The sequence below is a fragment of the Bidens hawaiensis genome, unplaced genomic scaffold (assembly GCF_021521415.1).
Source record: "Bidens hawaiensis isolate Kalapana, Puna unplaced genomic scaffold, B.hawaiensis_p1.1 tig00034970_1, whole genome shotgun sequence".
Taxonomy (NCBI): domain Eukaryota; kingdom Viridiplantae; phylum Streptophyta; class Magnoliopsida; order Asterales; family Asteraceae; genus Bidens; species Bidens hawaiensis.
In genome coordinates, this window is record NW_027496057.1 from 10,701 (window position 1) to 82,789 (window position 72,089).

General features: G+C 35.4%; 6 protein-coding genes and 1 pseudogene across 10 annotated transcripts in view; 5 read left to right on the forward strand and 2 right to left on the reverse strand.

Annotated features, from left to right (window-relative positions):
• The first annotated feature begins 18,945 nt into the window (after window positions 1–18,945).
• LOC143586772 (transcription factor bHLH79-like) lies at window positions 18,946–21,542 on the forward strand. 2 transcript variants are annotated; one of them, XM_077068247.1, is made up of 6 exons: window positions 18,946–19,409; window positions 19,958–20,119; window positions 20,200–20,265; window positions 20,350–20,418; window positions 20,517–20,588; window positions 21,205–21,542. In XM_077068247.1, exons 1-6 carry the CDS (start codon window positions 19,116–19,118, stop codon window positions 21,334–21,336), a joined length of 795 nt encoding a protein of 264 aa, XP_076924362.1. In that variant the 5' UTR covers window positions 18,946–19,115; the 3' UTR covers window positions 21,337–21,542. The 2 variants fall into 2 exon arrangements, with proteins under 2 accessions (XP_076924362.1, XP_076924363.1); XM_077068248.1 differs by having other exon boundaries at window positions 21,208–21,542.
• Window positions 21,543–21,862: 320 nt separating this feature from the next.
• LOC143586771 (putative myosin-binding protein 5) lies at window positions 21,863–23,616 on the reverse strand. The gene is made up of 2 exons (XM_077068246.1): window positions 22,158–23,616; window positions 21,863–22,065 (listed from the first exon to the last, which is right to left on the reverse strand). The coding sequence occupies exons 1-2, from the start codon at window positions 23,614–23,616 to the stop codon at window positions 21,863–21,865; spliced, it is 1,662 nt and encodes a 553-aa protein (XP_076924361.1).
• A 5,517-nt stretch (window positions 23,617–29,133) lies between these two features.
• Window positions 29,134–29,484, reverse strand: LOC143586766 (cysteine proteinase inhibitor 1-like). The gene has a single exon (XM_077068243.1). The coding sequence runs from the start codon at window positions 29,482–29,484 to the stop codon at window positions 29,134–29,136; it is 351 nt and encodes a 116-aa protein (XP_076924358.1).
• A 4,230-nt stretch (window positions 29,485–33,714) lies between these two features.
• Window positions 33,715–42,038, forward strand: LOC143586769 (transportin MOS14-like). Its single transcript, XM_077068245.1, has 27 exons — window positions 33,715–33,882; window positions 35,386–35,463; window positions 35,589–35,651; window positions 35,735–35,782; window positions 35,849–35,995; window positions 36,072–36,203; window positions 36,807–36,847; window positions 36,959–37,050; window positions 37,140–37,267; window positions 37,332–37,407; window positions 37,500–37,620; window positions 37,692–37,791; window positions 37,877–37,958; window positions 39,145–39,227; window positions 39,378–39,497; window positions 39,578–39,629; window positions 39,719–39,874; window positions 39,955–40,078; window positions 40,150–40,231; window positions 40,319–40,407; window positions 40,480–40,554; window positions 40,624–40,678; window positions 40,772–40,891; window positions 40,963–41,055; window positions 41,133–41,278; window positions 41,366–41,543; window positions 41,615–42,038. The coding sequence occupies exons 1-27, from the start codon at window positions 33,757–33,759 to the stop codon at window positions 41,891–41,893; spliced, it is 2,886 nt and encodes a 961-aa protein (XP_076924360.1). The 5' UTR covers window positions 33,715–33,756; the 3' UTR covers window positions 41,894–42,038.
• A 2,823-nt stretch (window positions 42,039–44,861) lies between these two features.
• Window positions 44,862–48,238, forward strand: LOC143586773 (O-methyltransferase 1, chloroplastic-like). Of its 3 annotated transcripts, none has more exons than XM_077068251.1 (8): window positions 44,862–45,234; window positions 45,671–45,976; window positions 46,056–46,213; window positions 46,304–46,424; window positions 46,493–46,617; window positions 47,327–47,455; window positions 47,781–47,945; window positions 48,028–48,238. In XM_077068251.1, exons 2-8 carry the CDS (start codon window positions 45,784–45,786, stop codon window positions 48,097–48,099), a joined length of 963 nt encoding a protein of 320 aa, XP_076924366.1. In that variant the 5' UTR covers window positions 44,862–45,234; window positions 45,671–45,783; the 3' UTR covers window positions 48,100–48,238. The 3 variants fall into 3 exon arrangements, with proteins under 3 accessions (XP_076924366.1, XP_076924365.1, XP_076924367.1); XM_077068250.1 differs by having other exon boundaries at window positions 45,689–45,976; XM_077068252.1 differs by having other exon boundaries at window positions 45,751–45,976.
• A 7,502-nt stretch (window positions 48,239–55,740) lies between these two features.
• Window positions 55,741–58,171, forward strand: LOC143586774 (serine/threonine-protein kinase AtPK2/AtPK19-like; annotated as a pseudogene). The gene is made up of 6 exons (XR_013144755.1): window positions 55,741–56,415; window positions 56,901–56,983; window positions 57,049–57,169; window positions 57,249–57,422; window positions 57,507–57,614; window positions 57,689–58,171. The product of XR_013144755.1 is annotated as a serine/threonine-protein kinase AtPK2/AtPK19-like (transcript).
• Window positions 58,172–71,961: 13,790 nt separating this feature from the next.
• Window positions 71,962–72,089, forward strand: part of LOC143586767 (uncharacterized) — a 729-nt gene continuing 601 nt past the window's right edge. The window contains exon 1 of the mRNA XM_077068244.1: window positions 71,962–72,089. This exon is cut by the window's right edge and continues 601 nt beyond it. Within this exon, the coding sequence (XP_076924359.1) occupies window positions 71,962–72,089 (128 nt within the window).

Sequence of the window (72,089 nt, forward strand, 5' to 3'; positions counted from 1 at the left end):
GTTTTAATGTACAAGGAACAAACACCACATTAAATCTTATAAACCATTATCCATGCATCCATATGTATCATGATCATGTATCATCATCATCTTCAACATCATAATTGTGAATGTACTACATGATCAAGCAAAAATCTTCCTAACCATTCCCTATGGCCGCCTCCCCCATTCCCTCAAATAAACAACAATAAACACCATACTTTGATCACTATTGCACTTGATTTGATAAGATTATAATCCCCCAAACCAAGGGATGTGTTCCCTTGGGTTTTCCTATAAATAAGACCAAGTACTTGGATGGAAAACACCACACACAAACTCAAGAAACATAGCTCCAAACCAACCTCTTCTTCTCTCGGCCGAAGGCAGCAGCAGAGCACCACCACAGCCGCCTCTTTGCAACCCGTTTTCTCTATAATGCTGCTCTGAACATCTTGAACCCTATATATCGTTGGAAAGCTAGAAGAAATCCTTAAACCGTGGTAGAAAGCCTTGAACGGATCTCTGCCTGGAAGACTTGGTAAGAAGCATTGAACCTTCAAAGGTCACTACTGGAAACTGCATTTTCCAGCAGTACCCCCCTCTCTTCTTTTGTTCATATCTCACAAACCACTTGGTATTTTTGGATGATTCTTGTTTAGGAATCCAAGGAAACTCGCAAGGATCACGAACCACCTTTTGAACATCCATTTCCGGCTTCATTTCAGCATTAGGTAAGCCGAAAACTCGAGTTGTAACAGTTTATGGTGGCTGGAAAAACACAGATTCTGTCCAGCCACGGTCTCATCATTTTACTTGACCCTAATCCACCTATTTCATGTTATTTGAACATATTGTAGACTCTTAACATCGTGGTTAACGTCAAGGAACTTGGATCTCGTCTTAAATTGCTCAAAAACCGACATTCCCAAGGTACTAATGCCATATAATGTTTAGTAGAAAAACATGGACTAAGCCTAAGATACATATACATAATGAGGTGATTAGACATAAACATAAACTTGAAGTGTGTTGAAATGACATATAATTAAGGATAAATCATGTTAAGTAAAAGATATAAAGGATTTAAAGGGTGTTTAAGGAAGGTTAAGGTTAATAGAACACCTAGTTAAGGTAAAAATGATCTTGAGTAGTAAAACCCACTTATAAATAAACAAGATGATATAAATGTAAAGATGGAATTTTGGTTATGTTAAACTTTAAAAAGGGTATAACTAACGTATTAAAAACCGTATCGGGTTTGTCATAAAAGTAAAAATAATAATAGTAATAATAATAGTAATAATAATAATAATGATAAAATATGAGTACTAGTAATAAAGATAAAAGTATAAATAAAAGTGCACATTAAACATAAGGTGCAATCCTTGCATCAAGTCTTGGAAATAAAAATAACGATGATTGTACGGGTAAAATACAAGGTACACGTATATTCCTATATACGCAAATGAAAATATAAATACCCATGTATAATGTTATAAAAAACAAAGGATGTGATAACTATATGTTACGAAGACGAAAATACTAATAATACTTATCGTGTACATGAGGAAATGATATATACAATTAATACACATATATTCCTATATATGTGCCATACGTATAAATATAAAATACGGCAATTTTTAGGTCTGGCAGGCTACTATCGACGGTTTATTGAAAATTTCTCGAAGATAGCACAACCCCTTACTGCGCTCACACAGAAAGATAAGTCGTTTAATTGGGGAGATAAACAAGAAAATGCGTTCCAGTTGCTAAAACAGAAACTTTGCAGTGCACCTATTCTAGCCTTACCAGAAGGGATGGATGACTTCGTAGTTTATTGCGATGCTTCGCATCAAGGACTTGGTTGTGTCCTTATGCAAAGAAATCAAGTCATCGCGTATGCGTCACGACAACTCAAAGTGCACGAGAAAAATTACACCACTCACGATTTGGAATTGGGCGCAGTGGTGTTTGCACTTAAGATATGGCGTCATTACTTATACGGCACCCATTGCACAATCTACACCGATCATAAAAGCCTACAACATATATTTGATCAAAAAGAATTAAACATGAGGCAACGACGGTGGGTTGAATTATTGAATGATTATGATTGTGTAATCAAGTACCACCCTGGAAAGGCGAACGTTGTAGCAGAAGCTTTAAGCAGAAAAGAAAGGGTGAAGACATCACGTGTTAAAGTCTTAGGGCTAACTATAAGTACGAACCTCACCACCCTTATCCACGAAGCCCAACGAGAAGCTTTGAAACCTGATAATATCAAAGACGAGGGTCTCCGTGGTATGGTTGACAACTTAGAATCCAAAGAAGACGGTACCCTGTACTTTGTCAACCGAATATGGGTTCCTCTCATGGGAGGATTACGTGAAAGAATACTTGATGAAGCCCACAAGACGAAGTATTCCGTGCACCCCGGTGCAGATAAAATGTATAAAGATGTAAAGGGATAATATTGGTGGCCTAATCTTAAGGGTGATATAGCAAATTATGTGGGAAAATGTTTAACTTGCGCAAAAGTCAAGGCGGAAGCCCGAGATTCCCATGTGGAAATGGGAACAAATCTCGATGGATTTCATTACGAAGTTACCTAGGACTCCAGGTGGTTATGACACCATATGGGTGATAGCCGACCGGCTAACCAAATCCGCGCATTTCTTAGCTATCAAAGAAACGGATAAGATGGAGCGGTTAGCTAGACTATATATAAAAGAGATCGTGTCAAGACATGGAGTCCCAGTCTCGATTATTTCCGACCGCGACAGTCGATTTACGTCTCATTTTTGGAAGTCGTTACAAAAAGCTTTGGGCACGCGATTAGATATGAGTACCGCCTACCATCCCCAGACTGACGGCCAAAGCGAGCGAACTATACAAATATTGGAAGATATGCTAAGAGCGTGTGCAATTGATTTTGGTGGTAGCTGGGATGTTCACCTTCCTTTGGTGGAATTTTCATATAATAATAGCTACCACACGAGCATAAAGGCTGCACCGTTCGAAGCTTTGTATGGTCGTAAGTGTAGGTCGCCCTTGTGCTGGGCGGAAATAGGCGATAGACAAATGACGGGTCCCGAACTAATTCAAGAAACTACTGACAAGATATTTCAAATAAAAGAACGACTGAAAACGGCCCGCGATCGACAGAAAAGTTATGCGGATGTGAGACGCAAGCCTTTGGAATTCCAAGTGGGAGATAAAGTTCTTTTAAAGGTCTCGCCATGGAAAGGAGTTCCGAGGTTTGGAAAGCGGGGCAAGCTCAGCCCAAGATATACCGGACCATTTGAGATCCTGGAAAGGATAGGTCCCGTGGCCTATAAGTTGAAGCTACCTGAAGAACTTAACGGGGTACATGACACATTCCATGTGTCGAACCTTAAAAAGTGTCTATCCGATGAATCTTTAATCGTACCCCTAGACGAAGTACATATTGACGAACAATTACATTTTGTTGAAGAACCGATAGCCGTTACCGACTGGAAAGAACAAAAACTACGAAGAAGTCGGATTAAGTTAGTGAAGGTACAGTGGAAATCTAAAAGAGGACCCGAGTTTACCTGGGAAAGAGAAGATCAAATTCGAAAGAAGTACCCACACCTTTTCCCGGACCCAACTATAACGGATAACTAACAACAAATTTCAGGACGAAATTCTTCCAACAGGGGGAGAATGTGACACCCGGTAATTTTTCACACTCTAATGTATATATTTGATTTAAATTACGTATTATTTATATAATTTATATGAGGTATAAACCATAGTATACTTGAAATGTGAACGAGAACAGTTGTTATGCCTATAGGATCGTATAAAGAGCCGATGAGAACGGCTATATGAGAAAGACAGCCCAGTAATAGTCAGAGGTGACAAACATATCAAGCTAAATATATACCTATGATCCAATATAAGGGGTAATGGTAAGACCATGCCCAGTAATGTCCTAATTCCCTAATTAGGACCAAAACGCCATAAACGTTTAAATAATGGAATATAGTCGCCGAACCGGCCAAATCAATGCTACATTATACAGTGAGACGACCAAGATATGAAACTATGAAGGAATTAAAGGTATACTAGTCAAAATAATATGAAGTTAATAATTTAAACAATCCATGAATGATTACAATATGGAGCACTATTTAACCGAATATAACTCCGGGCTAAATTTAAATATACATCATACCGGGAACCGAAATAAATACCGGGTTCCATACCATCTATAATACTTTATAGGTGACCAAATAAATTAAGAGAAGCTCATAATACCCAAGTCCAATATAAATTCCATAACTTGTTTACTCGATGATCAACTCGTCCTAACGACTATCCACTTAAGACCCGAACCAAGATTGAACTTAGCACTACATTTGGACAACCAATATATTTATTAAATGACCATAATACCTTCCCTTTGCAGCCCAAAGCCGAACCCCAACCTCTTCCCATTCAGTTTTAATGTACAAGGAACAAACACCACATTAAATCTTATAAACCATTATCAATGCATCCATATGTATCATGATCATGTATCATCATCATCTTCAACATCATAATTGTGAATGTACTACATGATCAAGCAAAAATCTTCCTAACCATTCCCTATGGCCGCCTCCCCCATTCCCTCAAATAAACAACAATAAACACCATACTTTGATCACTATTGCACTTGATTTGATAAGATTATAATCCCCCAAACCAAGGGATGTGTTCCCTTGGGTTTTCCTATAAATAAGACCAAGTACTTGGATGGAAAACACCACACACAAACTCAAGAAACATAGCTCCAAACCAACCTCTTCTTCTCTCGGCCGAAGGCAGCAGCAGAGCACCACCACAGCCGCCTCTTTGCAACCCGTTTTCTCTATAATGCTGCTCTGAACATCTTGAACCCTATATATCGTTGGAAAGCTAGAAGAAATCCTTAAACCGTGGTAGAAAGCCTTGAACGGATCTCTGCCTGGAAGACTTGGTAAGAAGCTTTGAACCTTCAAAGGTCACTACTGGAAACTGCATTTTCCAGCAGTACCCCCCTCTCTTCTTTTGTTCATATCTCACAAACCACTTGGTATTTTTGGATGATTCTTGTTTAGGAATCCAAGGAAACTCGCAAGGATCACGAACCACCTTTTGAACATCCATTTCCGGCTTCATTTCAGCATTAGGTAAGCCGAAAACTCGAGTTGTAACAGTTTATGGTGGCTGGAAAAACACAGATTCTGTCCAGCCACGGTCTCATCATTTTACTTGACCCTAATCCACCTATTTCATGTTATTTGAACATATTGTAGACTCTTAACATCGTGGTTAACGTCAAGGAACTTGGATCTCGTCTTAAATTGCTCAAAAACCGACATTCCCAAGGTACTAATGCCATATAATGTTTAGTAGAAAAACATGGACTAAGCCTAAGATACATATACATAATGAGGTGATTAGACATAAACATAAACTTGAAGTGTGTTGAAATGACATATAATTAAGGATAAATCATGTTAAGTAAAAGATATAAAGGATTTAAAGGGTGTTTAAGGAAGGTTAAGGTTAATAGAACACCTAGTTAAGGTAAAAATGATCTTGAGTAGTAAAACCCACTTATAAATAAACAAGATGATATAAATGTAAAGATGGAATTTTGGTTATGTTAAACTTTAAAAAGGGTATAACTAACGTATTAAAAACCGTATCGGGTTTGTCATAAAAGTAAAAATAATAATAGTAATAATAATAGTAATAATAATAATAATGATAAAATATGAGTACTAGTAATAAAGATAAAAGTATAAATAAAAGTGCACATTAAACATAAGGTGCAATCCTTGCATCAAGTCTTGGAAATAAAAATAACGATGATTGTACGGGTAAAATACAAGGTACACGTATATTCCTATATACGCAAATGAAAATATAAATACCCATGTATAATGTTATAAAAAACAAAGGATGTGATAACTATATGTTACGAAGACGAAAATACTAATAATACTTATCGTGTACATGAGGAAATGATATATACAATTAATACACATATATTCCTATATATGTGCCATACGTATAAATATAAAATACGGGTTTTTGTGATGGACATTGCGAGTAACTGGAAGGGTGGAGGTGCCGGTAGTCGGGACGTCCTGTCTAGGCTGGTAACTGAATATATCATAGATGGGCCCGTTACCTACCTGGGGACTAACGATGAGAGCTCCAAAACCTATTAGGCTAAAGCATGTCACGAACGTCATGATTACCGACGACTAATTTGTATCGAGCATTCCCTAATGCTCGGAGGATATATATATAAAGAGGATATAACGGAAATACATAACAAGTATAAGACGTTGTCTAACGTCCGTATCGCTAATGTATAAAAAGTATTCATATATACCGTCACCTCATAAGTATGTATCGGGCTAAGTATTAATAGTTATATATTATGTACTGAAGTGCATACGTATACGATATAATACAGGAAACTCACCAAGTATAACGGAACATTATTCCTCATTTAAGGTGAGTCTCACAGCCCCTATTTACACTATTTTCACTATGTTTTAAACTGTTTTCGGGGCGAGGGACACGTGTTTAAATATGTTTTATCATGGTGTATATCTTGATTTACAATGTGCGTGTACATGAGATATTTGGCGCGCTCATGGTACATAAAGTCCCCGGTATATATTGTAACCATAAACTATAGGCAACTATAGCCGAGGAACTCTACGGGTAGTACTACTGGTCTGACCAACCCACTCGTAAGTGGTCGCGCCACTTTATAAGACGGGTGCTTAGTTTTCCGATTTATTTATTCCCTCGTGGACTCGTGGGATGTTATGTGGGGCTTTATGGTGTATATATATAGTCAATGAATGGTTACGAACTCATGTATTCACGTTACACTGCAAGTCATGGATACTGCATTCATGACGTTATGAGAATTATATTATAAAGCATTTTATCGAGTCACAAAACTTGTGAACTCACTCAGTTTATACTGATTAAATTATTTTACGTGTCTTTCAGGTATTTAGCTACGTGGAGAGGTCACGGTGTCTCACTACGGTTTTATGTTTAACTATGGAAATTTCATGTATGAGGATTTTATATTTTGGAGTTTTCACGGTTATATCTCCCTTCGGCAGGACATAACTGTGAAATCTCAATATGTTATATGTAAACCTTTTTATGGATATTTTTGTAAAACTTATATTATGAATGAAATCCTCATGTATTTTATCATATAGTTGTTGCTTAACCGCGCTCTCGAAAACCTTTCATGAGTCGCACTTCGGTTGTTTCCGCCTATGGACCGGGTGTGACAGACTGGTATCAGAGCCAAGGTTATAGCGAACTAGGATTCAACCCTGAGTCTAGGCTATAACCCCTTAGATTCCCTCATGAAAATGTTTTTCATGCATGACATGTTTTCAAAACTTGCATTACACGAGAGTGCACGTGTCTTCACGACACCTTTATCGCAACTAATGGTCTAGTATAGGAATGACCAAAATAAGGGATAGAAAAAAAAAAAAAAAAAAAAAGCGATATTATCACTAATTAAACCTTAATCCTTTCAGCGATGGCCTTCCCGAACAATGATCCATATCATGGCCTAGCTATCACTGACTCCGACTCCGGCTCTGACTCTAACACTGATAGCAGCAGTGTCCATATGAGCGACGTTGTTCCAATTCCTGATGATCCTATAGAGATCTCCGATGACGAGCCTACCGAGGTAATCAGGCTCGATGAGGACGACAAGGTAACTTATGACGACGACGACCTTGAAGAGATGGAGGAGCTGGCTGCAGTGCCCTCCGAGGAGATACGAGCCGCCGGGCTGAAAAGGTATGCCACGGACTCCGACGATGAGTTGCCCCGGACTATACATGAGGTAGGCGAGTCCTCACGCCCCCAAGGGCGCGCTACCTCCGATGATACAGAGGTCCCCGTACCACCGACCGCAGCAGCCGCCGAGGCTGAGAGAAAGGCCCTTGATGAATGGCTCATGGATTGGGAGCAGAGGGTCGAGGTGTTTATGGAGAGCGTGAAAGGCAAGGCCTGTGAGACCAGTCTCCGCCTTGATAACCACTATGACTTGATCTCGGACGCAAGGATGAGAGTGCTAAAGTTGGAGCATATGGTAAGAGATGCATTGCACTTAGCTGATGTGGGAGCGAGGCGGGCCGCTGCCGCCGAACGAAGGGTGATGAAATTGGAAAATGAGGTTAAGACAATTCAAGCCTTTTTGGGAGACGTGTTTCCACCACCGCCACCACCGATGCCATGAAGCGACTATAGACTAGTATTAGCGGGTAGTAATCATATGTATGGGAAGTAATATATTACGGACTACGATCCGATCTTTTGGCAAAACGCTTGTATGTTGTAGGAGTTTGTAGTAGACTTAAACATAAACTTATGTAATCAAATCTTTTGATGCAATGAAGTTATGTTTATGATATATGAGTATGAGTATACGATGTGGTATAATGAGATGTAATAATAAAATCTATGTATGCGAGTATATGATTAATAAGTATGACTATAAGCAAATATATGGGTGTGAATGTAATAAGTATCGAACCCTACAACTACTTACATATAAGCGTGATGCCAATACTAACCGATCCTTCTTATTCTCAACTTGAAGGAAAATGCCAAGGAGAAGGAACGACAGTTTACCTAATACACCTGCGCAATTACAAGAAGTCATAGCGCAAGCGATAGCCGCCTACGAAGCCAGTAGGGGCGACTCAAGTCAAGAACGAAGGAATTCCGCAAACACTGAAAATGTAGCTCCAGAGACTGGCGGTGAGGAACGAGGATGTTCCTACAAAACTTTCATGACATGCAAACCGTGGTCCTTTAAGGGAACGGAATGAGCCATAGGAGTTATCCGTTGGATCGAGAAGACAGAATCTGTGATAGCAATCAGTGGATGCACAGAAAAACAGAAAGTGTTGTACGTGACATGTATGTTTCAAGATGAAGCCCTATCGTGGTGGAATTTACAAGTACAAACCCTAGGCCGAGACGTGGCCTATGGTAAGACCTGGAAAGAGTTAAAGGAGATGATGGAAAAGAAATATTGCCCAAGGACTGAGATGCAGAAGTTGGAAAATGAGTTCTGGACGCTCACCATGAAGGGAGCCGACATCACAGCATATAACACGCGATTTCACGAGCTATGCCGAATAGTTCCTCATATGGCCACCACTGAAGAAAAGAGAGTTGAAAGGTACATCTGGGGATTAGCAACAGTTATCAGGGGACCAATCACGGCCACTAGGCCTGCGACCATGGCCGAGGCTGTTGAACTAGGTCTGAGTCTGACAGAAGATGCAGTACGAGCTGGCACCCTAGGAAAGCCAACTCAGAAGGAAGCAAGCCAACCATTCTCCTAACGCGGCAACAGCCGCCATAACAATCACAAGAGGAGCTGGGCCTCTCGTAATCAAGGGTCAAGTTCCAAAGAACCCTCTGTCAAGAAACAAGAAACTGTGAAAGTGTATGCCGCCCAGACCACTGATCAACCACGGAAGACGTATAGCGGGTCAAACCCGTGGTGTGACAAATGCAAGTATTATCATGTTGGTGACTGCTCAAGTATTGTGTGTAAGCATTGTCACAAGAGAGGGCATGTGGAAGCTAAGTGTAGAATTAAGAATGGTGCAGTAGTTGTGAAGCAAGAACCGGGGAAAACGACACCACGAGCTTGTTATGGGTGCGGAAATACGGGTCATTTTATCAAGAACTGTCCACAGATGAAGAACACAGCTCAAGCTAGGGCTTTTGTTATCGGGGCGGGTGAAGCTAAGGAAGACCCAAATGTCGTCACTGGTACGTTCCTACTTAACAACCACTATGGGTCTGTGTTATTTGATACTGGTGCGGATTTAAGTTTTATATCCACTGAATTTAAAGACCTACTTGGTTTAGCACCTAGTAAATTAGCAACGCCCTATACTATAGAATTAGCTAATGGCAAACAGTTACGATCAGACGATATAGTGGAAAGTTGCGTACTAGTGATGGGAGAACACGAATTTAACGTAGATCTGTTGCCGATAGATTTAGGAAGTTTTGATGTCGTTTTAGGCATGGATTGGTTAGCAAAGAACCATGCTGAAGTTAATTGTTATGACAAGCAAATCCGCATACCCTTGGCAAGTGGTGAAACGCTGACTATTCAAGGAGAAAGACGTGGCACTGTGATGAAGTTAATTTCGTGTATGAAAGCACGAAAGTGCTTGCGAAAGAAGTGTCAAGCTTTCTTAGCCCACGTGGTGGAGAAGAAGGATGAAGAAAGGAAGATAGAAAGTATACCTATAGTAAGAGATTTCCCCGATGTCTTTCCAGAAGATCTACCAGGGTTACCACCTCAAAGACAAGTGGAGTTTCGAATCGATCTAGTACCAGGAGCTGCACCAGTAGCGCGAGCACCTTATCGATTAGCTCCCTCGGAAATGCGAGAATTATCGAATCAATTACAGGAGCTACTAGACAAGGGTTTCATACGCCCGAGCTACTCACCTTGGGGAGCCCCGGTACTATTTGTCAAGAAGAAAGACGGTTCGTTCCGTATGTGTATTGATTACAGGGAACTTAACAAACTGACCATCAAAAATCGATACCCTTTACCGAGGATTGATGATTTGTTTGACCAATTACAGGGATCTAGTTTCTATTCCAAGATAGATCTACGATCCGGGTACCATCAGCTGAAGATACACGAGGACGATGTACCAAAGACTGCGTTCCGAACGAGGTATGGTCATTATGAATTTCTAGTCATGCCTTTTGGGCTAACGAACGCACCTGCCGTGTTCATGGACTTAATGAATCGAGTGTGCAAACCTTACCTTGACAAGTTCGTGATAGTGTTTATAGATGACATATTAATTTATTCCCGAACCGAAGAAGAGCACGAGCAACACCTTCGATTGATTTTAGAATTGTTGAGAAAGGAGAAGTTGTATGCAAAGTTTTCAAAGTGTGATTTTTGGCTAAGAGAAGTACACTTTTTAGGCCATGTCGTCAACGAGAAGGGAATTCATGTTGACCCTTCAAAAGTAGAGGCCATTAAAAACTGGGAAGTGCCGAAGACGCCGACGGAAATACGACAATTTTTAGGTCTGGCAGGCTACTATCGACGGTTTATTGAAAATTTCTCGAAGATAGCACAACCCCTTACTGCGCTCACACAGAAAGATAAGTCGTTTAATTGGGGAGATAAACAAGAAAATGCGTTCCAGTTGCTAAAACAGAAACTTTGCAGTGCACCTATTCTAGCCTTACCAGAAGGGATGGATGACTTCGTAGTTTATTGCGATGCTTCGCATCAAGGACTTGGTTGTGTCCTTATGCAAAGAAATCAAGTCATCGCGTATGCGTCACGACAACTCAAAGTGCACGAGAAAAATTACACCACTCACGATTTGGAATTGGGCGCAGTGGTGTTTGCACTTAAGGTATGGCGTCATTACTTATACGGCACCCATTGCACAATCTACACCGATCATAAAAGCCTACAACATATATTTGATCAAAAAGAATTAAACATGAGGCAACGACGGTGGGTTGAATTATTGAATGATTATGATTGTGTAATCAAGTACCACCCTGGAAAGGCGAACGTTGTAGCAGAAGCTTTAAGCAGAAAAGAAAGGGTGAAGACATCACGTGTTAAAGTCTTAGGGCTAACTATAAGTACGAACCTCACCACCCTTATCCACGAAGCCCAACGAGAAGCTTTGAAACCTGATAATATCAAAGACGAGGGTCTCCGTGGTATGGTTGACAACTTAGAATCCAAAGAAGACGGTACCCTGTACTTTGTCAACCGAATATGGGTTCCTCTCATGGGAGGATTACGTGAAAGAATACTTGATGAAGCCCACAAGACGAAGTATTCCGTGCACCCCGGTGCAGATAAAATGTATAAAGATGTAAAGGGATAATATTGGTGGCCTAATCTTAAGGGTGATATAGCAAATTATGTGGGAAAATGTTTAACTTGCGCAAAAGTCAAGGCGGAAGCCCGAGATTCCCATGTGGAAATGGGAACAAATCTCGATGGATTTCATTACGAAGTTACCTAGGACTCCAGGTGGTTATGACACCATATGGGTGATAGCCGACCGGCTAACCAAATCCGCGCATTTCTTAGCTATCAAAGAAACGGATAAGATGGAGCGGTTAGCTAGACTATATATAAAAGAGATCGTGTCAAGACATGGAGTCCCAGTCTCGATTATTTCCGACCGCGACAGTCGATTTACGTCTCATTTTTGGAAGTCGTTACAAAAAGCTTTGGGCACGCGATTAGATATGAGTACCGCCTACCATCCCCAGACTGACGGCCAAAGCGAGCGAACTATACAAATATTGGAAGATATGCTAAGAGCGTGTGCAATTGATTTTGGTGGTAGCTGGGATGTTCACCTTCCTTTGGTGGAATTTTCATATAATAATAGCTACCACACGAGCATAAAGGCTGCACCGTTCGAAGCTTTGTATGGTCGTAAGTGTAGGTCGCCCTTGTGCTGGGCGGAAATAGGCGATAGACAAATGACGGGTCCCGAACTAATTCAAGAAACTACTGACAAGATATTTCAAATAAAAGAACGACTGAAAACGGCCCGCGATCGACAGAAAAGTTATGCGGATGTGAGACGCAAGCCTTTGGAATTCCAAGTGGGAGATAAAGTTCTTTTAAAGGTCTCGCCATGGAAAGGAGTTCCGAGGTTTGGAAAGCGGGGCAAGCTCAGCCCAAGATATACCGGACCATTTGAGATCCTGGAAAGGATAGGTCCCGTGGCCTATAAGTTGAAGCTACCTGAAGAACTTAACGGGGTACATGACACATTCCATGTGTCGAACCTTAAAAAGTGTCTATCCGATGAATCTTTAATCGTACCCCTAGACGAAGTACATATTGACGAACAATTACATTTTGTTGAAGAACCGATAGCCGTTACCGACTGGAAAGAACAAAAACTACGAAGAAGTCGGATTAAGTTAGTGAAGGTACAGTGGAAATCTAAAAGAGGACCCGAGTTTACCTGGGAAAGAGAAGATCAAATTCGAAAGAAGTACCCACACCTTTTCCCGGACCCAACTATAACGGATAACTAACAACAAATTTCAGGACGAAATTCTTCCAACAGGGGGAGAATGTGACACCCGGTAATTTTTCACACTCTAATGTATATATTTGATTTAAATTACGTATTATTTATATAATTTATATGAGGTATAAACCATAGTATACTTGAAATGTGAACGAGAACAGTCGTTATGCCTATAGGATCGTATAAAGAGCCGATGAGAACGGCTATATGAGAAAGACAGCCCAGTAATAGTCAGAGGTGACAAACATATCAAGCTAAATATATACCTATGATCCAATATAAGGGGTAATGGTAAGACCATGCCCAGTAATGTCCTAATTCCCTAATTAGGACCAAAACGCCATAAACGTTTAAATAATGGAATATAGTCGCCGAACCGGCCAAATCAATGCTACATTATACAGTGAGACGACCAAGATATGAAACTATGAAGGAATTAAAGGTATACTAGTCAAAATAATATGAAGTTAATAATTTAAACAATCCATGAATGATTACAATATGGAGCACTATTTAACCGAATATAACTCCGGGCTAAATTTAAATATACATCATACCGGGAACCGAAATAAATACCGGGTTCCATACCATCTATAATACTTTATAGGTGACCAAATAAATTAAGAGAAGCTCATAATACCCAAGTCCAATATAAATTCCATAACTTGTTTACTCGATGATCAACTCGTCCTAACGACTATCCACTTAAGACCCGAACCAAGATTGAACTTAGCACTACATTTGGACAACCAATATATTTATTAAATGACCATAATACCTTCCCTTTGCAGCCCAAAGCCGAACCCCAACCTCTTCCCATTCAGTTTTAATGTACAAGGAACAAACACCACATTAAATCTTATAAACCATTATCAATGCATCCATATGTATCATGATCATGTATCATCATCATCTTCAACATCATAATTGTGAATGTACTACATGATCAAGCAAAAATCTTCCTAACCATTCCCTATGGCCGCCTCCCCCATTCCCTCAAATAAACAACAATAAACACCATACTTTGATCACTATTGCACTTGATTTGATAAGATTATAATCCCCCAAACCAAGGGATGTGTTCCCTTGGGTTTTCCTATAAATAAGACCAAGTACTTGGATGGAAAACACCACACACAAACTCAAGAAACATAGCTCCAAACCAACCTCTTATTCTCTCGGCCGAAGGCAGCAGCAGAGCACCACCACAGCCGCCTCTTTGCAACCCGTTTTCTCTATAATGCTGCTCTGAACATCTTGAACCCTATATATCGTTGGAAAGCTAGAAGAAATCCTTAAACCGTGGTAGAAAGCCTTGAACGGATCTCTGCCCGGAAGACTCGGTAAGAAGCTTTGAACCTTCAAAGGTCACTACTGGAAACTGCATTTTCCAGCAGTACCCCCCTCTCTTCTTTTGTTCATATCTCACAAACCACTTGGTATTTTTGGATGATTCTTGTTTAGGAATCCAAGGAAACTCGCAAGGTTCACGAACCACCTTTTGAACATCCATTTCCTGCTTCATTTCAGCATTAGGTAAGCCAAAAACTCGAGTTGTAACAGTTTATGGTGGCTGGAAAAACACAGATTCTGTCCAGCCACGGTCTCATCATTTTACTTGACCCTAATCCACCTATTTCATGTTATTTGAACATATTGTAGACTCTTAACATCGTGGTTAACGTCAAGGAACTTGGATCTCGTCTTAAATCGCTCAAAAACCGACTTTCCCAAGGTACTAATGCCATATAATGTTTAGTAGAAAAACATGGACTAAGCCTAAGATACATATACATAATGAGGTGATTAGACATAAACATAAACTTGAAGTGTGTTGAAATGACATATAATTAAGGATAAATCATGTTAAGTAAAAGATATAAAGGATTTAAAGGGTGTTTAAAGAAGGTTAAGGTTAATAGAACACCTAGTTAAGGTAAAAATGATCTTGAGTAGTAAAACCCACTTATAAATAAACAAGATGATATAAATGTAAAGATGGAATTTTGGTTATGTTAAACTTTAAAAAGGGTATAACTAACGTATTAAAAACCGTATCGGGTTTGTCATAAAAGTAAAAATAATAATAGTAATAATAATAGTAATAATAATAATAATAATGATAAAATATGAGTACTAGTAATAAAGATAAAAGTATAAATAAAAGTGCACATTAAACATAAGGTGCAATCCTTGCATCAAGTCTTGGAAATAAAAATAACGATGATTGTACGGGTAAAATACAAGGTACACGTATATTCCTATATACGCAAATGAAAATATAAATACCCATGTATAATGTTATAAAAACAAAGGATGTGATAACTATATGTTACGAAGACGAAAATACTAATAATACTTATCGTATACATGAGGAAATGATATATACAATTAATACACATATATTCCTATATATGTGCCATACGTATAAATATAAAATACGGGTTTTTGTGATGGACATTGCGAGTAACTGGAAGGGTGGAGGTGCCGGTAGTCGGGACGTCCTGTCTAGGCTGGTAACTGAATATATCATAGATGGGCCCGTTACCTACCTGGGGACTAACGATGAGAGCTCCAAAACCTATTAGGCTAAAGCATGTCACGAACGTCATGATTACCGACGAATAATTTGTATCGAGCATTCCCTAATGCTCGGAGGATATATATATAAAGAGGATATAACGGAAATACATAACAAGTATAAGACGTTGTCTAACGTCCGTATCGCTAATGTATAAAAAGTATACATATATACCGTCACCTCATAAGTATGTATCGGGCTAAGTATTAATAGTTATATATTATGTACTGAAGTGCATACGTATACGATATAATACAGGAAACTCACCAAGTATAACGGAACATTATTCCTCATTTAAGGTGAGTCTCACAGCCCCTATTTACACTATTTTCACTATGTTTTAAACTGTTTTCGGGGCGAGGGACACGTGTTTAAATATGTTTTATCATGGTGTATATCTTGATTTACAATGTGCGTGTACATGAGATATTTGGCGCGCTCATGGTACATAAAGTCCCCGGTATATATTGTAACCATAAACTATAGGCAACTATAGCCGAGGAACTCTACGGGTAGTACTACTGGTCTGACCAACCCACTCGTAAGTGGTCGCGCCACTTTATAAGACGGGTGCTTAGTTTTCCGATTTATTTATTCCCTCGTGGACTCGTGGGATGTTATGTGGGGCTTTATGGTGTATATATATAGTCAATGAATGGTTACGAACTCATGTATTCACGTTACACTGCAAGTCATGGATACTGCATTCATGACGTTATGAGAATTATATTATAAAGCATTTTATCGAGTCACAAAACTTGTGAACTCACTCAGTTTATACTGATTAAATTATTTTACGTGTCTTTCAGGTATTTAGCTACGTGGAGAGGTCACGGTGTCTCACTACGGTTTTATGTTTAACTATGGAAATTTCATGTATGAGGATTTTATATTTTGGAGTTTTCACGGTTATATCTCCCTTCGGCAGGACATAACTGTGAAATCTCAATATGTTATATGTAAACCTTTTTATGGATATTTTTGTAAAACTTATATTATGAATGAAATCCTCATGTATTTTATCATATAGTTGTTGCTTAACCGCGCTCTCGAAAACCTTTCATGAGTCGCACATCGGTTGTTTCCGCCTATGGACCGGGTGTGACACAAGGGTCTGAAACTCGTCTGAGTATTTCATCGCATAAGCGCAACGAGTCATACCCTGTGAAACTAGCCATTGGCGATCCTGCGCGAGGGAAGAAACAGACGTCTCAAGAGCAGGAATCTGAGAGTTTAACAGCTCAACAGTTTCCTTGGTCTGTTTTAGCTCTTCTCTGTCGGACGCTGCTGCCGCCAAGGCCTCATTCCTTTCCGCTCGCGCAGCATCGGGTTCTTCTCGGCCAGACGCCGCCGCCGCCAAGGCTTCATCTTTTTCTGCTCGCGCAGCTTCGAGCTCTTTCTTCAGGCGCGCAACCTCACTCTCTAATAAAGATTTGTCAGTGATAGCCTGCACAAGAGTTTGATCACGCGCCTCTGCCTCCAACTCCAAGTCACGCGCTCGGCGCGCGTACCTGGCCGCATCCGCTTCTGCCGCCTGCAGCTTCTCTCGCGCGGCCTGCAGCTCATGCCCGCGCTTCACAAAGGCAGCGTTGGCACTCGCTAAGTTCTGCTTGGAGTTTCTCAGCTCTCTCTCGAGCGTCAGAAAGATTCCAAGCAGAAATCTTAGCCTCTTGCTTGGCCTCCACAAGGGCATCACGCACTTTTATATAATCGTTGCGAAGCTCTTGGGAGGCAGCAAAGAACGCAGACCCAGCAAAAAGGTGGTCGTTGAGCAAGTCCACGCGAGCGCGGTCATCCTGAAACCTCCTTTCAGCCGGAGGCACAGAGTGAGCCCAGAAGTCTTCACATCTGCGCGTGGCGCGTATCACATATGCTCACGCATCATATATGCCCACGCATATCACATCTGCGCGTGGCGCATCTGCACGTGGCGCATATCACATGCTCACGCATATTACATATGCTTGCGCATATCACATCTGCGCATGAAACATCTGCGCGTGAGAATAAAGAAAAGACCTCGCGTATCCCCAGGATAGGCGCATATCACACATGCACATAATCAACCACGTCCTTATCCAAATCAGGATAAGGACAACCATGATTGTGCTCATCAGACAACCTTCCAGAAGGTATCCTTTAAGGAATAAAGAATATGCTGATGTTGACAGCTGCCAATGAAGGGTGGACAACTCAGCAAAACCCATGTGCTACCACGTGATTGCACATGGGTCAGGTGAAATACCTTGGTCAGAGAATAATCAATGAAAAAGCACCAGGTGTCCTAAGGACACGTGGTGCGAAGCAATAGGGGGAGGCCAAAAAAGGCCTGATTTGGTCTGAGCCAAATCATTGGAAACCCTAACACTATAAATACCACACCACCTCCACCAGGGGAGGTAAGCAAGAAAATACATTCTAAGTCCTTACTCACTTTCTGATTATTATTATCTTCTCCTACAATATCTTATTCTCACACCGGAGGGTTACCCCAAAGAGGACCCCTCTGTCCCTTTCTGAGGGGTAAGTTCACGGTGCTGCTCGTTTTATAGGTGGAAGAATTCATACTCCGGAAAACCATCGGTGATATAGCACACTCATACCCGAGGAAAGTTGATCGTCTACTAGCTAGCCGATCCACGTTTCTTCAATCTTTGTATGGAACGCTAATCTTAATCTATTAAATTTAGAGATCATCTATGTAACTTGTTCTAATACATATAAATGTTTTTTTAACTACTACAGAAAGCCGCTATGTCAATCCAACTAAATTACTACCACCATGATCACAATTCAAAATCTTCAGTAAAACATGTACATACACTGACTTCAACTTATTCACGATATAACCCTGTTATTCGAAGAGATACCCATCACAATAAGTATACACAGTTAAACGAAAAAGAAAACCCTCGTAAAAGCATGTTAAAGAACAAAAACGTCCCTATAAAACACATGCCTTTCTAACTTTCTTTATTTTCTAAAACCCATTTATGCATTACTTTTAATCTCATTACACAAAATTAGCACATCAACAAAAACTCAAGGACCTTTAATTCATTTCCAACAAACAAGACACCTCGCTTAAAATGCGCCGGTAGCGCACTACACTCCTTCATCCTCTCCATCCATCACTCACTCACTCATTCATCTCTCTTTACATAAACATATACGTACACACCTATACGTATACACAATTATTATTTATTATATTATCATAAAAACCAATATTATTATTATTATTATAACCCCCCGTGTCTAATTCTCAATTACAAATCCAACTCAGATCAGCCAAGTCAAACTTTCCAAATCCAGTCGTCAACCAAACGCTTAGGAACTCACATTTATTATTATTATTATTATTCTCTCAATTATACATACATTGTATGATTAGATAGCATCTAATGGATCCACCGATAATCAATGAGACTTCGTTCTCAGCTGCCAATCCAGCTGCTTACAGTTTGACTGAGATTTGGCCGTTTAATGGCGGTGCGAATGAGGGGTTAGGGCTCAAAGTGGTCAGTGGATATGGGGAAAACGGTAATAATAATAATAATAATAATAATAATAATAATAGGGATGAGATTGAAGAGTCTTCAGTGACGGATCAGAGTGGTGGTGGAAGGAAGAGGAGAGATGGTAATTCGGAAGATGAATCTTCGAAGCTTGTGTCTACTAGTAGCGGCATTGATTTGGTAATTTGTTTAATTTTATTTGGTAGTTTAGTACTGAACCGAAAAAATAGGTAGTATTTTCAATCGCTAGTCGGCACCCCATTGACTAGTCACTGATTAATTGTTATTTGGTCAAAATCGAAAAAAATACATATAAATTCCAATCTGATTAATCATATTAATTGCTAGTCCTTACCACACCACCGGAACAACACCTGATGATTTCTGCAACACTGCATATACTAAATATTTTACCTATTTTTTCTGTTCGGTACTGGTACCATTGAAAATACCGAAACCGAAAACATGGAACAATGGATAACGGTACCAGTACTGCTTGTGTTGGGTCGGTACTGGTTTCTTGAAATTTCGAATCTTTAATGCATTATTGTGATGTTTGACTTTTGGGATAACGTCTTAATGTGATGATTAAATTGACATACTATTCGTGTGTCTTGTGCTGAATTTTCTTACAATTTAGATCCAGATGATTTATTATAGATCACCAAAGATTTGTTACTGCTATATGATACTTTGTTGAGAGTTTGTTTTTTATTATCCGCAAACAGAGAAACTCGAATGGAAAAAGAATGAAGACATCTGAAGTTGAATCGGGTGGGAAGGAGGCTGCAGCTGAGAAGAACAGTAAACCGTCTGAACCGCCTAAAGATTACATCCATGTTAGAGCACGAAGGGGTCAAGCTACCGATAGCCATAGTCTCGCTGAGAGAGTAATTTTTTACATTATTTAGAGATTGGATATTTGATTTATTGTATATATATTTTTTTTTACATACTCGTTTGTTTCCAGGCTAGGAGAGAAAAGATTAGCGAAAGGATGAAAATTCTTCAAGATCTGGTCCCGGGGTGCAATAAGGTGTGCATCTGTGACGTTTTTGTGTTTGTAATAAGTTAAATATTGTTTGGTGTGTGATTGCTGGTATTTGTTGCTATTTGTTAGGTTATAGGAAAGGCGCTTGTACTTGATGAAATAATCAACTACATCCAGTCACTACAACATCAAGTTGAGGTACTTCTTACAACATCTTTTATATTCATCTTATATTTACATCGTGCGCCTAATTTCTGAAAACTTTTATTCTGCTTTATATGTATTTGATGTTGTAGTTCTTATCTATGAAGCTTGAAGCTGTAAATTCAAGGATGAACTTTCCTATTGAAGGGTTTCCTACAAAAGAAGTAAGTATTGCACCGCCTTTTATCACATTTGACAATATATTCAAGTTTCCTACTTTAACTTTATAAACCAAAATCTCTATCCAACATACATTGTTTGTAGCAAATATACTATAAGTGAATAAAACGACACAATGATATCGTCTAGCTCGAGGACCATATCCTCATGATCTCTACAGAATCATTTGTAGCCATTTGCAGTCTGCAACAAATCTACAAATTAGTTTGATGAACTTTTGGACCACACGCTTTTGTCATACTCAAGATTAATCTTGTTGTATGGAGTTTGGACCACCCTGCAGCACTTATGTGGATCTTGTTTTCACTTGCTTGGGTTATTATTGCTTTACTCTGATTCTTTGATGACTCTATCTTCTGACTTTTGGAAGTCAAACAAGCTATTATTTAATTCTCTAATTAGCAAAGAGCGTTTATCGGTATAGAAAAATGTATCATGAATGTACCAAATTGACGTATATAGAAATGTTTTTGATGTGATGAAAATAAAATAAAATAAAATTAATGTCAGATCAGGAGTTGGAAAGTAGTAGGTTTGACTTTTTAAGATGAACCATAAATGCTTGTAATCAACTTGCTAATAATATAACCTTTGTATTAGCAGCTTGGCCCACCGCAGTTTGATGCAACTGGACTTCTGTTCGGGTCACAAGCAGCACGGGAATTCGGTCAAGAATCACAACCAGAGTGGCTTCATATGCAATTAGGAAGTACCTTCGAAAGAGCAACATAAATAAAGTTAACATGAAGCATGTTGTTGTTAGTCAACCAGAAACTAAAAAAATCCTGCATTAACAGTGGAAATGTGAGACTCTCTGAGGTATGTAAGATAAGATTCATATAATATATGAACTTATATCATATTACTATTGATATTTAAGCTCTGTATTATATCAACTGTAAAAATTTGCATTTTTGGTCAACCCTGATTAGACCAAAGACTTTATACATGTTCTCTTATTTTACTTTTGACTGATTCTGTAAAATGTACTAGTTAACAAACTGTTGTATTCTCCATGTTTGATTTAAACATGTATGATTTAAAATTATGTAAACGGCGATGAGAAAAAGAAAACGAACACATGATATAAAACATACTGAGACAGTATAAATAATAATGATTTCTCATATAGTGGAAGTCTATGAAGCTGAAACAGAAACTGAGATAGTGAGGAAGCTTTAGAAAACCTATAAGAACACATAGAGGAATCAAACTGTTTTAAGAGATTAATGTTGGTAGTTAGCATACAATGAGAAATTTAGGTAATTGTTGTGCTTATGTCCTCTGAGTGACACAACTTTTTTAGATGTTGGGCTATCTCTGTTAAAAGCTCTGCACCCTTTTCACCCTTCTGTAGTGTCATTGCAGTATGCTTTAAGAATCCACTATCTACTTCTAAAATTCTTAATCTTTCCTTAATTTGAGACACCTCTCTTTTTAAGGTTACCCTGCTTTCTTGCACTGCATGTCAACAGTTAAATCTCTAAGAACTCATTAAGAAAAATAAACACAAATTGTTTTATCCTTAGTATAGAGTATTACTGTATTAGTACCTGTGCTTTCATCTTCATCTTCCAATGAAGATGACTCAATGTGACTTTCAAGATTCCTCAACATACTGTAAAGCTGATGTTTTTCGTTATCAAAATCTAACAATGGCTCCTCGTATATGTCCCCTTCATTTTCTACTGATCTTCCCGAGTGGCTCTCATCGTTGAAATCTTTCAACGAGGTTGCGTTCTCGTTTCCGAACGGGCTCGTGTAATTATTTTCAGACGGGGTCACGGGCTCGGGCGCAACATCACCAAAAGACGAAGAAGATTGAGACCTCCACTCTTGATAATATTCAGAAGCATCTGCATCACCTTCACATTCATCCATAACTACTTTCCTAATATCTCCATATCTCACTCTGTAGCTCTCAAGTTCTAATTCCATAACTCTAACATGTTCATCTCTCTTAGCTAACAATTTTTGAAGTATTTGAATGGCTTCTTGATCATATTCAGCTTGTTCTTCCATCATTCTTTGATACTGTAACGCCTGCATTTGAACCGATGCTTTCTCCTCTTGCAACCGTGTGATCATCGCCATTGCATTGTTGGCTGCAACCGCAGCTGCATACCTTTCTTCTTCTAGCTCCATTGACAATGTCTGAAGCGCCTTCCGATCCAAACGGGCTTGTTTCTTTAACTGTCTGAGACATGAATCACCATCTCCCGATGCTTCATCGTTTGTGTCTAACAACAAATCGGCTTCTTGTTCTAACAACACCGTTTTCGATGCTTTGCTAGCAAACCCTGGACTAATCACAATCGAATCCGTGAGCGTGACCGCAAATAATTTATTGTTTTTTAGTAAATTCGGGGTTTTGCAAGACTCTTCGTTTTCCTCGGTATTTGGCGTATCTAGTTCGCTATCGGATATAAGTTTTATATCCGTGTATCGCGACTCCTCGGTTTTCCATGTTGGTGTTAAACATGTTATCGACTTTGGAGAAGTTATTATAGAACCATGAACGTTTGAAAAGCTGCTAGATAAATCTTTAGAAGAATCTTTTGTTTTCAACGGCTCACAACAACACGAACACCTTTGCACATCGACAACGCTTTCAGTATGATCATTAAGCCAGTCATTCAAACATGATTTATGTTTTTCGGTTGCAAATGAGAGAAGACAACCGTCACACATGTAATGAATATCAGAAAGTTTTCTATGAACATGACAATAAGCCAAAGATGATATGTCCTTTTTGTGACATTCGCATATGGATTCGTTGTAGTACGTGTTCGGCGCTTTACGCACGAGTGCATGGTCAACGCGCGTGCAAAGCACGCACGGTGGCTCCAACTCGAAGAATTTCGCAAACACACTTGAAACGAATGCTATAAACCCGTCGACGTAAAGAGACGCGATCAATATCCATTCGAGAATGGCCCATAACAGGAAATGCGTAAATCCACCCATTTCTTCGATGACGAAATTCTTGATCGATCGTTTCGACGACGTCATTGCGGCAATGATTCAAGAAAGGAAGAGAGATTGAATTTGTTAATGTGGGAATTTTGTTGATTGACAGAGAAAGAGATGAAATGATCATGACCTTTGTTAACAAAGTTTTTAGATCATGATACCTCTCTCTCTAGAACTGTTTGGAGAGAGAAAGATAGATATAGGTTTGTAGATACTAAACGAGGTTTCAAAAGTTTTGGATAATTTGGTGGAATTGTAAAGACATGTTTTGTTCCCACAAATAGAAGAGGTCTATTAGGGGTCAAGTTTGCCTAAATTAGCGTTTAATCATGGACATAACAAGGTAATAAATAACATTTGGCACACTTGAAATGTAATAAATAATTATATTCAATCCAGCTATATAAACTATGATTGGAAAATTATTATTTGTACACGACCCATGTATTTATTCGTGTCAAACCCTAACACATTTAAAGTATCCGCTTAACCAATTTATCTAAACGAGTCATATAGGTTGGCGGGTTGTAAATGTGTGATAATTAAGTTGTAGATGAGTAGATCTGTTAAAAAAAGTTATAAATATGTTAAACGAGTTGTCCATTTGTCATAAATGAGATACGCTAGTTGTAACCGGGTTGCATGTTTAAGTACAAATAAAAAGGTTAATCGAGCTTGGCATGTCTACGTAAATGAGTTATGAGTTAAGCAATTAAAACAAACATGGCTCGTTTATCAAACTAGTTAAATGAATATGACAACTTAATGTATGATATAACTTGTGTACTCGAGATAATACACTTTAGTTTTATCCAAGTTTGATTAAAATGGTATTTAAGTGTGAATCTGTGATAAGATTTTATTTAAACTTGATTAATATTGACTAAAGGGGAAAATTAGCGTACAAATGAAATTAACGTGATGATTGTGTGAATCAAGTAAGTAATTATATATACAAATAGAGTAATTATGTATACAAGTATAGTAATTACATAATTACTCTACTTGTATATATTATTACTCTACTTGATTCTCACAATATTGCATAATTACTCTGTGTAGCCATGTTAGGGGAAAAGAGCTTCGATTCCGCGTCGGTTTAATTCTATTCGTGCCACTGTACAAATTGTAATCTCACGAAACTCTGGTTAGAGGGTCTACGGGCTTGAAGCCTCATGGGTACCAACGCTCAAGTCAGGCCAACCACATTTTAAAATCATATACACGTGCGTAAAAGTATATGTAAATAGAGATAAACATGCTGCTTTTGGTTATGGCGTATTATATATTTTATAAAAGTATATGTAAATAGAGATAAACATGTTGCTTTTGGTTATGGCGTATTATATATTTTATACTAGGAAAGTGGCATATGCAATGGAACTATATTACATGTGAAAATACAATACGGTAATCGTGTTATAGAAGCTGAAATTATATATAGAAGTAATATTAGAATTCACACTTTTATTCTTAAAAAAAATCATATACCGATAAAATCCAAATTTCAAAGAAGAAAATTTTCACTTTATATTTGTTTTGCAATTGAGATAAATAAAAACTAACGTCAATCATTATAGATGGTTGGTTTGTTTTTGAGACAACATGTTTTAACTTATGGCTAGTTATGTGTTGCATATCATCTAGAGTTAAAAACATAAACAAATTGAAACAACTAATTTGTTATTTAGAGAGTAAAGTTAAATTAAAATTACAAATATGGTATATAAAGAAATATTTAAAGATTTATGAATCTTCGACAACTTTTTATTTCCATATTGTGTAACTTGGATATAGCCCGTGTAATACACGAGTGTGGTTAAAAAAATATAACAAAATAGTTAAATTTAATAATATACTTAATAACATACCTTATCTTATGGATTCATTAAATATAGATAATGATAAATAAACTTTATAATTCATAAATATCTAAAATCTCACTTAATACAACATTTAAAGTTACATATCCCCCCCACTTGTGTCCTAGTGGTAGGAGGTATGGGTTCTTCACTAGAGACTCAAGTTCAAATATCACTTGTGTCATATTTGGGTGGATATTGTCAATGATGGATTTGAGTTAGGCCTTGTACAAAGTTGTCAGTTCGAATACTGAGCCCACCCGGGTTTTCATCACACTGTGTGTTACGCTAGAGAGTTCTGCTCTTGTGGTGGCACAACGATTGTCAAGTGGCAGTCGGCGATGTGATTTCCCGGGGGAAACGCCCAAGCCAAACTCTGAAACCAACGTGAGCCCGGTTAAAACAACATAGTCTGACCAGAGTTGGGGCATTGGGGCTATTCAAATTTGGAGAGTGTTGTAGCCTAAATATAAGAAAGTCGTCGTTCTAAAAAAAATAATTACATTTGTGTTGTTAGTAATTTTATAAATGATAACTAGGGTATAGCCCGTGTTACACACGGGTGGAAAAACATGTCAACAAACATAATAAATTTAAACAACAAATTCATGCATAACTAAGTTATTTAATAAGTGTGACCTTAAATTTAATTTTCATATTCCAAAGAGTTTAGAAGATCATCAAAATTTGACTCATAGTTCTTACACTCTAACAACCATTTTACCGTCTCTCTAACTTCATTTTCCAAATCAAAATGTGCCCTTTATTTTCTAACATTAGCAAGATTCAAGTTATTCAAATCTCTTAAAAGAAACATAGATTCTAATATTGATTTAGGATAGTGCCCGTGTTACACGCGGTATAACATATTTAAAACATAATATATATGTAACATAATATAAATTTAATTAAATCTAAATGTTGTACTTATAAATAAATGATATATTTCAATATTGTGTCCAAATGATAGTATTTGAACTAACAATATATTTCAAACCCGGGTAATATTTAAAACGAAAGTACGAAATAATTCGTAGTAGTTGTAGAGATTATAATATTGGATTTAAAATTGAAATAAATTGGAAGATAATTTTGAATTTCGATTTATTAACGAAAAAGTCTATAACTTATTTTTGTAAAGTTCATATAAAGGTTGAAAATTATAGTCAAATCATTATTCATTAGCATTATTATAAAATAAAGTCTAAATCATATACCAAATATGCATACAATTACCGGAAAGTTAATTTGAATTTGTAATTTATATATATACAATATTGTATATTGTATACAATTACTAAAGATATTTTATATATATATATGTATACAATATTGTATATTGTATATATTGTATATGGTCCTTAAGTTATTAACCTTTATAAACACAATTAGATTAAGTTGTTTAAATGTAACAATATAGTCAAAATTTAAATGTATATAAAATAATATAAGTTAGTCAAATCATTATTATTAATATGGACCATTAATTATAAATTAATGGTTAATCATATACCAAAAATGTTTAAAATTACCATATTCAAAACATTAACCTCCACTGACCTTAAATATGTAAGGTGAAATTTGAGTGTGTGATCAGTTTTATAACTATCAATTACATATATTTATTTATGTAAGATATAAAATAAATAGAAACGATAATAAAATTTTGAAATTAGAATATAAATAGTAATCAAATATTTTTGTAAATTATCAAAATATTATCAAAATAAGGTAATATAACTTATCTTTGAAAATTTTAGTCAACTTATTATTTAAATTATTGATCATTAATTCTAAAATTAAGTTATTTAAATGTAACAATATAGTCAAAATTTTAATGTATATAAAAAAGATTATTTTAGTCAAATTATTAGTATTATTATGGACCATTAATTATAAATTAATGGTTAATCATATACCAAAATTGTTTAGAATTACCATATTCAAAGCATTGACCTACATTGACCTTAAATATGTAAGGTCAAATTTGAGTGCGTGATAAATTTTATAACTATCCATTATATATACTTATATATGGTGATCAAATTTATAACGATAATAATTTTTTTAAATTAGAATATATAAATAGAAATCAAATAGTTTTGTAAATTATAAAAATACGGTAATATAAGTTATGTTTTAAAATTTAGTCAAAATTTAAATCTATATAAAATAATATATTGTCGTCAAATCATTATTATTATGGACCATTATTTACAAGGAAAGTCAATATTCAATATTGATGTTAATTAAAGTGTGATTGGGATAATTAAAGTATTTAAATTACCATGTTCATGTTAATTCGGTTATTTAGAAAAATAAGGAAAGTCAAACTAAATAAATTATATTAATAACTTGCAATAATAAAATCAAATATTAATATTGATATTATGGAGTATTTTTATTATAATTAATAACCGGAAAATTTTAAAGGTGTTACCGGAAAAACGAAATTGTGAGAATGACTATAGTATCTCGGATTTTTTTCGTAGAATTTAAATTGAAATTAGGTTGTATGACTCGTGACATTTACCTGAAATTATAAAGTAGAATATTAATGTTTATGTTATAGAACATTTGATATTTAATTTACAACCGAAAAATTTAAAGTCTTACCAGAAAATACAAATAATGATAATAACCATGGTATCTTCGTTTTTATTAAGAAACTATAATCAAATTTTCCGTAAATCAATCGGGTAAATTACCTGAAATAATAAAGTTTTGTTATAACATTGATATTATGAAATATTAGAATTATAATTTATAACCGGATAATTTAAATGTGTCTTACCGGACAAACGAAATAATGATACTGAATATGGATGAAGCTGATTTATATTTAGAACCTAGAAGAAAAACATGTGTAACAAAAAAACAGGAAAAATATTAAACTTCAAATAAATATAAAACACCCATTGTTATAGATATAACACATAAACGGAAATCTTACCGGAATAACGTAAATACGTAGAAATATTAGCTTCATCGCCGTTTTTGATTTAGAACCTTAACAATGAAAATAAAGATAAAAAGGTTAGATCTACAATAACCGGAAGAAAATATAACCTTGCCGGAAAATCATATAACATTGTTGGCCATTAAAGTATAATATATAACCTTACCGGAAAAGAGAAAGAGAGAGAGAGAGAGAGATATTAAAATGATTAAAATGATGGTGGAAAATTCTAAGGTTTAAATAGTGTGTGAGATGACACATGACAGCATAATAGAGACTCTTAGAATGGAAATTTGATGAGTTGGAAGCCTAAGTGGATAGCCTAGTAGAATGACATGTGGCAAATTGTATTGATTTAATAGATTAGTAAGATAGTATTAGTTGACATCCTAGTTTGTTACTCTACTTGAATGACATGTGAAAGAATAATTTTACTTTAATAGTATAGGTAGATGTGTTATTTAATCTATTATAAATTATATTTGTACACCTATTCAACATATTTTTTTTTATTTTATATTGTATTATTATTTAAAAAATAAATTTATTTTAATCCGTATTTCACATTGTACCTAACCTAGTTAGATAACAGTTAATATGCTTTTACACTAATTTTTCCATTTCTTTGTGCGTTCTTTGAATTAAACAGGATGTATGATCGTATCAACCATTCTATTTATTTAGTACATATAAGACTGAGACTATTGATAAACATAAGAAACCTAAAGGTTTGCATCATATTGGTCCTTTGAAGGACACCAACTGCCTAAACTTCTCCCAAGGTTTGTCCCAAACAAGAGACATATAATTATTCACCATGTTGCCATCTTTCGCGGAGATGGTCAAGTTGTAATTCATTCCAGCAACCACTTGGCTCTCGCCTTTCACGACTCTCAGGAACTTTAAAGATGCATGGTCCTCCTTGTTGTGCTCATCCACTGCGAACTTTGCTATGTCCACCACCGTAGGATCTGTTACATTACGAATTGGCTTCCATCCACCGGCAAGTGTACCTTCGCCTAAGGCGGCGGAGGATCTAGAGAATAAGAAGACCAAGATAAGAATTGAAATGAAGATGTTGTGCATTATGGAATGATAATTTGTTGTAGAGGAGTTGATGGTTATATAGAGAAATGTACATTCTCTATTTTTCCATGCTTATTATAATATTTGTCCTTACTCGTTGGCTCCTTATTGATGTTTTATGATTAAATATTGCATTTTATTCATTATATATATAACCATCATTAACCATTTATAGTTATATAAATCATCACATTTGGATATAAAATGTTTTTGAAAATGACTTGAATATGTCACTGTCAAAACTTTTTCTTCATAGTAAGATAATTATCATTATATAATTATTTACCAAGTGATCATAATAGTTTCGTTTCGCTTCTTGGTTGCTAACATTGAATAACATGCTTTGTGTTAATGTTATTATTTTTTTATAAAAAAAAAACTCTAAATTGACATAGTAACCATTGGAACTTAGGGTTAAGGGTATTATTACAAATATAATTACATAATTAAACTTAGCTTTTTACCCGATTAAAAAGCTATCTGGGTTTGATGAGATTTATGACTCGTTAAATTTTTTTACAATTAAATTGTTTATTTATAATTAAATATAAATTATATAATTTTTTTTTTAAAAAATCGAATATTAATTTTTTGCATATCCCTATTTTATAGGATTTTCATATCAAATTGTCAGTGAGATTAATTTTTAATTTAATTAGATGTTATATGTTTAAGGGTTATTTGGATTTGGTGAGACTTGTGTTGTGAATTCGGGTCCAATGAATGATAAACCTTCATTTACAAATAAAACAATCTGGTGGCTTGAGAAAATGTGAGAACCAATCAGAGAGCTTCTAAAGGTTTCGTTTATATATATTACTAGTTTTTATCCCTCTTATTACGGGAGTTGTTTTATATTATTTGTTTCTAATATTTATTTATGATATGATGAAATTTATTTATTTATATTTATTTTTATAAGAGGTTGGTGGGCTTAATTCTAATGGTTTATCCGTTTCCTGGGCCCATCAACATTAGACCCTCTTGGGTTGGGTTACATTGAGCTTTGGTCCGATCAGGAGGCCATGAGCTCATCAATTTAAAATACTTGCAATTGGCATAGATGACATGTTGCTTAAGATGTGATATTTACAACTTATATTAGTTTGGACTTTAACCTATAATTGTTTAATAATTTACTAATTTTACTTGATATACTTAAAGACATCACAAGACCAAATCCAAATGTTTTCTTCAACACATTGTTATATAATCGTAACACACATAATTTGGATAAACTTTTGGCTTCTAATTTCTCATGTCAAAGACCTCACCCATGAAAACGCCTTGCTCCTAGAATGTGGTCATACTCCGTCACCACCTTGCCTTATCTTGTAACAAACATCAGAAGATGTAATGCGCTTTCCATGGTGTTGTGACATGCAACAAATATCTTCGAGATCTAACAATAGATCTGTAAGTCGAAGATCCACCAATGGCGGTATTGATCGTGTGGTGAACTGGTGGCAACGAGGATCGTGTCAATACGGTAATAAAGTGAAGAGAACTCATGTGGTAGCAGGAGCAACCTTTGAACAAGATTTATGGACATGTCAATAGTTTTAAATGATGTTTACACCTTTTGTTTTGTTTTTTCTTTACGTATGAAGTGTAATACCATTGTTTGATGTATTCTTACATTCCAATTCATCTTAGGACCTACAATTGAAGCACTTTATAAGTTTTGATTGAAACTAATTTATTTTGTAAGTACTATTTTTCTGACTATAATTTCCAAACAATCATGAATAAAGTTTCACCCTCAACCTCAACTAAATTTTAATACATCAATATACATTTATGGTGTTATTAAAATACCTTTTATTTAGGGCTGTCAAGTTACGACACAGATATGCAAGCATGATACGATTTAACAAGTTACGTGTTTAAGACATGTTTAAATTAGTGTTTTAACAAGTTAAAGACATATTAATATGTTAGTAGCCCAAGTCATACTTACATACGGCATTTTACTCATGCCTGTCGGAACCTAATATTAGATATGATGATTTGCTTCCATGTTTTTTTTTCAAGTATGTTATGAATTTATTCTCACTTGTTTCAATAATGTCACAGATTTGTGGTTTTTTGTTTCAAATATGTTATGGATTTTGTATTAGTTAATACTTTTATGTTTGTTTTGAAAAAAAATTGTTTCACCACACATGTATTATTCCTTATGACTTTAAACATGTCCCTTAACATGTTAACCTATTACTAAACATGATCATGTTCGTGTTCAAAAAAATGAAAGTATTATTTGTCGTGTTCTTGTTTAGTATCACATGTTATCGTGTCTTACGTTATGACATCCAGTGTTGCCAAAAATCCCGACGAGGCCCCGATTACTCCTCGATTAATCGTAGTCCCCACTTCACTGGTTAATTTTGGGCTAATCGGTCAATGGTCAAATCCGGCTAAAATTAAGATTAATCGAACTTAACTAGTTTTTTTTTCTAAGGATCTGGACAAAATCAGCGGTTTCCGGCGAGATTACAGTCAATTTCCGGCAAAAATGTGTTTTGTCCGGTACGATTAATCTCGATTAATCCCGATTAACCGCTAGTTCTCACCCCACCGCCCTGACTAACTACTAGCGATTTTTTCAATTGACAACACTACTTTTATTCTTTTCATTAATATCCTTGTCAATAAATTATTAAGAATCAATAAATATTTTAAAACACCTTTGTTGATTCAAACGATAGATTTTGTGATGTGGTTTGGACTGCCTTAAAAATTGATCTTAGGATAAAAAAACAAACTGTTGGTTCTTTGTTAGGCTATTACAACCATCATGTATAAGGTTTTATGTGCTATGCATATGTTATTGATGCCTTTCGTGTGATTAATTGTGTTATAAATATGATGGGGCTATGGTGATGAGTTTCACTTTGAACAAAGGAGATTTCTACATGTCTTGGCGAGGCCCGAGATGGTCATGTAATTGGCATTTCCTTCACATGGAAACCATTAAACGTGCAGCCATGACAGATGATTTATCTATATTTTATTGTTGACATATCTGAGTCTTATTTTTTTGACGTCTGATTTTTCGGTTTTTACATTGAATATGATGCGGCATAGGGTGACTGTAATTCGGTTTGATTTTCCGTTTTTGGTCTTCGCTAGGTTTGCTAAATATTAAGAATGGAGGTCGGAGTCCAATGTCTAATGAAGCGAAGTAAAAAAATGAGAAACGTTAGACAAAGATGATGGTGATGTTGGAACAAATGGACCGAAAAAGGCGTGTGCCTGTTGAATTGCATTTGCAATTCCTTAGTGTTGTTAACGAACTTGGAACTGAGACTATCTGTTCAGTTTAAAAATTGTGCGTTTTTTTAGTTAAAAGTTTAAGAAATTAATGTAGTTGTGTTGTGTGTTTTTAGGGGCAGTACCGAAGATGATGCTTGAATTGATGAATGCTCCACGTTGACCAGTGAAGACATTTAAGTCATTTGCAATTGCAGGTGTGTTTGACTTCAATCTGATAAGAATATATGGAAAAAATTTAAAGTGTTTTGTGTGCTTGGGAAAATGGGTCGGTTAGATGGGTTCGGCTCAAAATGATTGTTCTAAAAAAATGATCTTTTTGGTTACGGTCAGAATTTTGATGCGTTCATGTCAAAATGGGTTTTAGTCTTATGTATTAGTTATCTGAAAGACCCAACAGCTCGGCACAACACATCATATAATGTTCTAGGAACAAATCAAGGCATTCATTATTGATATCTTTGTATGGGTTTGCTGCAGTTCATAAATAATTGATAATCTTTCACGGGAGCAGTGGTTTGGCAATTCAAAGAAATAGAGGATCCACATCTTTTGCAATTTGTAATCATGACTGCCACAAGAAATCCTATGTTGTAAACTAATACTCCATATCATCAATTCATGTATGATTTAAATATGCAACATATATAAGCAACATATGGACTAAACGTAAGATGTTTGACCTCAACACTCGGTTGCCAGCCCTGGGTTTACCAACTAGTTTAAAACTATAATAATATTCTAATAAATAAAATAAAGATTTGAATTCAAGCCTTAACCCGACCCGTAGGAAAATTTGAACTTGACGATTGACCGATTATCAAAGACGGAAACACACACACAGAGACCAGATCTACACGACGGCTGATTATTACTTACTTAGAACCCTTGAACACGGGGGCTAAACACATATTATATAAATTATACATACATTCTAATAATTTATTATATACACAAATCAAAACCTAGAAGATTCATTTCCAATTGATTTGTGGATTGATGTCGTCGCACGAGAACATTGTGAAGGAAGCCTTGAACGCACTTTATCATCATCCAGACGACGCCGTTCGATCTCAAGCTGATCAATGGCTTCAAAACTTCCAACGCACACTCGATGCTTGGCAGGTTCACTTCAATCCAATCTCTATGCTCAATTATTAATTTTTCTGTTATCTGTATTGAATAATTAATGTATTTGTAGATATTAATCACTTAGGTTTAGGTCAAATATTGATTTAAATTAGGGCTAGAAGCTTTCAATTTTACATGTTAATAATAATAATAAGCTTTACCGTTGCTTAGTAGAGTCCTGTGGTTGGTTATAGTATAATCAGATTAGTTAACATTTATGACAGGTGCCTGATAATATTAATAATAATAATAATAATAGTCCTAGATCTGTTCATAGTTGTTAGACGTGTAAGGCGCAAAGGGTGAGCAGCCTTGGGCCTAGGCGCAAGGTGTTGGGGAAGTTTCGTGATAAACGCCTAACGTATAAGTGAGATTAGGGTTGGAAACTCTCAGTTACAGTTATCCACTTTGAAATTCAAAATTAATTAAATTTGCCCCCAATTTTGCATGTTAGTAATAAGCTTTACTGTTGTAGTTCTGCAGGTAGATGAATATTTTAGTTCAAGAATCTAGGTTTTCTATTAACTAAAGTATTATGTGATGACGGATTGACGGTTGCTTAGTTGAGTCTCGTGGTCGGTTACAATATAATCAGATAAGTTAACATTTGTGACATGTGCCTGATAATACTAATAATAATAATGATCCTAGATCTGTTCATAGTTGTTAGAGGCGTAAGGCGCAAAGGGTGAGCCTTGGGGCTAGGCGCAAGGTGTTGGGGAAGTTTCGTGTTAAACGCCTGACGATAAGATCGTATAGGTGGGATTAGGGTTGGAAACTGCCAGTTACAGTTATCCGCTAAATTTTCTCCCAATTATAATTTCAAATTTAATATGTGATGATTCCGAATATTAGGATTCTAATGAATTTTAATAAAGCAGCTATTGTCAAAATAAAAAATATCCTGGTTGACAGCTTGATCCAGTCAGGGGCTGCCACCGGGGGTGTGCACTGGACCCCTGCCAAAGGGGGCGTTGCTCCCTTGGATCCCCTATTGCTTAGGGGCTTCACCCCTAAGAACCATAATAAACTCAAACATGCGTGCACCTTGCACCTCCAGACGTGTTCGATGATTCACATTGGTCAACAAGTCAATCCAGTTTAACACAAGGCGCTTAAAAAGCAAGGGCCTGAGATAAGCAAGAAACATGTTTTAGGGTGGTTTTAGGACATTTTTTTTGTGCTTCAGACCACTTTGCCCAGAGGTTGCAAAATTTAACCTGAATTTTTAGGATTTTGCCACGCTTGTCTCACATCATAACATAAGTAAGCAGTTCTTATTGTGTCGGCCAAAACCTTGCTAGGTCCAAATCTCGTCTGAAGGCCGCCAAAGCGCCTGAATGGCAACAAGGCACTTTTCTTGTGTCTCGCCTGGGCTGAGGGCCTAGGCGCACGCCCGGAGGGCTTTTAACAACATGTGATCTGTTCATATTTTACTTTAACTTGTCAACTAAAGTTAAAAGAAAATAAGTTTTACATTTATTCAATTTTGTGTAGGTTTCTGATAATTTGCTTCATGATGCAAGTAGCAATGTAGAGACTCTAATATTTTGCTCACAAACTCTCAGAAGCAAGGTAATATAATTTCATTAATATTTACTCGCCCTTTTTAATCATGTAAGGTAGTTATTTATACTATTTTCAAACTTATCTAGTTTTCACTTCTAACTTGCATAGTAAATATTTATTTACGTTAATAGGTGCAACGAGATTTTGAAGAATTGCCTTCTGAAGCGTTTCGTCCACTACGAGATTCATTAAACGTGAGTCAACATCTCTACCTTTACTTTTATTAAATATTTAAATGGTTTGGTTTGACAGTTGGTGTTTTAAATTTCAACTGCAGAACCTATTGAAAAAATTTCACAAGGGCCCACCTAAAGTTAGAACACAGGTAATGCCAACAGTTTGTTATTACATAAGCACACACACTGTGTGCTGACTTGCATGTGTTATATAGATTAGTCTTGCTGTTGCTGCATTGGCTGTTCAAGTTTCTGCTGAAGATTGGGGAGATGGTGGCATAATGAATTGGCTTAGAGATGAAATGAATTCACATCCTGATATTGTTCCAAGTTTCTTGGAACTACTCAGAGTCTTACCAGAGGTACACACATACTTCTATCTAGATATTTTAATGTCATAAAGGCTATTATCAGAATTTAATGTATATTTGTAATCAGGAAGTTTTTAATTACAAGATAGCTGCGCGTCCTGATAGACGCCGGAAATTTGAAGATGAACTTGTTTCTACAATGGATGTTGCTCTTGGTATTTTGAGTGCATGCTTAAATATTCCAGAATTAAAAGAACAGGTGAGATTCTGACTTATTTTATTATTTAATTTATGTTTTTTCTTTTCATTGAGTAACATTTTTTCATCCTTAGCATTATAGTTTTATAACCCTAAGTTTTATGCCTTTCATTGTGGCCCTTTGTACTTTTATTTGCATTGATTTTGGCCTAAACTTGATATGTTAGTGTTTTTAGCTAATATAATGTATGTTAAGGTCCTTTTTGTATGAATTATGGTTTATAAACACGTTAAAAGTTGTTTACAAAAGAAGCGTGCCTTGTTTTTTTAAACATAGGAGAATCTGGTAAACTGTAATAACTTCCAAACAATCATATGTTCCTTTAACCATCATTCTAGTCTATATTGTCACTACTAATCTTGCATTCATATTGTCCATTGAAAGCCATTATACAAATTTTACACATCAAACATTCAGGATTTTTATTTCTTGGTCTTATTGTTCATTTCTACTGATCATAATTCTACATTTGTTCTAACTTTTGCTATTCTTTGCAATTAAACACCCACTATATTCTTTAGTTGTAAATCGTTAATTAACTTGTTTCTTATCACTGTTTTTGATATGTGACATTCTAAGTTCTAAACATAAAATGGCATTCAGGCTTTGGAGGCTTTTGCATCTTGGCTTCGGCTAAGGCATAGGTACATTTGTTTTTGATAATCACAATTCACAACTATCGTTATTACTATAATCATAATTGTTTGTTTATATTCTTTTGTTTGAGCATGTGGTGTTGACTATGTTGCATACAGGATCCCTGCATCTGTTCTTGCTACACACTCATTGGTGCTAACAGCTCTCTCTAGCTTAACTTCTGATGTGCTTTCAGAGGCAGCTGTGAATGGTATTGTACAACAAATTAGCAAAATGCATATTATTTTACATGTGTTTGTTGAGTTGATGGTTCACTTGTTTGTAATGTTATATTCACAGTCATTTCTGAACTAATACATTACACGTCAGCAAGAAATTTGGATGGGTTTTCTGTCTTGATGCCGTTAATTCAGATTATTGTGCCTCAAGTTATGAATCTGAAGCCACAACTTAGAGATTCTTCAAAGGTACTCGTTTTTTCATATTGATTCATTTTCTTGTTAATCTGATTCTTTTAAAAATTTGGTTTAGGACGAGGAAGATGTTAAGGCCATTGCTCGATTATTTGCTGATATGGGTGATTACTATGTTGAATTGATTGCAACTGGTATGATACTTGATTATTCCTTCTAAATATTGAAAAAAATATTTACTCATTTTGCCTTAGAACTTTAATTTTAACCTTGACTTTATGTACAGGTTCAGACGAATCCATGATGATTGTTCATGCATTACTAGAAGTTGCTGCACATCCAGAATATGATATTGCTTCCATGACATTTAATTTTTGGCACAATCTTCAAATTTGCTTGATAGAAAGGTGAGTGCTTTTTTCATGTTCTCACCATTTTATAATACCAAACCTTTGCTACAAATATTATTATTTTGCAGGGAATCATATGCATCACTTGGTAATGAATCATTAATTGAGGCCGAGAGAAACAGACGGGTGCAGGTTTCCCGTTCATCATATGAAACACTTGTGTCCCTTGTGAGTTATTTAAAAAAAATATCTTTCTATATATTTAGTGAGAAATTGATATTTTATAACCACATTGCATTTTTGTTTGTTACAGGTTAGTTGCAGAGTTCAGTATCCTCAGGATTACTCGGAACTTTCAAAAGAGGACCAGAAGGATTTCAAACAGACAAGATATGGTATTAATTTTTGGATGAGTAAAGTGCTAAAATCGCCCCTGAGGTTTGGTAAAAAATGCGACTTTCGTCCAAATAGTTTTATTTTTGCAAATGGACCCTTGAGGTTTCACATTCGTTGCCAATTTCATCCTAATTGCTAACTTCGTTAGTTTTTTAATATTAAATAAGGGGCATATTTTTCTTTTTATATTTTGTTTATTATATCATTTTTTAACTAATTTAAAAGAAATTAAATTCATTAACAGGTGGGCCCACCTTCACCCGTCTCTTCACCTCCTTCACATTCCGATCAACACCACACCTGGTTCAAAACCGGTTCTTATCTTCTTCCCACACACACCATAGTCCGCCACCACCACACCACCTCTCTCTCTCTCTCTCTATGGGTTCTGAACTCCTCCAGCAATTAAAGATTTCCGGCAACGATTTTCCTACGAAGAGACCTGCAACTCCCGCCACCGACAGCCTTCATCTTTGCTATCTTTGTCTCTTTTCTCTTTCACTCGGTTTCAGATGTAAAGAAGGGAAAGCAGCGGCAGTCTTTGGCGAACGATGGTAACCATAGATCTGGGCAGCCGGTGGTTTAGGGCAGCGTAGCCGCGTAGGTGGCAAGCGGCGTTGATTTTAGGTGGTGAAGCATTGATGTCGACTTACTGGCGGTGGCAAGCGGCCATGGCCCTTCTGATTCGTGCCTTCCTCGCTGAAATGGGAACTCTCATCGGTTTGCAACAGTTGCAGTGTAACTTGCATGGAAACATTACGAGCAATGACCGGCCAGGAGTGGGGAAGAAAGGGTTCAGGGAATCAGGGGGTTGGGGTTGGGTAGATTAAACTACTTATATTTAATAATAATGGTAATAATAATAATAATAATAATAATAATAATAATAATAATAATAATAATAATTGTTATTATTATTTTTATTTATTTGTTTTAAATAACTATATGAAAAGACAAATATGCCCCCTAGTTAACTATGAAAATAAACAAAGTTAGTGAATTGGATGAAATTGGCAACAAATGTGAAACCTCAATGGTCCAGTTGCAAAAATAAAACTATTTGGACGAAAGTCGCATTTTTTTTCCAAGCCTCGAGGACGATTTTGGCACTTTACTTTTTTTGGATTAATATTTCTAAAAGTATGTTAATTGTATTACTGACATAGTATAGTAATTTATTTGTAGCTGTTGCGGATGTTTTAATTGATGCTGCATTAGTTTTAGGAGGTGAAACAACACTTAAAATTCTATACATGAAGCTTGTCGAGGTACAATATTAACATAATCTCAGTAACTTCTTCACAAGCTGTTATTTAATCTATGAAATAATGACAGTTACTAAAAGATGTTATTATAAGAAAGTTTACCTTTTTAATTGAGTTATATTAGTTCTGATAGTTTTTAATAATTATTTTTAGGCTCTAAGTGGGCCCCAAAATGGTGATATGATGGATTGGCGACCTTCAGAGGCTCAACTATATTGCATCAGGGCCATTTCAGATCTTGTTCCCGTTACTGAGTCAGAAGTAATGCCCCAGGTAGTCTTTTGACCTCATGTTGACTTTGAAATTTATTTATGCCTAGCCATTCAATATCTTGTTTCGATTGATCTGGATAGATTATGTCGTTGCTACCAAAACTTCCTCATCAACCATTACTACTTCAAACAGGTTACATGCGTTATTTTTTACTTTATTCATAACATGATGTAATTAACAGTTTAACATAGCTATGATTATTGCCATTTTTTATTTTCTAGTATGCTTGACTGTTGGAGCTTATTCTAAATGGCTTGATGCTGCACCAACTGGACTCTCGTTTTTGCCTTCGGTTATTGATGTTCTTGTTGCTGGTATGAGTACGTCTGAAGATTCTGCTGCAGCAGCTGCCTTAGCTTTCAGACACATCTGTTATGGTATATATTAACTTATAATATCATGTATTCGTCCAAAATCCAAAATTGTTAATAACAAAAGATTAATGTTATTCAATCAGACTGTGGAAAAAAACTGTGCGGATCTATAGACGGGCTTTTTCAAATATATCAAATGGCAATGAGCAGTGAAGGTTCGTTTAAAGTAGCAGCTCAAGATTCTTTGCATCTGGTTGAAGCCTTAAGGTACCACTACAATCTTGCAAAATATCAATAGCTTTTGTTTAGTTAACGTTCTTATAAGGTTTTTGTTGCAGTATAGTTATCACTGAGCTTCCTCCAGACCAGGCTAAGAAAGCCCTCGAGGCACTTTGCATACCTGTTGTTGCACCTTTACAGGTTTGACCATTTTTGACTCGTTAGAGAGAACTCATAACCCGAATTGACCGCTAATAAGCCTCTAATTGAGTTATGTGTTTTGAGCAGGAAGTGATCAATCAGGGTCCTTTGGTATTGGGTCAAAAACCTGCACGTGAAATTAGTGTTCATATTGATCGACTTGCAAATATATTTAGGTACCAAAACAATGTCTTTGTTTAGGTTTTCCATTGGAGCTATAACAATTTGAAATAATGAAACATTTGCAGATATGTAAATAACCCAGAAGCCGTTGCTGATGCAATTCAAAGACTTTGGCCACTTTTCAAAGCCATCTTTGATATGTAAGTATTTCTAAACTTACGGCGCGCTTAAGTTTCAATATACAAATTTGTGAATGATGAAATGTGCAGTCGTGCTTGGGACACGCGGACAATGGAATCACTATGTCGGGCCTGTAAACATGCTGTGAGTACTTCAAGCTATATGTTTTATTAAGCTATACTTATATTTCATGCTAATATATAATGTTGCATGTAATAAACAAATGGTGTTATGAAGGTGAGAACATCTAAAAGGTTTATGGGAGTTACAATTGGAGCAATGCTTGAAGCGATACAAGGGCTATATAAAGAACATCATCAACCATGTTTCTTATATCTCTCTAGTGAAGTTATAAAGGTACGATTCATCTTTAATCTTATATTTAAAAAGTAATTAAAAAGTAATTAAAAAGGTAATTATGCTTGCAGATATTTGGATCTGATCCTTCCTGTGCTGACTACTTGAAAGTGTTGATCGAATCTCTATTTAGCAATACCGCAATTTTGCTTACAAAAATCCAGGTTTAGTTTCATCCCAAAAAAATAAATAAATATTAACAGCTAATATGATATTGAATTCTTTATATAATTATCTTTAGGACTTCACTTTGCGACCTGATATAGCAGATGATTGTTTTTTGTTGGCATCAAGATGCATCCGGTATTGCCCGCATTTACTTTTCCCATATCCTGTATTCCCGTCATTAGTGGAATGCTCCATGATTGGAGTCACAGTGCAACACAGGTTTATTAATTTGTTTTAAGTTTAATTAATTTAAATATATGGTTTATTGACAATATGTTGCAATAAAAAAATATTTAACATATGCAGGGAGGCATCAAATTCTATACTAAGTTTCTTATCCGACATATTTGATTTGGGAAAATCGAGTCAAGGACAACCATTTATATCAATACGGGATAGTGTTATAGTGCCTCGAGGTGCGAGTCTTACCAGGATATTAATCGCTGCTGCAACCGGTGCTCTCCCAAGTTCAAGACTAGAAACGGTAAAACATTGTTACATGATTTTTAATCGTGTAATTTTTTTTATAATTTAGAAAACGTGTCGTTACGATAGGTGGCCTATGCCTTGCTGGCGTTATCACGAGCGTACGGGGTTAAAGCACTAGAGTGGGCTAAGGAAGGCGTGTCTTTAATTCCACCTACTGCAGCCACGGATGTGGAAAAAACAAGATTTTTGCAGGCGTTATCAGATGCAGCATCGGGTGTAGATATCAAAGGTTTGACAAATCCAATTGAAGAGCTTTCAGAGGTTTGTAGACGGAATCGCACGGTTCAAGAGATTGTTCAAGAAGCATTAAGGCCACTTGAGTTGAATATGGTCTATGTATCATAGAGTTATATCATTGGAGGAAAAAGGTCATTTTTTGTGCCTATACTTCTCTTTGTGAATTACTACAATTTTTCTTGGCATCTTGGGATGGATGGGTGGGTGGTATGGTGTATAATTGTTGTATTTTCTTTTTTTTTTTTTTGAAAATTTTGGTTGAGGCTTTATTATTATTATTATTACTTTTGGTTTGCTTATGTATTCCATCCCTTTTACTTTTTTAGTTTCTATGAAAATGAACCCGTATATGTTTTTTTAGTGATGAAAAATTGGTGAATAATGGTGGGTCAGTTTCTTGTTGACAGTAATGTATCAAGACATCTTCAATTTTTTTAAAAAAATTAAAGATTGGGAAAAAAAATCACTGAGGGTCAGTTTCTTGTTAATTTGATTTAGAAGAAAAGAAAGGTTATTGAATGTGGGAAACAAGGGGAACGGTTCCCTTATAAAAGGGGAAAACTGAGGGAAACTTGGAAAAATTGGGAAAAAAACTATGGGTGTAAACGAGCCGAGCCTGTCAAGGTTTGAGTCCGGTTTGTTTTAGATATTTAAGAAAAAACCTTAATCAAGTCAAAGTTTTATGCAGTGTGAAGTTGATGCATCAAAGTCTAAACGAGGTAAAATTTAGAAATGCACTTGCGAAACGGCAAAAATATAATAATTCACAGAACTCTCCACACAAATCTAAATCAAGCATAGAAACACATCTATGATCTATCCGTATGTAACTCTATCTTTGTCGAGTTTTCTTCATATTAAAATCAAATTGTACAAACCTTGTGACCTGTGTTTTTTCGAATCGGACACCACCGTGTATTTTTATGATAAAAGGAGATGAGGAAGGTTCATATTATAAGAAGATTATAGGAGCAAATTCAATGTTAGCAGAGGTAGTTGAGAGTGACAGTTACTCGAATTGATGAGTTGGGTGTGTGAATTCAGTAATCAAAGCAGGGTTAGGGTTGAGTTGGTAATGAGAATTCTGATCTTGATTTGATAAAGATATAAGTTAGGAAACTCTAACTTATTAAAAACCCATATTTTGACCTCGTAAATATAAAAAAGAGCTTATGTATTCCAAACACTTTTTTAATGCAAAAATGACCTATTCTATAGTAATAACTTATACCCTATAATTTAATACTTCATCCATTGTCATCTAACATCATCCTAAATTAAAACGACATCGCATCATCATCTCCACCGGTCTTGACAAGTCTCACAGTCCATCACCATTAAAGGTAAACCTCTCCCTCTGATTCAACACACAATTAATTAAAGATTATCAATTCTCATAAAGTAAAATGTAAACAAGCTCAGCTCAATCGGTTGTTTTCGGTATTTGTAGTAGACATTATTATTATTATTATTGTTGAATTGTTCTAGCAACATACATATTGGTATTGCACCTAAAGATAAGATAAGATAAGATAATGATACCAAAAACGAGTGAAAGTATAAACCGAATACCATGTAGTATTATATAGGGGAAAGTTAACGTACAAATGATGTTAACGTGCTAAACGTGATAATCAAGTAGAGTAATTATATATACAAGTAGAGTAATTATGTAATTACATCATATAGAGTAATTATCATAGAGCAATTAGAGTAATTACATAATTACTCTACTTGATTCTCACGTTTAGCACGTTAATTTCATTTGTATTTGATACAAAATTACAAAGGCGACTTTCTTGTATATAGGCTACCGCACTCTCCAAATTTAGATAGCCCCGATGCCTCACTCTAGCCAGACTATGTTGTCTTAACCGGGCACACGCTGGCTTCAGAGTTTGGCTTGGGCGTTCCCCCGGGAAACCATATCGCCGGCTGCCACTTGACAGACGTTGTGCCGCCACAAGAGTGGAACTATCTGACGTAACACATGGTGGGACTAAAACCCGGGTGGGCTTGGAATCCGAACTGACAACTCTGTACAAGGCATAGCTCAAATCCTTCATTGCGAATATCCACCCAAAGTGACACAAGTCGAGGATTTTTGGTTGAAAAAGTGGATAACCTAGAAATAGGGGATAGTCCAACATTTTTTACATTTCTTTACTTTTGATTTATTTCTTTTTTCGGGAAATTTTTTCGTAGATTACGTAGATTTATGGTTTGATTTAATCCCAGATTTTCAATGCGTAATCTCAGCATTCAATCTGACGACCTTTTTATTTTTCATTTTTTTTTTCATATTGAAACCCTCCGTGGACGAACCTTGCGGAGGAACCCTTAGGTTTTCAGGTTCGAACTTGGGTCTCCATTAGAGAGCCCAAGTCTTCCTACCACTAGGCCAAAAGTAGGGGATACCATGTAGTATTATATAATATTTAAAAATTAAATTTAGATTAAAATTATCATATTTTTAATTCTATAATATCTAAAATTAATAAGATAATAAAATTTACCATAAAAAAGTAACATAATGACCACTAAGTAAGGCACTTTGCCGAATGAAGGACAACGAGTGAAAGTGAATTTGTAATTTATTAATGTTTAAAGGACAAAATTTGTAATTTAGTCTATAATTACATACAATTTAGTAACTCCATGTACAATCAAAATGAAAGCCCTGCTTGCGGTGCGCGCATATAATGTATATATGTGTGAACCCTCGGGTGGGCAAAAGTGAAATTGCACTAATTTTGACGTTATTTTACTAAACTCGTGAAAATAACGTTAAAAATAGCGGAAGGTTAATCAGGCATCATGTGGTGGCGTTGATAGCCGAAAGACAAGGGTACATGCACCGATCAGCCGATGATTGAGTTCTATGTGCCTTATGTCCAAGGCTTGATGCAAAACTACTATCGAGCCGGGGGTCTCACCGGAAGCAGCCTCTCTATCCCTATGGGGTAGAGGTAAGGCTGTCTACATCTTACCCTCCTCAGACCCTACCATAGCTTTGCTATTGGTGGGATATACTGAGTACGATGATGATGATGATGATGATGTACAATCAAAATGAGCTCAACAAAAGGAAGTATTAAACAGACTAAAACAAATCCGATAAAAAAAAGAATACATATGCATATATGAAACAAATAAATCTGCATTATTTCATAAAAGAAACTCTGCACTATGCTAGTGAAAGAAAACTGATAAAGATGGAAATATGTATGTTGTATATCAAATAACATTGCTCCAATTATATTCATAGATTGTTCTTACATACATAACAATATCTCAATTCTACTTACTTTAACTTGCAGATATTTTATAGGCGCCATCAATGATGAGGTTTAATAGGATTTGTCTAGCAAACCTTCACCGAATGTTATTCACCATCATTCATCCGTTAACAAGAGTTTTAATATGAACGTTTCACTAAGCTTTAAATAGTGAGTAAATCTCGAACAGACTTTTACCAGGTAAATAAAAATTGTGCTTTATATAAATATTATAGATTTTATGTTTTAACAAGATACATGATGTTTAAACTTCAAAGCTTCTCGGTGATGGTGAAGCATTGCCTATTATTGAAGTAACAGATACTCGGTATTTTAAAACATGCATAATATACATTCGTTGTATTGGCATCTGAATCTTGAAGTATACCATTTAACTTGGGATTTTTTTACTAAATTAATGCATTAGTTTCATACCATTAATTTAATCGTATATTCTTATTTTCATTTAATGGAAAAACTAAAAAGAAAATGTGTTGAAAAACTCATGATGTTATCAAGAAATCATGGACATAAAATCTTGAAATGATTTATATGTTAGATTCCAAGTTTCCAACAATATGATAACCCTACATTAATATCAAAATAGTTTAATCCAATCTTGCAGAAAGAATGTCGGGAACAGAACAGTGTAAAAAAGGTTTATGCAACTGAATTCCCCTTTGTCAGTTAACCAGATAGCAAACAGATTATCAAGCTCTCATGGTACGAGCGCCGGCAATTCCTGTTATCATTCAATCACCATTTCCTGTTTCAAATCAAAGTAAGAGCCGAAATTTCCGCTTCAAAATTACAGCTAAAACCAACTTCCACCAAGACAACGGCCACGACCACCCTTTCTTCCAATCCGCTATCACTCGCGCTTCCTATCGTTTCCAAGAATCCCTCCGATCAGGTAACATGCACGAGCCTCATTAACACATATTTACCAACACCTTTATTCATTTCGTTTAGTGTTGCGCTTTGTAATGTAGAGCCTCTTTTTGTCGATCCCTACGCTGGCTGCTTTGCACCTCCTGATCTTGAGTTAGATAGAAATTTGGATCAGAAGTTGCACCATTACTGTCTTGGCACTAGATTTATCGATGACCAGTTGCTTAGTGCAACTAAGGGTGTTGATGGAGCTAAACAGGTATATAAATGTATATTCAATACTTAAAAATTTGCTTATTAATTTACTGAATCATGAAGCTTTCTCGTGTGTCTTCGTGCGTCTCTGCAGGTTGTTTTGTTTACAGATGGAATGGATACTAGGGCTTATCGACTCAAATGGCCTTCTGCAACTGTAATCTATGATGTATCACCGCAAGCAGTGTTTAAGACAGCATCTCAAAAGCTCCAAGGTTCGTAACTTCTAATCAAATTTTCACTACATTCTTGAAGTCGATTTTAAAAATCAAGAAATTGTTAGATGTTGGTGCTAAAATTCCAAGAAGCTGCCTGCTTCGTCATGTTCCTATGGAATCCTCTGATATACAACAACTTTTATGTGATAAAGGGTTTAATGGCAGCAGGCCAAGTATATGGGCGTTCCAGGTGAACAAATGCCTCCTTTCTTCATTTTTTATAGCGTTTTTGTGCATTCTTGGTTCTTGATTTTGTCATTTTTTTCTCGCGTCAAGTAGATGAGATGTGGGATAAATCCTGTAAACGAACCGAACAAACACGAACAACTAATCGGACAAATATTTGTGTTCATGTTTGTTCGTTTACAAAGCGAACATGTGCTTGTTCGTTTATGTTTGATAATTTAAAATCTAAACAAACCGTTCACGAAAATAAATGAACATATTGAACAAAGGTAAACGAAACATAAATGAGTAAATGTAAACGGACACAAACAAACATAAATGGACACACTTAAATGAACACAAACGAAAAAATATTAAACATTAAGTAGATGATTCATTCAAAGTTTCACCCAAGAATTAACATAAGCGGATATAAATATACGAGCATAAACGAACTTTCACGGGCATAAATGAACGAACGAAACATGTGTTTATGCTCGTTCGCTTAATTAAATGAACACAAACTTTATGTTCATGTTCGTTCGTTTACAAAATGAACAAACATAAGCAAAGTTCCCGCCAAACTATTCAGTATTCTGAATAGTTTGCTGAATGTTTGATTCGTGTACAAGCCTAGGAATAATGTGTTTACTAACTGGAGCTTCATGTAAACGAGACTCGCAAATTGAAAAAGTTAATCGTCCTAACGAACATCTTACTTGTTTGGTCTGTAGGGGTTTCCTGTCACAAATTTAGCTAGTTTTAAAGAGATTCTTTTTATGGTTAGTAGTTTAGCCATGAAGGGATGCTTGTTCTTGGGTGAATTTCCATTGTGGTTGACCGAAACCCAAATCGGGGTCAAGGTTAGTACATACTCTATTTCTGATATCCGTTTTTACTAGAGGTGACAAGATTTGCGGGTCAGAAAGGTTGAGTAATGGGTGAAGACATGTTCTTATTGAATCATGTAATTCTTTAATTGGGGTCAACTAGTCAGCTCGATTGACCCACAAACACTTTATTTTGAGTTTTCTTAAATAATGTTAAGTACAGAAACGACATGGCTGCAATAATAATAATTTATCATGTTTTATGCAATTGAAAATGTACTTTCGGCAACTTTCACCTCAGCGTAAATCGACCATTTTAATGTTTTTTTTTTATTTTTTATTTTTTTTATTTTTACAGTCTACTGTGGAGAAGTGGATGGATGATATTTTCATGAGCTATGGCTTTCGGGTGCGAATAATAGGGTATGATGAGGCTGCAAAAAACCTTGGTCAAGAACGTGTCGTTGGAGACTCGGATTGCGTGCTTTTTGTTGCAGAACACCTGAGATTTTCTGACGCTGAGGTGAGATAACACTTTAATTCAAAATAATACGCGGGGTACTTAAAACCTGTAAGTTTTAACATTAGAATTTACATACGGACAGAAGGAGATTTGGAGGAGAGAATTTCAGAGGGTGGAGGAAGAAGGTGATGAAGATGGATTTGAGGAGCTCTAACCAATTCAAACACATAATTCGCGGTTGGTGTATTTTGCAGCCACCATAGATGACTATTATTGATCTTTGTTACAATATATAAACAACATTCACCCTATTTTGTACCGTAAAATATATTGAGTTACAAATGAATTCAACAGATTTTTTCCTTTTGTTTTTCTCTCAACATATATTAAGGAAATTTTCTTTATCAAATTTAATGCCTCAGAGAAACCTTATTTCCTGGACAACTTTAATTTCGGGCCAGTGGCGGATCCAAAAACTTTTTACACGGGTGCGTTGTTTTTAAATGGCGTTTTACACCCCTCTGCTTTATCTGCTTCCTCACACCTTCTTCTTCCTCTTCTTTTCCATCACTTCCACTAATCAACTTCATCCTCCATCTTCACCTATATAAACCATCACTGATTACCATCACCATCTCCGGTTCACCAACCATCACCATCACAATCTCCGGTTCACCACCACCATCATCATCATCACCGAGCACCGTCACCATCACCGATTACCATCACTGAGCATCGATTCACCCTAATCAAGTCAACCACCGATGGAATTCAACTTATCCTTTGTGATCCGAGGCTCGTACACCTAGCGAGGCCACTCTAAATGGTAGTCAACGGAAGGCGGTGGTCCCCGAACCGACACACGGGTTAGTTCGACGTTCGGTGATAGTTTTTATTATATAAATGCATGTTTCGTATTTATATTAGATGTTTTTGTATTCTCGGTCTTGTTAATAAGTTTTGGGTTGAAGTTTGGATCTCATTCGGTTAAAAAAGTAAAACAAATAGTTTATATAAAGTTTCGGGTTGACGTTTCCGTCTTGTTCGGTTTAAAAATGAAGTTTTGATAAGTTCCGGGTTTAAGTTTTGGAATCGTTTGGTTTAAAAGGTTATAAAAAATAGTTTTTTTTTAATAAATTTTCGGGTTGACGTTTCGACCTCGTTCGCTTAAAATAACGAAGTTTTATAAATACGAAGTTTTAAGGGCCAAAAAGGATATTTCTATAAACTTGAAGGGTTAAGTTAAAAAATTCATTTAATTTAAATATTGGAGGGTATTTAACCCGGAGGGAGCCAACTGAAATTTACTATAGCACCATAGCACACTGACAAAAAAAAGTACAGTCTTAGAAGGTATAATAGTAAAGGGGTCCGTCGGAAAAGTAAAGGGGTCCAACATTCCCATTTTGATTTCTAGACCTACAACCTTCTCCCACATCTAAACCACAAGGACGCAAATCATATATTTTTTTTATAGAGTCAGATGTAGTAAAATTTGGGTTGGTTCGAAACTTTGGATCGGTTCGGGTAAGGTTCATCACATTATAAAAACACGATTCAATTTTAAAAAAGACAACGTCATTAGAAATCAATTATTAACCACATAACGTTGACGCTTCGTAATGCCGGTCTTCCTTCTTCGACATTTTAGGTCAACATACTCGCCTTGCATATCAACCACTTTAATATCATATTTGTCACAAAGGATGTGACATCTTCCAACCACGCTATCTTCTATTTATGCTGAAATTTCATTATATGTTTATTCATCTATACATTTCAACAATCGAAACCGAATTGTTACAAATTAAAACCGAACCAAACCGTTACTGGCGGTTTGGATTCATGGTTTGGCCTTTTGTGAAAATATAATAGCTCAAAGTACACATGTTAACTCGAGACATCAATGTTAACAACCAATGTCTTAGCTACTCCACCACTTTTCTAATTTGTTTAGGTGATGCACTCCGACTTTATAAGAGGTGCACTTCAAATTTTATATATAGCATTACACTATAATTTTGAAAGTCGGGTTCCCGTGAACCCCTTCCTATAATATAAAGCAACACAAGATTTTGGCGTATTCTCAAATGGGTATGCTGTTTGAGGCTTTGACATGTTTTAGATTGATGGTGGTTAATAAATTTGACCCGAACTGTTACACTTACGTCATCGCGTTATCTTCTTGTGCTGGTTTAAGTTTTCAAGAATTAGTAAAGAAATTCATGAAAGGATGTTAGAGTTTGAGGCTAATAATGTTCTATGTAACAAAAAAAAGTTAACATTAGAATTACGGAAGAGATTTTCCTAGATAATGCAAACAACAAGTTAATAGTTGACGGAGTTGTCATTAAAATACATGTATGTATAAACTTTTAAAGTATGTTGAGATGGTAGAAGGGTTATGGAAAAAATAATGTAAATTGCAATTTACAAATTATTACGTATGCGAATTGCGGGGAAAAGTTTAGCTTAAATGTACATCCCTAGTGGTCTGGGAAGACAATTAGGAATTTAGGAGATGAGGTGGCTGGATGATGATGGCTAGGATGGGTAGCCCCCCCTCCCCCATCTTCGAGGTTTGGTCATAATTATCATTTCATCAAAATAACCGTTTGCGCCTTTTGAGCTTCCTTTGTGCCTTTTGGGCTCCCTTTCTGCATTTTGGGATCCCTTTATGACTTTTAAGCTCCTTTTGTGCCTTTTGGGTTTCGTTTGTGCATTCGGGGCCCTGTTTGTGTCTTTTGAACTCTGTTTGTGCCTTTTGGGCTTCCTTTGTGAATTTTAAGCTCGTTTGTGCCTTTTGGGGTCCTTTTGTAACCTTTTGGACTTCATTTGTGCCTTTTAAGTTCCTTTGTGTCTTTTAGGCACCCTTTGTGCCTTTTAAGCTCATTTGTGCCTTTTGGGTTTTATTTGTGCATTTTGAGCTTCGTTTGTGCATTTTGAACTCTTTTGCCGTTTGGGGTCATTTTGTAACCTTTTAGACTCGGTTTGTGCCCTTTGTGCCCCTTTTGTGCCATTTAAGCTCCTTTGTGCCTTTTGGACTCTCTTTGTGTATTTTAAGCTCATTTGAGTCTTTTAGGCTGCCTTTGTGCATGAGCTCCGTTTGTGTCTTTTGGGCTTCCTTTAAGCATATTAAGCTCCTTTGTGCCTTTTGGGCTCTGTTTGCGCCTTTAAGCTCGTTTGTGCTTTTTGGGCTCCCTTTGTGCCTGTTGGGCCTTTTAAGCTCGTTTGTGTCTTTTAAGCTCCTTGTGCCTTTTGATTCACATATAATCCATGTACAACACAATATCCAAAGCATAACATCATCCAAATAAAACAAAATTAAAAAAAAATAAACATAACGATAGTTTTGTTGATATCCTAAAGTCCAAATTTTATTCAGTTTGTCTTCAATCATCTCATGTAAATACTTGCAATATGTTTGAAAATTGTTATTTTATTAACACAAGGTTGGTGAGAAAATCACAATCTTGATATATATAATAATAAAAATTCAATTCTCATGTGAATGCGTAATCACAACAATTAACTTGAAACAATAACAATTAAAGTCCGTTCATCATTACACTAAGTCAAGCTACTAAGACGGCCGTAAGATCGTACTAATGAGGATGGGGACGAGGATGAGAATGATGCCACCAACAAAAAAACAATAAGCAATTAATCACATTACATGAAATAAATAATTGAGCAATACACGTAAGCACATATATTAGAATTGTGGTTGAGGATGTGAAATAATAACAATGAGGTTTATAATTTAGATGTTGTCCCCAAAACAATAGAATTGTGGTTGAGGATGTGAAATAATAAAGAATTATTTTTTCTTCTCGGGAATAAGGGTTTTTAGGTTTTATGTGTTTTATGTGAAATATTGGTGTTCATCTGAGACGGTGGTGGCGCTGGCTTTTGTCTTAGATATATAGTCCATTTGATTTTGATTTGATGTTTCAGTTTTGTGTTGCGGCGAAGTTAGGTGATGTTGCAGGTTATGGGAAATTGTGGTGGTTCGATGGGGATGGGATAGGACTGAGTATCTATTATTGTTATTATTATCATCATCATCTTTTATGTAAATAATAAAAGAAAATAAAGAAGGTAAAATGACAAATATACCCTTACGATAACAATGAAAGTAGACGTAGTTATTGATTCAGACGACATTGACAAATGTTCGGAAACATCGAGGATCCATCTACTAAAAAAAATAAAAATAAATTTTTTTTAGTCACGAAAAAGGGACCAAAGCTAATGTACATGAAAACTAGTTGAATGAGATGTTAAAATCTAATACTCATATACCAATAACCGTAACACTTCTCTACAGCAATATATTATTTTATTTAATACTAGCTTTTGAACCCGTGTATTACACGAATTTGTCAAATGGAAAAAATAAATAAGTTCTGTTATTTTAAAAAAATAAACAAAATGAAAGGTAAAATAAATTAAAAAATCAGGTATGATATTTTAATTGTGATTCTTAAAATACTTTTCATGATTGAAATTGCGTGTAGCTTAACATACCATATAATAAATCTAAAAGATTCATTGATGATAAACCGAGTTGCTATAAATGCAAGTGCCTACACAAGCCTTTGAGGCTATATTAGTTTTTATTGAAGTTGTTTTGAAATGAACCAAAGTCACCATTTTTTAAAATGATCCATACGTATTCGATGATTGCCTCATGTCAAACAGAGCGAAACATGTGATACAATTGTAGTCCGAAATGCGACAAACACAATTTGGTAATAGGATTGCACGTCCAAAAGGTGTCTTCATATTAAGCGCAACAGTGATACAAATTTTGTATACAAAGAAGTATTTTCAATTTTGTAAACACCATTTTAAGGTCTCATTTACCTTGTAAATTAATGTATTAGACAAAGTAAATGATTTATGAATTATAAATTTTTCACATTTCACGACTTATAAAATGTATCTTCTTCATGTTTCACTATGTGTACTACACATGGTGGATAATATGAGCTTAATGTAATTTTTCGTGTAACAATGTTTAAAAGATGATGATCAATGTGCATATAGACAATAATCTATAGTATAATGTCATCAGATTACATATATGCACACCTAAATATATACTTTACACAATGTTGAAAAACCACAACCAACTCAATAATTAATTATATTTAGCATCAATTCTTCTTGAATGGTGATTATAAACGTGGCATTTATACACCTTTAAATAGTTAATAAAATCCATCTAATGATGCTATAACCCAATTGTTAAAATGGTTTTGACTAATGGATAGTTAGGATGAATGAAATGAGATATTAGGAGTTATGATGAAAAAATTAGGCTATGAGTGAATGTAGGCTTGACACCTAAGCATCAACACTTTGTTTTATTAGTAGAGTAACATAAGATTTGTTTTGTTGAAATTGATTATGTAATAAATGTTTATGAAATAAAAAAATGAAATTTTACAGTTTCCAAAAAACAAAAAATTCAGTTTTATAACTTTAAAAAAAAATCTAAGTTACAGGACTCCAAATTTCTTTAGGTATAACTAATCATTGTTTCAATGGTTAAAAGTTTTTTTTTAGAATGACTACGTTTATAATTTTAAATTAAGGATACAAAATTATAATCACATTAATTGAAAATTTAAATTAAATAGCATAATTAAAAATTTATATATATGAAGTGAGAAGTCTCGCATAATTCAAACTGAATTCATGCTGAATTCATGAGTCTTTATTGTTAAAACATGTGTTTGACATCTTTAATAAAAAGTAATGTATACATTGAGCAAAATTATGTTTTAGGTTTTATATTATTATAAATAGTCATTAATGCATGCATTATATCTTAAGATGTAACTCATGGGTCAAACCATTTTCACCAATGACCCATGGATAGCATGAATTAAGGAGAAGAGATTAGAAGATTAGTATGAGATTTTAATCTAGGAATGAATAAGGTTAGGACACCTAGGCATCGTTATTTTTGTTTATTAGACCATGTGTAGTCATAAAGCTCCACTACCAGGCATTATGCGCCAAGTGACGCCTAGTCAGAGTTATGGTTTTTTACAAAAACAGTCTGTACTCATAACTCTCCACCCCCAGGCATTATGCACCACGTGACGCCCAGTCATTATTAGTTTTATTTGTTTTTTTAAATACTAAATCATTTAAATAAATTAACATAAAATTAAAAAATACATTAAACTTCCAAATAAAAACTAAATTAAAAAAAATACATCAGATTAAAAAAAACATAAATAAATCTAATAAAACTAAAACTTATTTATATTTTTCTAAAATTTTCGCTCGTCGAGTGGCTTTTAGAGATTGGACTATCAGGTCGTCTTCGGATAGCTCGTTTGATAAAATCTCGATGTCTTTGTCCATTTCATTCCTTCTAAGTAGGTCGACGTCGTCCAAATTTACTTGAAGTCGTTGGGTTTCAAGTTCGTGTAAATCTTGGAGTCGAGAGTTCATTAATTTGAATTGGCTTTCCAATTCGGGATTCGAACCCGTTGCCGACGACGAAGCGGCCCCTTTCGGCCCTTTTCCCCTTTCCTTTGCCTTTGGTTCTTCTACCCCCCGGCCGAGGCATCTCGGTAGTATTCACGGGTCATTATCGCTTAAGTTGAAGTTTCGAGCGTCGGAACGGGGCGTGTCTGGATCAACCGAAGACGATGTTTTAGACTTTTTTTTACTCAGGCCACCGTCGGCTTCGGCTTCGGCATCCAACACCAAGCCCCATTTTGGGTGATGCGTCAATGGGTCTTTCCAAATGCCAAAGTAGTTGCAGGTCCCGCCGGCCTTATGTTGAAACTCAACCAACGCGTTTTCCATGACTTCCGCGTCCGAGACACCGCTACTCCTAGTTCGATTCATCCGAGAGAAAACCGTATGGAAAGCCATGCATCTGGTGTTTATGTCGCCCCATTTCGACAGTAACGAATCTTTTTCTCGACGCGAGTCCACGCCAAGGTTGTGAAACCTCTCTATAATTTTGTGCCAAAATACCTCCACTTTTTGATAGTTCGCTAAAAAAATAAAAACATTACAAGTTTAATGTTTGTTATAAGAAATTTAAAAATATGTATGTATTTTAAAAACCTATCGCATTTGGCATCTTCCGATATCTGGCACCAAGCACGAGCACATAGTACGCACTCGTTGCTACTCCACGCTATCATCGTCTTTTTAACCCGAGGTTCACCGGTGGGCTTCTTTGCGTGTTTTCTCGAACGTCCGCGTTGGCTCGAACCGGCTACGGTCTCCGGGACGGGTTGTGTCTCCGGCACGAACTCGACCTCGGGTTGGGTCTCCGGGGCGGGTTGGGAACCCGAACCGGCAAAAATGTTTGTCATTGGGTTTTGGAAACCGGGCACCGCGTTTGACATAGAGTTTTGTAGAAGTGCAAAGTAGGCGGCCATTTGCGGGTCAAACATTTGCGGGACGGGTACGGTTGGCGTCGGGGCGGTAGATTGGTTCGGTTGTGGAATTTGGTTGGCTTGACGGGCATATTGGCCGAAACCGAGAATATTTTGGTTGTTGTTTGGAAACATGATGGCATAAATATTTATGTAAATTGGTATAGATTGGAAGGATTGTGTTAAAAAATATGAGTTTGGTTTGTTTATATGGTATAAATATAATTAATATAATTTTTTTAAAAAAAAAGCCCAACGGCTCCAAGACCAACGGCTCTTTTTTTGGATCTGCGTGTCATGTCCAGCGTTTTAAATATAACGTTTGAAAAAAAAAAACATAATGCAAGGGGAGGGGCGGTGTACCCCGCGTTTTCACCCAGGCTGGCCACAACTGACCAGTACACATAGATTTTTGTTTATTCTGGTCAACAAACAAACCCATCTTCTCCTTCAATCATTAATAAATAATTCATTCTCACTTTTGGATTTGCAACAACAACTCATCATAAAAATGTAACCTCAAAACTATGAATCTCATCAACATGACGTCAACTGATCACCACAAGATGTTAGCAACTAAACTCAACAACCTAACTATCCCAACATCATCGTCCGACCAAGACCAAGACCTCGACTTCTCCGATGTTTTCGGACCAATCTCATCATCAACATCATCATCGTCAACCAATCCTAGTCTTCCACAAATCATCCACAACCGGTCCCACTCCTTCATCGGCCCATCACCTCGTTACACTCTCTCCAAACCTCTTACTTTTCACCCCGAAGAAGAATCCGAATCCGAATTATCTGAACATGAATATAAAGGTCTTGAAGAAAAGAGTGAGTTAAATTACAAGATTGGCCCTGGGGATTTTGAGATCATGAGGGTGATTGGTAAAGGGTCTTTTGGGAAAGTGTTTCAGGTTAAAATGAAAATGAAGGGTAAAACTGTAATTAGTGGTGGTGATCATGAGGATGGGATATTTGCTATGAAGGTTATGAGGAAGGATACTATTATTAAAAATAATCATGTGGATTATATGAAAGCTGAAAGGGATATACTTACGAAGGTCGTACATCCCTTTGTCGTTCAGCTTCGTTTTTCTTTTTAGGTGCTCGTGTTTTGTTGGTTTCGCTACTTTTTATTCATAGTTGTAAAAATCCTGGCTAGGAGTCATTAATCCCGATTAATCATTAGTCGATATCCCACCAACTAGTCACCGATCAAAATTGAAAATTTTATATATAAAGTTTGGTATATATATGTAAAAATCATGCCTAGACGCCTGATTAATAGCTAGTCAGTACCATACCGTCGCTATTTAGTCAAAATTGATTAAAATTTAAAATTTTATATATAAAGTTTGGTATATGTATATCAGTGTTGTAAAAATCGCTATTAATCCGGTTAATCGCTTGTCCCTACCCCACTGCCTGACTAGCGCAGTAGCACTTAGCGAGTTCTACAACACTACTTATATTTGCCCGATTTTCGTCAATTTTGTTACTTTTTTTTGCTCGCTTTTTGTTAATGTCTGTACTTTTATTTTAATCACTGTTATTATGATTTAATTAAATATGTTATGCATGATTGCAGACGAAAACAAAGCTGTATTTGATCTTGGATTTTATTAATGGAGGTCATCTTTTCTTTCACTTATATAGACAAGGGATCTTTAGGTACGTATTCAATGTTTATACATCATTATGTATGATTATCTTTCTTAATATTTGTTTATGGGTAGTGAGGATCAAGCGCGGGTTTATACTGCAGAGATTGTATCTGCGGTTTCACATCTTCATGAGAGAGGCATCGTGCATCGAGATCTTAAACCTGAAAACATACTCATGGATGCAGATGGGCATGTAAGTTAATAATTGTTTTTTTTTTAATATTAATTAAGTGCGACTGCGGTACTTAACGTCATAACCGCTTATTCCTCAGGTTATGTTAACCGATTTTGGTCTGGCAAAGGAGATTGATGAATCGAGCCGATCAAACTCGTTGTGTGGAACCACCGAGTATATGGCTCCTGAAATATTATTGTCCAAAGGGCATAATAAAAATGCGGATTGGTGGAGTGTAGGGATACTTTTGTACGAAATGTTAACCGGGAAGGTACAAAATTTATGCGGTTTTTATCTTGAAAAAAAATGAGTTTTTTTTTATGATTTATGATAGATTTTTTATTTCTTCCTTCAGCCACCATTTACACATTCCAACAGAAAGAAACTGCAGGAGAAGATAATAAACGAAAAAGTGAAGTTGTTACCGCGGTTAAGTGGTGAAGCTCACTCTCCGCTAAAAGGAGTAAGTTGAGCTAATAATGATTAATAAGCTCTTTAACCACTACTGCTAATTTAACTTCATATTTTTGTTTTCAGTTGCTGCAAAAGGACCCGTCCTTAAGATTAGGTAGTGGGCCTCGTGGTGGTGACGATATTAAAAATCACAAATGGTTTCGAACGATAAACTGGAAGAAACTGGAGTCAAGGGACTTGGAACCAAAGTTCAAGCCGGATGTGAGCGGTGAAGATTGCACTGAAAATTTCGACAAGTGTTGGACTGCAATGCCCTTGGAGGACTCACAGGCTCCCACACCGACAGCCGGTGAGCATTTTAATGGTTATACTTATGTGTCGCCTAATCCTTGGCTTTCGTCTCCTCGGGAAAGCGGTTGAGATGTGAGTTCGTCCCCAATTTGACGATTTTACCTGTTGTTGATCTGGATTGTATATGTGTATATGTTTGTTTGATCAAATAAAGCGTCAAATAAATGCGATTTATAGGTTTACTAGTTGTAATGACTTCTATTGCAAGTGTAAATTGGATAAGTAATTGTCTCTGTAACTCTTTTATAACCATGGTTAGTGTGATAATATCATATACTCAGTGGCGGATCCAGGATTTTTTGCCAATGGGGTCCCATATTTTCGGTGTTCAAATTTTTCGGGTCGGTCGTTGTTCAGGTCGGGTCGAGGCGAAGAACATAATAAAAAACAATATCATAATAAAACTTTCTTTTCAATCATCACTACCTGAACGGGTCAAAATGGGTCGGGTTGACACATAAACACTTTGTTTTCCCTTTCTTAAACATTTTTGAGATAGAACCTAGATCCACCCTTTCATAAGCATGTGTTGAAAACCATTAACTTAAACTAGTGAAAAATAAAACTGATATTTTAAAGTGTTTGAATGTTTCTAAAGAAAACCATGCATAAAGTTGAAAACAATGATATGTATTTTAGAGGTGTTTGAATGTTTCCAAAGTTATCATTGCAACATTAGCAATCAAATGATTGATTAACACTAAAAATTAACACAAAAAACCAAAAATTGAGCCTTGTAAGACTTGAACCCATGACCTTTCAAAGATAAAACAAGGGACTTTCCACCAGACCACATCAACATTAATAGTATGGGTTCCAAGTATTAAATCTTATGGGGTCCTCAAAAAATTTAATATACCGCTTCTAATAAATTTTTAAAAAACATTGGTGTCCCGGGACCCCGATCCACACTATGTGGGTCCGCCCCTGCATATACTTTTGCTTACTCAGCATGAAAAATGCATATTTAGTAACATGGTAGGAAAATGCAGAAAAGTGCAGAGACTTAAGGAGTGCAAAATGAATAAAAAATAAAAAGACCAAAATGCCCACCAATTTAACAGACATATTTAACTAAGTTAAAAGCTTGGAATTGGTTGCGGTGGAAATTAAAGAACAAGGACTGAAATCGTAAATTTTAAACCACAAGTAAGAGAATCACAATTTACTCTAAAGAGAAACATGAAATAACATTGATGAATGATATACTATCATTTTCATGTATAGAGATAGTAAAATCAAGTTATAATCATGAAAGTAATTATATGAATATATAATGCAATCACTTCCATATGTTGTTATTGTGAGATTGAAATGTCATGAAATGCATTTAATTCTAATTAGGGGTGGCAATCTTGATCAAAACCCTTTCAAATGAGTCAATTTGAGTTGTTTTAAAAGTTAAATGAGTTGGTTTGGGTAAAAAGTTTTAAATAAATGGGTCAAAATGAGTCATTTGAAATTCCATCCTTTTATTTTCGAGTCAAAATAGGTCGACAAGTTCAAAGAAATGGGTCGATGTGGGTTAGTGTCCTAAGGAAATGTGACAGGTTTCGGATCGGAACAGGTTTTCGTACAAGACAGGTTTCGGCACGAAACGGGTTTCAGATCGGAACGGGTTCGGTTTAGGTTTCAAGTCAACCTGAGTTTTCACCCGTGACGTGTTTGGTTTTGGTTTCTTTCTGGTCGATTCCGGACTCGTTTTTGTTCGTTTTTTCAGTTTTCTTTTTGTTCGGTTTGAATTCTTTTAGTTTCGTTTTGATTGATTTTTTCGATTTCGATTGATGTGGTCCGGTTTTGGCTTTTTGTTTCTTTGTTTCATTTTCGTCGATTCTTTCGGTTTCGGTTCGATTCTAGATGGTTTTTTTTATGGAACGAGGACAACGTATGAAACATTTTAGTGCTTTCACTTTTTTTGTTTATGGTTTATATTTTGAGTTATAATTTTTTTATTATTATTTTTGAATATTTTTTTGAGAGTTTTTGATTTTAATAGAAAATCCCTAAAAAAAATTCAAAAAAAATAATTAAAAAACCATAACTTAAAATATAAGTAAAAAACGAAAAATCTAAAAAAACTAAAATGTTTCCGCCGTTATTCTCGTTCACAAAAAAAAAAAAAACAAAAAAAAACTCAAAATCCGGTTTGACCCTAACCTATTTTGACCCAAACCAAAACAACGCTTTTTTTAATTGACTCGTTTTGACCCAAACTCATTTTGACTCATACTCGTTTTGACCCATGACTCATTTCAACCCATGACTCGTTCGACACAACCCAACCCAACCCAACCCATTTGCCACCTCTAATTCTAATACAATTCAGTTTGGTTGGATCCTATCCAAAAGGAAACGCGAAATAGAACGGATAACCAAGAATGTATGTAATGTTGTTTGTTGGATTGAGTTTTTGTATTTAGTCCATCTTAAAATGCATATGTATGAATGTATGATGAATCTAACTTGTTTTAGTTGTGATCCTCCAATTATTAAATCTTGTGATTTGCGGAAAAAAAAACCTGAAATTGCTTAGGCATTGGTACACAAATTTAAAACATGTGAGGTGGTCTTTCAATTATCAATATCTTGATGTGTTTTCAAAATTATTCAACAAAGTTTTGATGTGTTCACTAAGTTTTTTTCTTGTTGAAAAATATTTTCATAAATCAGTCAAGCCCTAGTGTTGGATTCGTAGGCCTTTTGTTTAGGCATGATTTATTAGTTGAAGTCAAAGGAGGAGAAGGGTGCGGGGCAGCCGACCCTAATTAAATCCAACCAATTTAGATTTTTTGTATAACAAGTTAAAACACCTAAATTAGTCTATCTATATATAGTGTTATGTATTGTAATCGTTGTCAGTCAACAAAGAATACTTAGTTGTCACACGTGGATATAATATAAGTTATTTTAGACCGAACCACATTAAATCATCATATTCCTTTATTGCTTTTGTGTTCGGTTCGGTTCGTGTGTGTGCTAGATCGTAACAATGTGATGGGTGGTGGTTGAAAAAAAAAAGTCAACAGTCGTATTAATGAAACTAATGGCATTGTTTATAGTTTCACATTAAATAGATGGAACTCTCAAAAAGTCAAAATACTGTTTTGGAATGTGAAGTAGCTATACTTTAAAATTCCACCAAGTACCAACATATGTTTGAGAAAACCAAAGGAATGACTTAATATGCAATAAATGGGTGGAATTAAACAAAAAAAAAGTAGATGTTACAAAGATAAAGGACCATTTTTTATAAGTTTGTGCGCTATATAAACAGTTGGTTAGTGCATGAAAGAAGAACACAACCCTTTGGTTTATTTGAAGAGGTAGAGAGGTCCTCTTGTCTTCTTATTTTTTTCTTTATTTGTTCTAAATTGTATTTTATTTTGAGTGCAAGAATGATGTATTTTAAAGTGATGTCTTGATCTTCATAATCTGACTAATCTTTCAAAAGTTTTGATGTTAAAATATGACTTCTATTACATTTAATATGATGCTTATATTTATATTATATGACATACACATTTCTGCTTGTTTTTCTTTTTATTTTTAACTGCCATATATTTATATTAAAGAGTGTCAAAATTGCTTATGTTACCAGGTCAAAGCTAAGCAAAGAAGCTCACAACGTGCTCAAGAAGACCATGGCTGATGATAAACAGAAGCTTACAATTGGCAAAGATGATAAAATTGTTCAAGAGACTGAAAAATGTGCTGCTTCTGATGATTCTAAATATGTTGAAGTGGTTGATGCGATTGACAAGAATAAATTTTCTTTTCTTTTTGGTTTTGATGGACCGAATCTTGCGAAGTTAACCGATGCTATAAATAAATCAATGCAAACGCTTGGTCCCTGTTTAGAGGAAATCGAATATGATTCCGATAATTTTAAGGATGACGTCTTTGGTTATGAAGATGAGAATAAGGATGTGGCTGCTGATGAGCTTGCAAAGAGTTTGGCTGATGAGAATTAGTTGTCTGCTTCCAAGGATTAATTGTTGTTTGAACCTACATTATATGTTTCTTGTTGGTTGTTTTGGTCATTTAAATTTTAAGTTTATGAATAGTCATGTTTTGAATCTCATGATCACTGAAATTTTGATATAATGTGTTTTTAATATTGTTTCAAAACTGTTATTTTTTGTTATGTTATGTTTCATGATTACAAAAGTTCTTTCAGAGTTATGCCTCATACTATTTGTAATAAAATAGTATCAAAGCTAGTGATGAGTTAATAAAATTAGAAGTATAAAGCTTCATACTGATTAAGTAGTTTCATCATTATAAAACTAGGCATTTAAAATTAAATGTCAAGCAGTGCTTTAAAATACCGCAAGTACCAACATATGTTAGTGTAGAAAACCAAAGGAGTAGTTGAACTTGAACTACTGAAAAGTTGGTACATTAAACTAACAATGACCACTCTAAAAAAACTGAAAAAATATATACTTTTTAATTCCCTTTAAAGTTTTGTAAAACAATTCGTTTGTAGCATAAAAACAAAGAGTCTGAAGTGAGTCGTTTATGTTTTTCAAAGTTATAAACGTTGAAAATTGTATTAATGTTCAAGCCAAAGTGTCAGTTTAATAAACACGATAACATCTTTTCACCTTACAATTTAATTAAGGCATTTTTAACGTGGATTTGGTCAAAATACTTATTTGTAAAGGTTAGGTGATTTGCATCTTTACAAACTAGTAAGGAGGAATGTATATATTTATTTTAGAAAATGATCAAAATAGCCACTTTGATCTAGTTATTTTCTAAAATGACCATCTCTTTCAGAAAAGACGATGACAACCAGCGAGATTTTATGGGTCCGAGAGTTTCATCGGTTGACAGGGTTAAAGCATCGGATGGCATGCTAAGAACCATTGCCGGTGATGCTTTAGGTGACTATTTTGGGGATTATGTGAAAGAGATGATCTTTTTTTGGAAACAAATTCAACAAAGTGGCTATTTTGGTCATTTTTATATCTTTATAAGATTATTGAGGTTAACATATGATAGTGACAAGTTCTCCCAACACTAAAAAGATTAAGAGTATAGCAAGTTCTCCTAACACTAAAAAGATAAGAGTATAGCGGCGACAAATGCCATTGCTAAAGCCTTAGAATGTATCTGCTAATATTATTAGTAGCAGCGACAATTCGTCACTAATATGACGCCGTTAACACGTCACGAACGCCCAAAAATAGTCACTAATAGCAATAAGTCACCGCTAATGCTCTCTGATCTATGGCACGTATTTTTTTCCATATCTTGGGTTATAAAGACCGGATGTAATGGGGCGTTTTGCCCACCAGAAAGCCCCAAAGCGCTCGGGAACAACGCCCTTGGGGACGCTTTGGGTTGAAGTTTGGTGATGAGCGTTGTGTGGGAAGCGCCGGATTGGGGGGGGGGGATGTGATTGTTGAGTTTTTATTTGTTTTTTTTTCTTGATAATTAATAATAATAAAATAATAATAAGGTAATGATTGGTTATGGCTCCATCCGCTACACATTTTTTTTTGTCAAATCTTATCTATGTGGCGTGGCGCCACATGCCGTAAAACACCCCACAGGGGCTCTTCCACTACACACGGTCTTAGAAACCATCATGTCTAATGTCTCTTCTTGACACCTTTGATACCTTTTCACGAGTTTAGACGTTACATGATAAAAAACAATGAAACAAATAAACTTTCTGTTTTATATAAACTCTCAGTATATATTTTTTCCTTTTTATATAAATTGTGTTTCCCGCCTTGAAGTATGGGGTAATGGAACGGTCCCCCTTGTTACATACATGATTATTTCCGAGATATGGTTGTAACTCACTCGACTTGTCGGCTACTACTTAACTTAGGAGTGCAGAAGTGAAAGTTGTTAGAAAGATATATACCGTTAGCTTAGCTTTGTGCATGTACTAACAAGTAACAACACAACCGTCTGTTCTCTTTCAAGAAGCAGTGAGGTCTTCTCATCTTCTACCCACTATTTTTCTTTATTTATGATCTCCATCCCTGGCCACCCTCGTTTTTTTTATCACTAGTGTAAATTTACGTTTTTTCGTTTAAAAAAGGTGATTTTACCTGTTTTCGTTTGAAAATTTTGAGCCTGTTAAACCCGTGTTTATGAAATTTTTTATACTTATTGAGTTCGACCAGATGTGTTTAAGAAATTTTTACACGTATTTACTCCGGCCACTCTTTTGTTTTCGTCCATGCTTCGCTACTGGTGTCAAAGCTTTCATAATATATAGTAGAAGTATATAACCGGCCATGTATACCTTGTATTTTGAGTGTATAAAATCATTTTAGAGTGATGTTTTGAATATTTTGTAATCTTTTGATCTGCCTAGTTGTTTCATTCAAATCGTTGACATGTTTCGGGTGGTATAATGTTGCAATTTTAGATAAAAGGTACATTTGCAATCCTGCTTGATTTGTTTTTATATATCTCGCTCTTGTTCGCAGATTAAAAGCATGGACATGTATGCATTTGACGACTTTAGTTTTGATGCTATTGAGGAACACATATTTAACTGTGGTAAACATCAAGGCAGGGCGGGCGACGACATAATAAACGACACTTGTGAAATGGTTGCCATTGGGCTTATTCACCAAAACACTAGTTTACATAAGCTTAAATCAGAACTAAATCAACGTGGTTTCGAAAGAATCAAGAAACTTGTTTATTGGTATAAACTCTCTACCGTACCATCTTCCGTTGAAACGGAACCCTTAAAAAGTGATTCGCTAACGTTTGTTCGTGCTATAATGTGTTTCCCTCATGTGGCAAGTTTGTTACTGTATAAAGATGTTAAGTTTGTGATCAACGGTGAAAAATCTGGTTTAGCTTCTGAGCGGTTACCTAATGCGATGAAGCATTCGGAGTTTTGTGGTTTGATTCCCAAGTTTTGTGACCCTTATCTGATGAAAGCTTATATGTTTGCTCATGCTGCATACATGGTTGATTGATGCAAGTTGATCAACCCATTACCCAAGTGATAAGAGGAGTTTAAAAGCAATGTCTTTAAGTCAACTTGAATGTTCTAAGGCTTTAGTTGAGATTTTAGGTGTTGTTGGATTGACACATCCTGGTGGTTTTAAAAAGGTTATTGTTGTTTGTAACAATCTGTGTAAGGTGATTGGGGAGCCTGAGGTGCGTTTCGTAACCGTGGTGAAGGATCATATTAAGAATAATATGGTGTGTTATTTTGAAGATGGGAGAAAGGATGTGGCTGCTAGTACTAGTGTGTTTTCTATGTTGTTGGCTGAAAATATGAGGTTTGCTGGTATTCATGATTCTCCTAGTTCCAAGAATTAGTTGTTGTTCGAACCTATATGTTATTGGTTAATTGTTGGGTTTTCTTTAGTCATTTTAAGTGGCATATGTATCCCATGAGAATCCTTGAAAAGTAATTTTTTAGTTATTATGAGTTTTTTTGTTTTTTTTTCTTTTTACACTGCTTGTGATACTTATTTATGAATAGTACTTAAAATGAATATTGTAATACTTTTTACATTGCTTGTTGTACAAGCAACTTTGAATAGTTATTATAAGTACATTGCTTGTGATCCATATATAGGAAGATTATGGTAAAAGAAGTTTTAAATAGGATGGCAACATGAGTGAGTTGTGTTGGATTTGAGTTATGTGTTAGAATGGGTATGGTTAGTATAGATTTTTAATATAGAAGGTTAGGATGAGTATAGGTTAACATGGGTAGAGTTAACTCATCTTGACCCAAGTGAAGGTTAAAATACAAAGAGTTTCAAAAACCTTTAAAAAATATTCAAAAAAATTAATAAAAAAAAGAATATCTCAAAATATAAATCAAAACGCAAAATGTAAAAAAACTGTAATGTTTCCCCCGTCATCCCTCTTCATTAAAAAAAAACGGTTTTGTATCGGCACAGGTTCGATTTTTTCGGGTTCTTTTTGTTCGGTTTTGCTTTTTTTTCATTTCGGTCGGTTTCGGTATCTTTTCGGTTTCAATGATTTCGGTTTTGATTTCGTTTTCGATTTCTCGATTTCGTGGGTTTTGTTAAAAATAAAATTAGATTGAGCTTGTTTTAATCCATTCTAACCCATAACCAAAATTCACTAGTATTTCACCAACCCATCTTGACCTCCTTAGAAAATTCTTTTGAACCATCATAACGCATTCCAATTTTAAAATTTATTCATATTGACCAAAAACAACCCATTTGGGTTTGTTTTGCCACCCCTAGGATACAAGACTAAACCCGTTGCAATGCATGTGCGAGAAAGAGAGAGAATGGATGGAAGGTAAAATAATGGATGATGATGTGAGACGAAATTAGAATTGGAGATGGGAAGCTAGTGATTTATCGTTTTAAAATTAAGGTGAAATTAATCACATTAAATGGATGGAACTCTTAAAAATTTAAAATACGTTTTGGAATGTGAGAAATTATAAATATCCCACAAGTACCAACATATGTGCACCCGTGGTTTGGAATGTGAACCGGTGCTTTAAACTAACACGAGTACCAACATATGTTTCAAGAAAACCAAAGGGGGTTGTACTTGAACAACTCAAAAGTTGGGCTAACCTAAGTGTGTTGAAAAGGGTAAATGAAGTGTGTTAAAACTTCAAACTCACAAAAAGTAAATAAATAAATAAATATATTACAACGTTTTTAAAACTACCTCTTATACCCGAAAGAGATTTTCTGAAACAGAATGTCTACCGTTAATACTTATTTTGAGGCTCCATACCTTAAAGCATCCAAGGTTTTAATAATGAACTAAAAAACATCGACCAAAATATTAATTTTGGTCAAAGTAACCATTTTTTACACCTCAATTTCGGTCAAAGTAATCAATAAAACGTAAACGATTTAAATGTTTTATAACTATATAGATAATTTTTTTCACCCTTCTATCACATACCCATCCGTTTACTTACAAATCGCTCATTCAAGTTACCAGCCACACATCAAAAAGTTGTCTTAATTTGTTAAGATTTACAACATGATTTATATACACAAATTATCGATTAAAGTTTTTGTTCGTAATGCCCCGGAATGCCAAAACACCTAAAGCCTTAGGGGTGACCATGTAGGAAATCTTATCCTCATTTTTGATGGTTTAGTGAGAGATTGCCGACGGAAACCTATCGGGAATAAGTGGAAATATTTTCAAAAATCTATTTTACAGGTTATCCGTTGGGAATTTTTTCTCACCAAAACCGTGACATTTTTAAGATACATCGGTAATTTAAAAAATATTTGTAAAAAAACATTGTATTCTCTATCGGAAACCTATCGGTATCTACCAAATGAATATTTCCGTTGCTGATGCCCATTTGTTTGATAGCTAATTGTGATTGTAAACATTATTGTGTATTACCTTTTTGTAAGATTAACGAGGTGACCCCTTCCTAGAATAAAGGGAGTTCCTTTAATCGTTGTGATTAGTGAATAATATCTATTTTGTGTACATAAATTAGATATATTAACTTTAATTTGAATAGTAAAGGACAATAGGCATATTGATTTGAGTAATGAAGTACACTTATCTTTTGTAACACATGCTAGATGGTGGATCTAAATTGCATATATAGGACACATATCATTATGCTATGAATTTCCTTTTAGTGTGGAATATAAATTATAAGTATAAAAAGAAAAGGTAGTGTTGTCATTTTAAAAAAGAAAAAAAAGAATATTAAAAACTATAGGGATGAGCATAAATGATACCGATATATTGAAACAAGCATTTCAGTACCAGAATCAAGTTTTTAAAGAAAATCATGACCAGTGTCGATTTTTTCCGAATATTTTCCTACGGTCCCGGTACTGAGCTGAGCATTTTCAGTACCAGTACCAAATTTTTTGGAGATTCAGGATCGTGAATTTGGTACCGGTATGGTCCGAACTCATCCCTAAGTTAAAAGACTGAAGTGGATATGATAGAACGATAGAGGACCATTCTTGTAACTTTAAGATCTATATAAAATGTTGCTTAGTGCTTGAAAGAAGATAGAAGCCTTCGTTTTCTTTCAAGAGGTAGAGATCAGGTCCTCTCTTCTTCTACATACTATTTTTCATGAATTGTTGTTCTACATTATGCTGCTAATTCATTCATCAACTTTAATGACTAGTTTTTCAGTAACATAAATGTCAACATATATAGTTCTTATATTTCTTTTATTCTCTTGTTTTTGTTAGCCATTTTGGTATCTTCCCACATTTTAGGAATATATGTACATAATAATTAAAGACTTATGATCAATATTTCTCCTTTCATATCAAAAGCAAGAAAAGAAAACAATGTCTGAGTCGCAGCCAACGTCTCTCGCTTCACAAAAGATTGACAAGTGTGTTGCTTCTGATGGTTCTAATTATGTTGAACTGGATGCTGCTATCATCAAAGATGATGAAGTTGAATCACTCCTGAAATCTTTGGCTCCTAAAGCGAATGCCACTTCCGATGGTTTTAAGTTTGATGAATCACAACTTGCTAACATCTCTGAAACAATGCAATCATTTTTTGCTTCTATAATGGATGACATATCTATAGAGAATGATGACTGTTATTCTGAGGATCTTTATTATGATGAAGAATTAGAACAGGATCTTGATATCAGCAACGACGATGAATTTGAATCATTGTTAGCGTATCTGCCTCCTGTCGAGAATGACACATGTGCTTATGATTTTAATTGTGATGCCATCATGCAGCACATAGTTAACTGTTCACAACATCATAAGCGGACGCTTGATGACGCTGTAAGCGAAATAATATATACAATATGGTTGGCATCGGGCTAACTCGTGGTGACGTTAGGAAAGATCAGCTTAGATCAACTGTTTGTGATGGTGCTGAAAAGATTGTGAAGCTTGCCTATTGGTACAAAATCCCTATCAGATTAGCTCCTGGTGAAAGGATCCGATTGCTACCGAATACTTTAACTTTTGTCCATGCTATAACGCGTTTCCCTCATTTGGCGAGCATTTTTCTACACAAAGCGGGTGAATTCGCAAAGAGCGGTGCAAAATCTATGTTAGCTTCTGAGCAGCTACGTGATGCAATGAAGCATTGTGGATTTTGTGGGTTGATTCCCAAATGTTGTGAAAACCGTATCTGATGAAAGCTTATTTGTTTGCGCATGCCGCATATATGGTTGATTTCGGCAAATTGATCAACCCTGGTGATAATGGCTGCAAGTATTGTTGATGTTTGTAACAATCTGTGTAAGGTTGTTGATGAACCAGAGCTAACCTTTGCAACTGTTGAGAAGTGTCATGTTAAGAATAATAAGATATGTTTTTTTGAAGATGATAGCAAGGATGTGGCTGATGATGAGATAATAAAGAGTTTGGCTGATGAGCTGAGGGTGGCTAGTATTCATGATATTCTTCTAATTCCACAGCTTAATTGTTGTTAGTAACTACATTGTCGGTTACTTGTTGGTTTGTTTTTGATCATTAATAAAAACACAAAGTTGTGTTTCATAGAAAAGAATAATAATATGTATCTGTTGAGCATGCTTTTAATAAAACATCTTTCTTTAATCCAATTATATACATGTTTGCTCAAAAGATATTAACATAGTTGTTCAACTTTATCAATCTTGGAGCATTGATCATACATTTCGAGTTGGCGGTCTGACGTGTTGAGAGGCTTCAACCCTAGCCTAAGTCATATATTTATTCGTGATGTGTAGTGCGACTATTTTAAATTTGTGTTGTGTTTCGAGCTAATCCATTTTTACGTTCATTTATTAATATTAGTAATACTTAGTGACTAAGTAGTAATGATTTAACAATTAGTTATTCCGATTCATATACAATATTTTTGTAATTTGTGATATTTTAAATTGTTTTTATGTATTTATATATCTATCATTCCCATTAACCACACTTGAGTTACAAATTTAGCTCATGATTATAACAAGTGAATGGGAGTAATCGAAGAATAGGTACCATTAGAACTAATAAAATTAAAAAGTTGAAAATGAAAGAGTAGATAAAAAAAAGATTAAAAAGAACATTACTTTGCCCTTACAAAAAAAAATTAAATTACTTTTAAAAGTCAATGGTTCAATCCTATATTATACAATATTTAGCTGCTCAAAATAATGATATTATAATATTCAAAATTAAAATATAAGTAACTTAAAATTCGAACACTTCTATTTCTAAGATCATAATACTAACTTCTCTAAAATCTCTTAAAGGTGTTAACATGTCGACCCGCTTTTTAACGGTCATGTTCATGTTGACCCATTTTTCAACGGGTTTTTTGTTCGGGTCAATCTATTTTCTTTTTTAAGAAAACAGATTGTGCCCCAAAACCTACTTTTCATGTCAGGTTCAGAGGTTCAGGTTGTGTTTCAAGAATCATATACAAATTTAAAACATGCAGATGTGCTCTTTCTCATTATGCTGATATGTTTACAACATTATCCAATAATGTTTCGTTGTGTTTACTAAGTTTTTCTTTTTGAAAAATATTTTCGTAGAATCAGTCAAGCCCCCATTTGAAGGATGGTTGAAGCTAGTCACGAGTCGTAATGTAATTAATGGTATTAAAGTTGTTCAAAATTTCACACTAAAATATTAAATGGATTATGGCTAGAACTCTCAAAAATACCGTTTTGGAATGTGAAGTAGCTTTTGCTTTAAAATCCCACAAGTACCAACATATCTTTATCCAATTAACTTCAAGTTGATTGTCTTTTTTGTTAGTCCAAGATGCCATTAAAAAAAAGTTTGACCATCGACACAAAACAAATATGGAAACAAAAACCTAAACAGAAACAGAATACATAAATCGAAACTATTCTATGTAAATGTAATATTTACTCATAATCAAATCGACACGTGCTACCTTACCTATCACCTTCTAAGCTTTAAAGAACTCAAGTAATTATGAGAAAGAATGACTTAATTAATATAAGTAGCTGTTGTGAAAACAAAAGCTAGTTAGAACTTAGAACTACCAAAGTGAATATGTTAAAAGGATAGAGGACCATTCTTATAACTTTGAGCTTTATATAAACAGTTGGTTAGTGCATGAAAGAAGACCACAACCCTTTGGTTTATTTGAAGAGGTAGAGAGGTCCTCTTGTCTTCTGCTAATTTGTTTTATTTCTTTACTTGTTCTAAATTAAACTTGTATTTTGATAGCATGAATGTATTATAAAGTGATGCATTTGAACTTTTAATGGCATGTTATTTTTTTATTGTTTTTCAGTAACTTAAATGTCAACATATTTCTTTATTTTTTGATTTTTTCAGATTTCTTTTGCTCTTGTTTGTTTGCCTCTTTATATTTTTTTTTTATTTTGTAACATTTAACTGTAAAAGAAGTCTCTAAATCTTCCCAAAATTAGTTTTTATTTGGTCTAAAACTGTTTTGTTTTGAGGTGCCTACATATTGGTTTAACCTCAATCTGTTTAATAGTTTCTAGTGAGATAAAAAGTCTGAAATTTTATAATAGCCATGCAAAAGCTAGCTTACATAGACGTACACATATTTGACTGTCAAAAATGCTCATGCTTCCAGGCAAAATTAAAGCAAAGAAAGATCACAAGGTGGTCAAGAAAACCATGGCTGATGATAAACAGATCAGCTTACAATTGGCAAAGATGGTGAACATGTTCAAGAGACTGAAAAATGTGCTGCTTCGGATGATTCTAAATATGTTGAAGTGGATGATGCTATAATCAAAGATGATGAATTTGAACCACTGCTAAAATCTTTTGCCCCTAAAGAGCTTGACATGAGTAAATTTTCACATCTTTTTGATTTTGATGGACCGAATAAAGATATGTTTATCGATGCTATTAATGAAGCAGTAGAATCGTTTGTCCTGTATTCAGATAGTATCGAATATGATACTGATAATTTCTATGAAGATGAAATTTTTGGTTTCGGTTCCGAAAGCAGTGAAGAACTTGAGTCACTACTAGCTTATTTTGCACCTGTAGAGGATTTGAATTTGGTGGAATCTTGCAGCAAATTGTTAACGTTCAAATCATCCTAAGAGGACGACGCCGACTGACACAAGTAAGGATATATATGAAATGGTTGCCGTTGGGCTCAAACGTGGTGACATTAGAAGAGATCAGCTTGAAAAGACAGCTAGTAGTGGTGCTGAAAAAATTGTTAAACTTGCTTATTTTTATAAAATTCCCCTTAGATCATCGATTGC

Excerpts from the sequence above, each read along its gene's own strand:
- LOC143586772 (XM_077068247.1), top strand. The coding sequence starts at position 19,116 with ATGGATCCACCGATAATCAATGAGACTTCGTTCTCAGCTGCCAATCCA. Across the intron at positions 20,419-20,516 it reads CACTACAACATCAAGTTGAG|TTCTTATCTATGAAGCTTGA; the intron begins GTACTTCTTACA and ends TTGATGTTGTAG. Across the intron at positions 20,589-21,204 it reads AAGGGTTTCCTACAAAAGAA|CAGCTTGGCCCACCGCAGTT; the intron begins GTAAGTATTGCA and ends CCTTTGTATTAG.
- LOC143586769 (XM_077068245.1), top strand. The coding sequence starts at position 33,757 with ATGTCGTCGCACGAGAACATTGTGAAGGAAGCCTTGAACGCACTTTAT. Across the intron at positions 37,621-37,691 it reads CAAATTTGCTTGATAGAAAG|GGAATCATATGCATCACTTG; the intron begins GTGAGTGCTTTT and ends ATTATTTTGCAG. Across the intron at positions 39,630-39,718 it reads ACCATTACTACTTCAAACAG|TATGCTTGACTGTTGGAGCT; the intron begins GTTACATGCGTT and ends TTTATTTTCTAG.
- LOC143586771 (XM_077068246.1), bottom strand. The coding sequence starts at position 23,616 with ATGACGTCGTCGAAACGATCGATCAAGAATTTCGTCATCGAAGAAATG. Across the intron at positions 22,066-22,157 it reads AGATGAAGATGAAAGCACAG|TGCAAGAAAGCAGGGTAACC; the intron begins GTACTAATACAG and ends GTTGACATGCAG.
- LOC143586773 (XM_077068251.1), top strand. The coding sequence starts at position 45,784 with ATGGTACGAGCGCCGGCAATTCCTGTTATCATTCAATCACCATTTCCT. Across the intron at positions 46,214-46,303 it reads GTGTTGATGGAGCTAAACAG|GTTGTTTTGTTTACAGATGG; the intron begins GTATATAAATGT and ends GCGTCTCTGCAG. Across the intron at positions 47,946-48,027 it reads TGAGATTTTCTGACGCTGAG|AAGGAGATTTGGAGGAGAGA; the intron begins GTGAGATAACAC and ends ACATACGGACAG.
- LOC143586766 (XM_077068243.1), bottom strand. The coding sequence starts at position 29,484 with ATGCACAACATCTTCATTTCAATTCTTATCTTGGTCTTCTTATTCTCT.